At 39.2% G+C, this 72,089-nt stretch overlaps 4 protein-coding genes and 2 long non-coding RNA genes across 13 annotated transcripts in view; 1 reads left to right on the top strand and 5 right to left on the bottom strand.

Annotated features, from left to right (window-relative positions):
- Window positions 1–19,719: 19,719 nt before the first annotated feature.
- On the bottom strand, window positions 19,720–21,770 carry LOC133730604 (phospholipase A1-Igamma3, chloroplastic). The gene is made up of 2 exons (XM_062158163.1): window positions 21,753–21,770; window positions 19,720–21,308 (listed from the first exon to the last, which is right to left on the bottom strand). The coding sequence occupies exons 1-2, from the start codon at window positions 21,768–21,770 to the stop codon at window positions 19,827–19,829; spliced, it is 1,500 nt and encodes a 499-aa protein (XP_062014147.1). The 3' UTR covers window positions 19,720–19,826.
- A 717-nt stretch (window positions 21,771–22,487) lies between these two features.
- On the bottom strand, window positions 22,488–24,043 carry LOC133733801 (uncharacterized). The gene is made up of 3 exons (XR_009857902.1): window positions 23,985–24,043; window positions 23,657–23,793; window positions 22,488–23,015 (listed from the first exon to the last, which is right to left on the bottom strand). It is a non-coding gene; the product is annotated as an uncharacterized LOC133733801 (long non-coding RNA).
- A 1,668-nt stretch (window positions 24,044–25,711) lies between these two features.
- On the bottom strand, window positions 25,712–35,448 carry LOC133730603 (uncharacterized). The gene is made up of 3 exons (XM_062158162.1): window positions 34,422–35,448; window positions 31,568–32,341; window positions 25,712–25,724 (listed from the first exon to the last, which is right to left on the bottom strand). Exons 2-3 carry the CDS (start codon window positions 32,329–32,331, stop codon window positions 25,712–25,714), a joined length of 777 nt encoding a protein of 258 aa, XP_062014146.1. The 5' UTR covers window positions 32,332–32,341; window positions 34,422–35,448.
- Window positions 35,449–44,650: 9,202 nt separating this feature from the next.
- Window positions 44,651–47,344, bottom strand: LOC133734255 (uncharacterized). 4 transcript variants are annotated; one of them, XR_009858171.1, is made up of 4 exons: window positions 46,654–47,344; window positions 45,417–46,536; window positions 45,127–45,290; window positions 44,651–44,841 (listed from the first exon to the last, which is right to left on the bottom strand). It is a non-coding gene; the product is annotated as an uncharacterized LOC133734255 (long non-coding RNA). The 4 variants fall into 4 exon arrangements; XR_009858170.1 differs by having other exon boundaries at window positions 44,651–45,290; window positions 46,193–46,248; window positions 46,432–46,536; XR_009858172.1 differs by having other exon boundaries at window positions 44,651–45,290; window positions 46,654–46,705; window positions 46,825–47,344.
- Window positions 47,345–59,917: 12,573 nt separating this feature from the next.
- LOC133731706 (phenylacetaldehyde reductase) lies at window positions 59,918–67,194 on the top strand. Its single transcript, XM_062159107.1, has 6 exons — window positions 59,918–60,090; window positions 61,082–61,251; window positions 62,658–62,849; window positions 64,072–64,234; window positions 64,945–65,131; window positions 66,825–67,194. Exons 1-6 carry the CDS (start codon window positions 59,979–59,981, stop codon window positions 66,967–66,969), a joined length of 969 nt encoding a protein of 322 aa, XP_062015091.1. The 5' UTR covers window positions 59,918–59,978; the 3' UTR covers window positions 66,970–67,194.
- A 2,316-nt stretch (window positions 67,195–69,510) lies between these two features.
- Window positions 69,511–72,089, bottom strand: part of LOC133731978 (disease resistance protein RPM1-like) — a 5,169-nt gene continuing 2,590 nt past the window's right edge. For 4 of the 5 annotated variants that reach the window (XM_062159430.1, XM_062159432.1, XM_062159431.1 and 1 more), the window contains 2 exons: window positions 69,910–72,089; window positions 69,511–69,761 (listed from right to left, as the gene is read on the bottom strand). The exon at window positions 69,910–72,089 is cut by the window's right edge and continues 632 nt beyond it. In XM_062159430.1, the coding sequence (XP_062015414.1) occupies window positions 69,929–72,089 (2,161 nt within the window). In that variant the 3' untranslated portion in view covers window positions 69,511–69,761; window positions 69,910–69,928. The remainder of the gene's footprint in view (window positions 69,762–69,909) is intronic. The other variant, XM_062159434.1, reaches the window with a different exon arrangement.

Below are 72,089 nucleotides of genomic sequence, written 5' to 3'. Positions count from 1 at the left end.
ATAAATCTAATTAATTATTTGGTCATAACCAACTCTTGTTTAATCTTCTTCATATACAATCTCAAGGATCCACTTATATGGTGTGCGATCTCTTAGGTTCTAATTAACAAGGCAGTGAAGTTTATAGAAACCATTCTATTTTGTTTACGAATCAAAAACTCCATTTTTGATTCTCCCTTGTTATTAGGATAATAAATGTTTATTAATCCTCGGGGACTTCACAAGTCATGAGTGACGTCTTGCAACATATCATGACTACCCTAGTTAATGTAGAATGACAAAGAACCTATTCAATTGGAATTACAATACAATACGGTCCTTCTCTAACACGATGTTCTAAATCACATCATCGGGGTATGGAATTGATATGTCAATCCCCTAATGTGATTTTCATTCTTATGTGATTCTTAGAATGTGATTAAAAACTCCTTTTTAAATCTCATTCAATGCTTTGGCCAAAGACTCATTGAATCACATCTTTGAACATACACCTTATTTACTTAAGGATAGAGATTCCTTGTTGTACACTCACATGTCTCCATGACCGAATTGATTATACCAATGAATGCATCTATTATATCCATTAAGGGACACAATATTATTGCATCATCAAGAGATAATCCATTCACTCATAAGACAACTATGGTGTCTCAGGTCAAAGGACTAATTTGTATTATTGCAATTTAGAGTTCAAGTTTGACATGTAAGTAAGACTCCATACAAGAACTCTAATGATCGCGTTCAGTGTACTCTTTAAGTTAAGAGCACCCACATACTTGTATTAGTGTCTCTACACAAATGACAAGAGACATATCATCCTCCATATTGAGCATACATAGTATGTGCTAGTCTTTCCGGATTATCAATGTCCAAGTGATAATCCTATGACTAGGAACCTTTTAGGATAAGAGTGTGAAAGAGTAAAGGTCTCACACATCTAACTCTTTAGATTACTTTCTCTTTAACTCATATTCCTTGGACCTTGTTCAATCAAATATTAAATATAAGCAATGAACAATAAACTTGCCCTTTTGATTAATAATAATTACAATAATAATTACATCAAAAATGATTGTTTTAGGACACAATTCCTTCAATATGCATGTAATTGGAGCTAGATTTAGGTTAACAATTCACCTAATAATTTTGTGACCCTAAATCATAAGTAGTAAAGGCTTTGGACAAAAGCCGAGATCAATTAAGGAGGATTCCAAATAGATGAACTTTTTCATACTAGGTTGTGCACTTTGGTTGACATCCTTTCTTTGTTCTTCATGCGTTGAATGTGTTTTTGATTAGCTAGCTTTCTAGACTATGATTGCATGTTCAATGGGTTTAATTTAGGTGCTTTCACTTAGATTAAATATTCAAGGAAAGTAAAAAATGGGAAATCGTTTGCTTACTAACGTTTCACATGGTCAACTTCTTTCTAATGACATAGAAAATCAACTATAGGAATTGTGATTGGATTTCATGCATATGGATGTCGTTTTGATCTTTGTTCCTTGCGTTCCACCCCTTGTATATGTATTTTTACATTTCCTTTATTTTATTTATTTTAATTTTCGATTTTATAAATCTAAAACCCCCTATTTGTGTTTACTTGTATATATCTTTTTTTTTTTTTTTTTTTTTTGACTTTGTCAAGGGGAACCCAAAGGCTTCCTAGGCCCAATATAAACCCCTTCAGTGCATGAGAAATGCTCCAACTGTGCATTGCAGCACAGTGCTTGACCACTTTGACAGCTTCAGGGTTCGAACCTAGGTTGGGGAGCACACCCAACTAGGCAATAACAACTAGGCCACTTGCAGTGGTTTTACTTGTATATATCTTCATTCTTTGTTTTATTTTTGTAAATAATACTTTTTACTTGTTTTAATTCTTTACTTGTTTTTGCAATTACAGGTGTACCCTAAATCCCCGGCTAGAACGATCCCTACTTATTCTATACTAACGATGACATTTTTCAGGGTTAAATTGCACGCTTACTTTTAGAGTATCATCTGTGTATTCTGAGCAAAACGAACAGGAGAACCATGGCTGGCAGGGACATGAACAAAACTCTGAGCCGGGCCTCGGATAGAAGGAAAGTTGAATAAAGTCTCATCAGGCAAGTCTGCTGGAATCCGAGTGGCAGCCTGCTGCTGGTTAGGGACACTCTTGGGTTTTTTTTTATAGCAGGGGAGCGCATGACCTCGCATAGAGAAAGACCGAAACTTAGACGCAGGAGTCCTCTGTGTATTCTGAGCAAAACGAGCAGGGGAACCATGGCTGGCAGGGGCATGAACAAAACCCTGAGCCGGGCCTCGGATAGAAGGAAAGATGAATAAAGTCTCATCAGGCAAGTCTGGTGGAATCCGAGTGGCAGCCTGTTGCTGGTCAGGGACACTCTTGGGTTCTTTTTTATGGCAGGGGAGCATAAGGAAATTCTGACGGGGAGCATGAGAAGGGCAAGAATCTAAAGGGTGATCAAATCATCCACAGAATAAGCAAGCCTCAAATAAGGTCTCATAATTTAGGTAGATCAGTTTCAACTCATTTGAAAAAGGGTCTGCATGCAACCTAAGAGCTCTAGGTTTGGTTTTAGTAAGATCTAGTTCAACACAAGCTCTAGCAAAGAGAGAAGTATTCGGATTAAGAGTGGCAAGATCGACCATACAATAACAACCTACAACATTAGCTAGTTTGATAACTTTTTCACATGTCCAACAATGAGGAAGTAATGGGGAAAACGAACCCAGACATAGAGGGTAGAAAGCATGGATCGATAAGGACAGAAGGAAGGGGACCAACGCTTGAGTTCAAGAATTTAACCCTGAACAAACCACGGTTTATTATTCAAAATGAAGATAAGATCTTATTCAAAGTCAAAATTTACCCGAATCCAGTCAGGGCCATATAGGAATTAATTTGGAATCCTCCATGGAGGTCAGTTCAAGTTGCAGCACAATGAGCCTTAATGCTCTTAACAGGAACGTGTTGCCCAAAAATCTGGCCAACAAGACATCTCTTGCCTGGGTCAGAAGCTTGATCAACAGATGGATCATCAAGGAGGTCAACAATAGGTGGAGAAGCATTGAATGGAATAGAATATGGTCCACGATGAACCGTAAAGGGGTACTCAGAAAGGGGTTGAAATTCAGGTGCTGGATTAGGTTCTGGACTAGAGTGAGGCTGGGCATGACTAGATCCCTCAGCGAAAGGGACATGGATAGGTCGAGATGGAGGAGAATCAGATGGTTCATGGGATGATGCAGAGTTAGAAGAAACCATGTCACAGTAGCGAGAAACCGTTAACAAAACGGAAGGTAATAAACATGGAGTGATCAGAAGTAGGGTATTTATAGAGATAAGAGTATAGGAAGATCGTAGAACCATATACAACATCGAAGAAGAAGAAGTATGATCAGGATCCAGACTCAGAGAAAGAAGAGGAAGGACACACCTGGCAGCCATGTATCGGGCTGAGAAATCGAAGTAGTGATTAGAACGATTAAGATGCAATCCGCCTGCAAAGCAGGTCATTAATGCAAGATATGCAGAGATTATGGTAGAAACAACCCAAATCAGTTGATCGCTGGCATGTAAGCTCAGGTTACAGTGTATAATCGGCCAAAAGAAGAAAAGAAAAGAGAAAAGTAGCAGAAGCTAAGAACCCCAAAACCCCTACATAAGTGAAAGATTGGGTACGTAAAACAAGTGAATAATAGTGAAACGATGACAACTACCAGAGAAGATGAGAGAAAAAGTCAAAAGAAACCATTTGATTACCCCAGCAATCCAGAAAATTTGGTATGGGATTGGGATGGGTGAATAGAGTTCTTGGACCATGGCAGAGAAAGGTACAAAGTTCTAGGGTCTCAGGGATTACTCGGATAATTTAATGCTAAGGCACAATTAATAATGGGCAAAGAACATTTTTAGTTAACCTTGACCTCGTGGGAAGAATGTCTGTAAGGAGCCTCCAAAATAAAAAACTCACCTTAGGAGGAATCTGTGCCCTCCAAATTTGCTGTCATAAAGAGCAGCCCGTGCTGCTCTAGTGCTCAAGTAGATGCTCTAGTGCTCAAGTAGATGCCCTAGTGCCTAAGTTTTTAGTCAAACAGAAGAGTGTGATAGCCACTCTTTACAATGTATAAATCCTTCCGATCAAAGTGTCATACTCACTTATCTTTAGTACCTCGTAAACTTAAGTGTATACTAGCAATGATGTATGTAACCTATACTATTATTAAGAGAAATCCGAGTGAGTGTGAATTTACATAAATATCTTTAGACTATAGGTTTATTTAAAATACTTTTTAATATATGAGAGATGTTATGGTAAATATCAAATTATAAATAAAATAAAAAATTCAGGAAAAAAAGAAGGTAATGATAAATTCTCATCCCACATTCTACAGATATAACTTCCCAATCCCACTTATAACTTTCTACATGTTACATATGTAAGGGCATGTCCAACAAACTAGCTATTTTAACAAAAAGTTAATTTAGCTAATTTGACATAGTTTAGCACTCCAGCAGAATAACTATATGAAAGTCAAATTTGGCTTTTGCTAAAATCTCTATCTAAATTTAGCTAGGGATGAGAGAGAAAATAACAAAAACCTAAACACTCCACATTCAATTTTTTTTAGTTTAGCTAACATTGCAGGAGCAAAAGCTAGAAATTCACAGACTAAATTTAACTTTTATACCTAACATAGGCATCACATGTGTCAATAAAAACTAGTTTTGTTTATGACTAAAATTGCTTGGTAATATGTGTCACCACATTCTTATTTTGTGTTATAGTTTTATTTATGACTATCTCGAGTGCAATGAACATTTATCATTTGTACATTTGCTTACTTTCTTTGGCTTCTTATATTTTTCTTATCTAAATTTTCTCAAAAGTTTGACTCTGAGACTTTTGTTGGTGAATGTTACTTTTGCTTTCAAAAGTTAATATATAGGACTAAATTCAATTTACCACTATGAATTTTATACCGAAAATCATGTCAGACAGTAATATTTGAATTTCATCAGTAACATCCTTGTGCTTATCAACTTGATCAGTTTAGTCAAATCCATCAATTTTGAACTGAGTCCCAAAACAAAACCAAAAACTCTATGATTTTGCCAATAGAATCCAGATTGAGCATTCCAAGTCATTACCACGTCATAAAAAAAGGTGATCATATTTGAACCACGTCAGCACTTAATGGTCAAAATTGACGAATTTGACTAGACAGATCAAATTGGTATGCATAGGGGTGTTGCTGATGAAATTAAAACATCAAGGAGTAATACGATTTTAGATGTAAAGTTCAAGGTAGTAAACTGAATACACACACACACATGCATGGCCCTTTTAGTACGAGATCCATTTTTTTTTTTCAATCATTATAAGGGATTGCTTATTAGACCAATTTTTCAGTTACATATCGTCATCTCGACTATTCAGTTTTTAGGTCTCTGTGAGTAGATCACTTCTACAAATTTTTAGTTAAATTGATAACCGTTAAGGTAGCAAACTAGATTAAATCAATAGATGAATCGAATATGTCCAACATGAACCATTTATGTTCATAATGGTAAATCACGATTACGAACACCTTAACGATCATTAATTTGGTTGAAAATTTGCAGAAGTGATTTATTCTTGGAGACCTAAAAATTGATTGATGCATCTCATATATAATCCAAAAGTGGGTCTGACAAGAGATTCTTTAAAATGCTAAAAAAAAAAAAAAAAGGATCTCTTAATGGAATGACCCTATACATATAGGGCCTTTTCACTTAAAGAATTTTTTCCCCCATTTTAAGGGCTTGCTTATGAAACCTACTCCCTTTATCACATTAATCAATCATTCAGGTTTTAGGTCACCATGATCATGAGTAGATTATTTATGCAAATTGTCAACAAAATTTGAAATCATTAAGACATTCATAATCTTGATATACCATTATCAACATGAATGGTTCAAGTAGGATATATGAATGAATGGTTTATGTTGGACAAATTTGATTCACCTATTCAGTACTTTAACAATTTCTAATTTGGCTTAAAATTTGCAGAAAGAATTTACTCATGGAGACCTAAAAATTGAATGGTCAATTTGGTGGAATTTGATAAATAAAAAATTAGTCGCACAAGCGATATTTTACAATGGCAAAAAAAAAAAAAAAAAATCTTTAACAAAAAAGGCCATGTATATAGACTACTATTTTCATATATAAATTTCCCTTTACAAAAAGAAAAGAAAAGGATTTAAGATGAAAAAAGAAGGGTGCGGCTATTGCCACCCTACGAACTACTTTGTTCATCCTATAAGTGTGTAATTTATTAAAAGACTAAAATATCCTATAGTAAAATTACAATAAAAATAATATCTTATTAAAAAATTACAATATGTTTCTCAATCAACGAAGAAATATCCCAAAACACAGCATAAAATCTTTGATGCAAGATTGCTGATCATATATACATCAATTTTCATTGTGGATTCTTTGCTGAAGCTCAAGCACTGTTTATCAATAACTAGCATGTGCCCACACTCTGTGTGTGGATGTTTTTTTTTGGTAAGGAAATGGGTACGTAGTTTCTTAACCAAAACAATTTTCTACAACAATAACTACTATGTTCAAGGAAATCCCGATTATGTGTCTGGCCCAAACTCTAGGTTACTTGACCTAGTGGTAATAGGATTTAATTAGAAGGATCTAGAATCCTAATCAATGTAGAATTACTTTCCTTGTATGATTGAGATTCTATGCATTGTAATCCTCTATATAAAGAGTCCCCTATTATCAATGAGAACACACAGCAAATTCCTCTCAATTTCAGTTTCTCTACAATACGTTATCAGCACGAAGCCCTAACCCTGAAAACCCTAATTTCGTAACCTTCAAAATCCTGAAACCACCGCCCCACATATCGAAGCCCGATTCCTAAGGAGCCCAGAACCGGCGGCGGAACCACCGGAACCGGCCGGAAACCCCCTGAACCGGCCGTCGGAAAAATCGGACCGGCCCCTGCCTTGTGCCTGCCCCTGCGAGCCCTGCCGAGCAGCTGCCGAGATCTGCCGAGACCTGCCGAGCCCTGTGCCAGCATCTGCCGAGAGCTGCCGAGACATCTGCCGAGACCTGCCGAGACACTAGGCCTGGGACTTAGAACCGGAAAACCGGCGGATCCGCACCGAACCGCACCGAAAAACCCGGTTCGGTTTGGTTTTACAACCTATGTGTTGCCAAGATTTTCAGTTCGGTTCTTGGTGATGCCTTATCGGTTCGGTTCCGGTCCTTGTATTTAAAACTCACTTGGAACCGAAATACAGATGTCATAGTATAAGTGGATAATAGGGCCGAGCTTATTCTAGTAAAATACACCTCTTCTCATGTGATCACACCAACTTAAGGACTATGCGATCAGCAATTCTCCATCTCATATCCAATTATCCATTTGACTTTCGATCAAAACCTAACATCTCCTCTCTCAAACTCTCTCAGTCTCTCAAACCCCATCGATCTGCAATCGATCAAAACTCCATGAAGCCCCAGACGAACTCTCTCAGTCTCTCAAACCCCATCGATCTGCAATCGATCAAAACCCCATGAAGCCCCAGACGAACTCTCTCAGTCTCTCAAACCCAAATTATCGATCAAAACCCCATGAAGCCCCATCGATCTGCAATCGATCAAAACCCAAATTAAAGCTCCAGACGAGGGTCTCGCTTCTCTCAAAGTCTTGAACCCAGAAACTGGTAAGCTCGTTGTACTCTCCATCTCTCATCGATCTGCAATTTCATTTTTTCAATTATAACAGGATGATTATCATCAACTCCTCTTCATTTGAACCTAGTTCCGGTGATTTCTTCCCGTTTCCGACTCACAAATCTCCAGAGTCCAGTGAAATTGCGGTATGGTTTAATTTGTATGGAGGCTTTGAGCTTATTTGTGGTATGGTTTAATTTGTATGGAGCATTTGATCTTATTTGTGGTATGGTTTAATTTGTATGCAGGCCGACATGGATTCAACAGTGGCTGTTGTAAATGTTGGAAGTGGAAGTGGAAGTGGAAGTGGAACTGGAAGTGAAGAATCAGGCGGGTCTCCGAAGAATGCAAAGGAAGTGCCTATTCCTAAATCAAAGAAGACAAAGTCTGCTCACTCTGCTGCAATGAAGAGGAAGAGGAAAAGTAGAGCTGTTGTGACAAGAGAGAGGTCCCAGGTCTGGCAGCATTTCACCAAGGAGGATCATCCTATCATCGAAACCGTTGATGGAAAGGAAACTGTTGTCGGGAATACGAAGAGGGCACAGTGTAAGTATTGCCCTACTCATCTTGCATGTCATTCTACTAACAATGGTACTAGCAGCCTTAGAAAGCACATTGAGCAAGTTTGCACTGGATACCCGGGTAGAACAGATTTAAGTAAGGGTCAGACTCATCTGAACTTCGATGGGTCTGATGATGTTGTTTTAAAATGGAGTCAAGATAACTGTGTCATAGCTGCAACTGAAATGATTGTAATTGATGAACTCCCATTTAGTGCCATTGAAAGACCGGGATTTAGAAGGTTTTGTAAGGTAGCAGTCCCTAACTTCGACATTCCCTGTAGGAAAACCATAGTGAAAACCTTCTTAGGGATGTATGATGCAAAGAAGGCAGAGCTGAAGAAGGAGCTAAACAACCATTGTGTGTGTTTGACAACCGATACTTGGACATCGGTTCAAAACATAAACTACATGGTTATTACAGCTCATTTCATAGATAATGGATGGAGAATGCACAAGAGGGTGCTTAACTTCTGTCTAATTCCAAACCATCAGGGAAATACCATAGGTAAGATACTTAAGTGTTCTTTGCTGCAGTGGGGAATCAAGAGGGTTTTAACCATTAGCGTAGATAATGCCTCAGCCAACAAGGTGGCGATTGATTACATTAGGAAGAAATTGTGCAATCTTGATCAGCAACAAGTATTGGGAGGGCAGTTTCTACATGTGAGGTGCTTGGCTCACATTGTGAACCTGATCGTTAAGTCGGGTTTGCATATTTTGGACAAGTCTATTGCTAGCATTAGGAACGCAGTTCGCTATGTTAGAAGCTCACCATCTAGGCTTGATGCTTTTAAGGTTTGTGTCGAGAATGAAAATCTGGACAGCAATAAAGTTTGTGTTTTAGATGTTCCAACAAGGTGGAATTCCACCTACATCATGTTGGATACTGCATTGCAGCTGAAACGGGGGTTTGATAGGATGGCTGAAGAGGAGGATTCGAAGTGGAGAACTTACTTTGATGAGAATGAGGAAGAATATGAGGAGGATGAAGAGATTTTTGTTGAAGCAAGGCAGCGAAACTCAACGAAAAGGATAGGGCCACCTAATGAAGCAGATTGGGACAAGGCTGGTGTTTTTGTAAAGTTTTTGAAGGTTTTCTTCGATGTAACAGTGAGGGTGAGTGCAACAAACCACCCTACTGCACCCAAAGCCTTCCATCACATGGTCACAATTGAATCAGAAATTGAGGAGTTGTGTATGCAGCCATATTCATCGGATGGCAGTAAGTCTGAAAAGGTTCTGTTTCAGATAGCAATGAAAATGAGGAGCAAGTACAAGAAGTACTTTGGATCCTTAGATGACTGTAACCAGCTGCTGCTGGTTGCTCTAGTCTTGGATCCAAGGTATAAGCTATTAAACTTCCAAAGAGTTTGCCAAAAAATGCTGATGTTCGATGATGAAACAGTGAAGAAAAAAGCCGGAGAAGTGAAGGACTTGGTGACCAGATTAACAGATTTGTATGCTTCTACATTTGGTACTCAAAGTAGCCAAAAAGGCAGCAGAGTGGCGGAACAAGTTACTGGCAGCAGCAGCAGCAGCAGCTATCGTTCCAAAAATGTGAGTGGGAAGATGGCTGAACTTCTTGAGGATTGGGATAGGGAGTTAGAAGAAGGTGATGCAATTGTTGTAGGCCATGAAGTAGATAGATATATACTTGACCCCATTGAAAAGCCTGCTAAAGGGATTGATTTCGAGATATTGACTTGGTGGAAGCTTAATGGAAGCAAGTATCCCAATTTGCAATTAGTTGCTAAGGATGTTTTAGCAATTCAAGTCTCCACCGTGGCATCCGAATCATGCTTCAGCACTGGCAAGAGAGTGATTGATCCACATCGGAGTTCATTAACTCCTAGATCTGTGGAGGCCTTAATTTGCCTCCAAAATTGGCTAAAGTCTGATAGCATTCAAGGCCTGGAATACACTCCTACACCTGAGGAAATGGTGTGGCTTGAAGCTGTTGAGAAAGGTAAAATATTTGTATAAATGTTAAACTATGATGTTTAAGGTTGTTATGTGTTCATTTTTTTACAACCATTGGTCCATTGTGCTTACTGCCTCTTTTGTGTTTGTTACTTTTGTAAATGCAGAACAAGAGAAAGAAGAAAAAGAAAAAAAGAGAGAAGCGTGATGCAGAAAAGGCAGCAAAGGCAACAAAGGCAGTAAAGGCCCCAAAGGCTCCAAAGGCCCCAAAGCTGCACAAGAAGTCTGATGCAGCAAAAGCAGCCAAAAAATGAACGGACTGTAAGTGTATATTCATGTTGTTAATAGCATTAATTAATATTACTAGAGTGTTGTGCTATGTATGCCAAAGAATGCAGTTTATGCTATATATGCCAAAGAATGCAGTTTTCAATTGCTAGAGTGTTCTGAAAGTGAAATGTGTGTGTGTATGAAACTATGAATTATGATTGTAATTGATGAAGTGTGAATGCATTGCAAAAGAAGGAATTGAAACTATGAGTGCATTGCAGTTTTCAGTTGTGTTATATGCCAAATAATGCTTTGCAGATTTCAGTTGTGTGTATGAATGCAGGTTTCTGTCAAGATTTTGGTTGTAGAAGTAGTCAATGTTATAGTTTTGAGTAAGAATGCATATAGAGTTGAAGATTTTTCTGTTAATCACTTAATCTCAGTACACTGAAGCTAAGAATGCGTTGCAAGTAGTTTTTAATATGTTGGAGAAGCTAAGCTTGCTGATGATATTGCTTATGTTCAAACTATAGTTTCTGTTGATGTTAGTTTCTGTTCAAAGAAAGTCATTCATAATGATATTGCTTGTCCTCTTGATTTCAGGCCTATGGAAATATTGAAGTTAGAGTGTTGGACATATGCTTGCTGCCTTGGAGATTTGCTTGCTTCCTTGCTGCCCAGCTGCATTCCTACTTCAAGATTCAAATCATCAATTGAACTTAATGTCTTTTCTATGTTATTTGTTAAGTTTGAACTTTGATATTTGGAATGTTTGTAACTTAACTTAAAACTGCACAAATTTGTATTTCTGATATGTCTTTGAACTTTGAAAACTATTAAAGTTTTTATGCAGCTACTAATTTGTGTTACATGAAACGGTTCCAGGTACATACAACAGGTTCTTAAGGAACCGAAAAAAGGCAGGAACCGAACCGTTTTGAGTCGGTTCGGTTCCAAAACGGTTCCTATAATTTTGTTACCATAACCGAACCGATTATAAGAGTTCGTTCTTTCTTTCGGTTCCACAACTTTTTAACCAGAACCGACCCGATCCCAGGCCTACGAGACACCTGCCGAGACCTGTGCCTGCCCCTGTCGACATCTGCCGAAAGCTCCGCATAGCCCCCGCCGACACCTGCCGACACCTGCCGAGCACCTGTCGAGCACCTGCCGAGCACCTGCCGACACCTGCCGAGCACCTGCCGAGCAACTGCCTGCCAGCCCTGCACAGCAACAGCCTCCACACACCTCCTGCACAACCCCTGCAGCAACCCTGCCTAGCTCCGGCCACCAGTTTCCGGCCACTTTTCCGGCCACCTCCAGCAACCTTTTTCCGGCCACCTCCGTCAACTTTTCCTGTCAAGATTTCCGGCTATTTTTCAAGGTAAACTTTTCTAAAAGTTCCCTTTTTTGAAGTTTTTCAATTTCTTCTTCTTTTTCTCGGGGACTTCCAACATCCCTTCTTCTACCCCCCTTTCTTCTTCATAGGGGAGACCAAAAAGCCGAACTGTGGGGGTTCGTGCTCACTCCAAGCTTGGAGCTTGTTGAGATCTCCAAACTTAGAGTTTGTAGAGAATCTATGATCGACCACTTACATCATTGTTTCGATCTAATCCAATCCCTCTTGGAATCGAATTTCTTGGAAGCGACTACGCTCGGAAATTCCTAATTTCTTGGAAGCGACTACGCTCAGAAATTTTATATGTTTTCGTGGTAGCTTTTTCCGCTCCGAAACTAACCCTAATTTCTTGTTCTCTTTCAGGATGAGTAACCTGAACAAATTGGACTTTGCTCCATTGGGAACAACTGGCTCTGGATATCACAGGTGGGTTCGTGATGTCCGCCAGCATCTCAAGGCCAATGGAATCCTGGATACGATTCTCAAGCCTAGCCAGGACGTGCTAACTATTGAGCAAGCTCAAGCTTTGGAAGCAAATAGAGCAGCCTTCGAGGCAAATAAGGCGAAAGCCATCATCCTAATGACTCGTCATATGGATGATTCGCTCCAGTACGAGTGTATGAATGAAGAAGACCCCAGAAAGCTGTGGGCCTCACTCGAAGAAAGATTTGGCAACGTCCGTGACTCCCTGCTTCCTGACCTAGAAGTGAGATGGCATAGCCTCCGCTTCTGTGATTTCAAGTCAGTTCTTGACTACAACTCGGAAGCACTTCGCATTAAATCCTTAATGGAATTCTGTGGTAAAGAGATCACAAATGCGATGTTGATTGAGAAGACTCTCTCTACCTTCCCCGTTTCTGCATTGATGGTTGCTAAGAACTATCGAATTGATGTTACTGCAGGACGGATCACAAGGTTTCATGAGCTCATTGGAGCTATGAATGTCACTGAAAAGTATGACAACATCCTTGTGAAGAACTATAATTCGAGATCCGTGGGAACAGAGCATATTCCGGAATCCAATTATAGTTGCGCCCCTAAGAGGAGGCACCAAGAGCGAAACCCTAACCTTAGGGATACCTCTGGACGTTCTGGTCCATATAATCGCTCTACTTGGGAAGGTAACCGCCAATATAGGCGAACACGGAACCGAAGAGGTGAACGTGGAAAGAGAGAGGGAGGCAACGCCTCTGGCCATGTTGGTGGCGCCACCAACACTAAGAGCCATCTAAATGACGCTTTTAAAGCGCCTCAATCAATGGAGTTTGAGCAAAGAGATGTATGTTCTCAATGTGGAGTGTCTGATCATTGGGCACACATTTGTAGAGCTCGTGAAGAAACTGTCACCGCCTACAAAACATATTGTGAAGCAAGAGAAGCTCACTATGTTGAACAAGAAGATCAAGAAGATGATCTAGAGTGAAGGGTTGAAGACTACGAATCTGGCTGGGATCAATAGATCGCCAATTCTGTTTAAGTCTTTATTTTCCAAGAGATGTAGGCAATTGCCATATTATTTTTTTAGTAGATGCCTATGGTTTAGTCTTTCTTCAAAGTAGGCGTACTCAATGTAAATGTGATGTCTAGGAAGGTTTTGAGATAAGTGGTAATTAAGCGAGCTTTGCTCCACCGACATCTCCCTACTCACCTGGTCACATTTGCGTTGGAATTACCGAAAGAAGTTAGACGACTACCATTGTTTTGCATTAGCTAAGCATTTGGATTAGATTCTCCTAATGGTTAAGAGACAATGATGTACTCCGTTGGCTTATGAATAAAATTTTGAGTTCTTTTCATTATGACTCCATTTTGATTCATGAGCATGTTACTTTGTGACTACGATGGCTGGGCCATCAGTATTAATTCAAGGACATGGAATAGCCCAAGTTCTCTTTGCCAAATGGCACCTTGATTAATGTCACAGAAACTCTTTACGCTCCTAGGGCAACTCGCACCTATGGATAGCCAACGGATTCCATGCGACAACGCATGTAGAGAACAGAAATGAGTTCCTTTGCAATGCCTCTAATGATTGCGAACGATGGCGCATCTTAGAGAAGTTTATGTGTCTCTCTAGTGGACTCTATGTCACTATTCGAGCTATTAAATCCAATAAAGTTATGAGAGAAGATCTCTTGGATTTAGACACATATTGGCTTTGTCTCGACAGGATAAGTCACCCTGGTCATGATATGGTGATCCGTCTAATAAAGACTTCACATGGACACCCTCGAGCGAAATGAAGCAAGAATCAAAAATTGATTCCTGGACTTAGCAAGACCGCAACAATTGCAGCATCTGGCGCTGCAGCTGTCTTGGGGCGCCATATGGTCGCCCAAGTCCCTTGTGACAACGCCATATATGGCGCTACCCATGGCCATGACGCCATGGATGTCAATCCCCATGGTTATAACGCCATGGATGCCACTTCCCATGGTCATGACACCATGATGGGTGATGTAGTCACAAACTTTGCTTCAATGTGCGTTTCAAACGCTCAGGCCCAACCAAAACTCTCCTTGGTTGCTTCTAAGGCCTCTCACTCATTTTACAAAGCCACTTCCTTAGGAAAATTAGGACTCAGACCGTCCTATGCAAAGGATATGAAAATACTCATTATGTTCTTACATAGAATCCGTAGGGATTTTGTGGACTGATTCCACCAACTTGCGGACGTTTAAATATATCATGATGTTGGTTGATATGCCCACACGCTGGTCCCGTGTGGTGCCATTGTCCACCTGTAATGCTGCTTATGCTACACTCCTAGCACATCTCATACAACAACGGGCTCACTCCCCGGATTATCCTATTCCGTCAATTGGACTTGACGATCCTAGAGAGTTTACATCGAAGACTTTCGATGGTTATTGCATTGGGACTAATGTTAGACATTATATTCCCATGAACACACCCAAATGGTCTCGCCGAAACGACTACGATGGTAGTCCGGACATTGGTAATGCGCACCAATTTTCTTATATCCGCCTGGGGTGACGCAATATCGCATGCAGCCATGCTAATTCGTCTACGACCTACCGCCACTCAATGTCTCTCTGCGTTACAGCTAGTGACTGGGTACAAGTATTTTGTACTTACGCACATTTGAGTGAGCCATTTATGTGCCAATTGCGCTGCCACAGCTCACTATGATAGGTCCTTATAGACGAATGAGCAACTCAGTTGGATTTGAGACTCCAACAATCGTCCGCCACTTAATGCCCTTGCATGGCTATCTCCTTACCGCTAGATTTGCGGATGTCACTTTGATGAGACAGTCTTCCCGTCGTTAGGGGGAGATAAGAACACAGATGTTCAGCAGGAACGACATGAATTGTCGTGGCCTGTCCCCACTATGTCTCATCTCGATCCCCACTAAAGTGACGAGATCACACAAATATGCTGCAAACATGCCTGCAATGATGGACGTCCCTACGAGAGGACGTAGCGCCACCCTACACAGAGGTAGACATGGCGCCAACGCCATAGAGAGTGGCACTCTGGTGTTACAGGCCATGGCCCCAACTAGGATGCATGGGAGGCCAGTGGATTCGAAGGATACTTTGGCACATTCCAATCCTTTGATCATCGACACTCATAATCCGTCTCATGAGAATCTTCCGGGTTATGGTTATCGTTGGGGGACGCCTCAACGTTAGAACCCTATTCCTGAGAATATAGAGCTCTATGAAACTTACACTAGTGTACATGAGACGTGGGATAAAAACTCCATCATAATTGATGATGTAGTCACGCATTTCGTTGCGCATGAGTTTGTTGAGTCCGATGATATCGAACCACGCTCCGTTGATGAATGAATGCCAACGTAGAGAGATTTGGCCTAAATGGAAAGATGCGATCCAGGTTAAGTTGGATTCTCTAACGAAGAGGAAGGTTTTTGAGCTAGTGATGTCAACACCTCCTAACATAAAACCTGTTGACTAATGGGTCTTCGTTAGAAAGCGTGATGAGAAAAAGATATGGCAATCTCGCCTTATGGCGCAAGGCTTCTCACAAAACGCCCTGGAATCGACTACGATGAGACATATTCTCTCGTAATGGATGTCGTTGCACTCTACTACCTTGTCAGTTTGGTAGTTTCCGAATAACTGAACATGCAGCTTACAAATGTGGTCACTACGTATCTCTATGGGGATCTAGATACGGAATATACATGAAGGTTCATGGTGAACTTCATTTACCCAAGTCAAGTGGCTCTAGACCACGGAGCGCGTTTACAAAGAGGTTGAAACGCTCACTAAAGTGACTACTTGATTGGGAAGGGATATGCCCACGCGTTTCCATAACAAGTTTCGGATTCTATCGCGGTTCATGCTGGACATGATCTTCATTAGAAGCCCTTAAAGAGTTAAGGGAAACCGCTGAACATTAGAAATCCGAGTTTGAGATGAAGGATTTTGGGAGAACACGATTATGTCTCGGTTTGGAACTTGAGCATCGTGTTGATAGATGCTCAGGCATTTTGACAAGGTCAAACCTTCAAGCACCCCCATGATCGTCCGTAGTTTTGATCCTGAAAAGGATCCTCTTCGTCGAAAGGATGATGACGAAGATGCGCTAGGGGCAGAAATGCCCTAGTTAAGTACAATATGCGCATTATTGTACTTAGCTCCATGCACAAGACCGGACATCTCATATATTGTGAACTTGTTAGCTAGATATAGCTCTGCGCCAACGCGACGCCATTGGATTGGTGTAAAAGATATCTTTCGATACTTGAGATGTACGATTGATATGGGCTTGTTCTATCCCTACAGAGAGATGATGGATTCGGACCCATCACACACCAGGAACGCCGCCAACACCGGCATGCGTCCCCTCTCCCCATCCCAAAACGAAGTTAGCGTTTTGGAAGGTTTTGCCGATGCTGGGTACCTCTCTGACCCACACAAAGGTCATTCCCAAATTGGTTAAGTGTTCACCATGGGTAAAGACTGCGATATCTGGGAGGTCTACATAATAGACCCTAGTCGCTATATCTTCGAACAATGCAGAGACTATTGCTCTTCACGAAGAGATTCGTGAATGTATATGGATTGGATCCATAATTACGCATGTTCGAACAATTGTGGTTTGAAGTCTACCATAGATGAGCCTACGAGCATTTAGGATAATGCAGCTTGTTTTGAACAAATGAAGCAAGGCTACATCAAAGCGACAACACCAAGCTTAATCAGCAACAACAGACTCTCCTCAAGATCAAAATGAACTAGGTTCGATTTGAGGATAGTGTGGCAGACTTGCTCACTAAGTCATTGCCTAAATTCCACTTTCGAGAAACATGTTGGTAGCATCGTTTACGGAAGTTATCCGAACTCCTATGACCGTAGTCATCAGGGGGAGATGTAGACATCAGGGGGAGATGTCTACATGTATGGTCTCGAAACGTGAAGGGTGTGTTGTGCTCTTTTTCACCTTCGACCGAAGTTATTTTTGTCCCACTGGGTTTTTGTTACTCGGCAAGGTTTTTAATGAGGCAACGAGAGAAACACCACGTTTGGACGACACAAGGGGGAGTGTTCAAGGAAATCCCGATTATGTGTCTGACCCAAACTCTAGGTTACTTGACCTAGTGGTAATAGGATTTAATTAGAAGGATCTAGAATCCTAATCAATGTAGAATTACTTTCCTTGTATGATTGAGATTCTATGCATTGTAATCCTCTATATAAAGAGGCCCCTATTATATATCAATGAGAACACACAGCAAATTCCTCTCAATTTCAGTTTCTCTACAATATTTATTTTATTTTAAGGAATTTAATTTATTTTTATTTTTTAAATTGATATTATTATCATTGTTGGTTATTTCAGTTTCTAAAGTTTTTTAATATTAGAGGGTTATATTCATCAAAATTTTCAGTTTTGGAGAGCAGCTCTCTTTTCTTAATAATAGTATAGATACCAACAAAAAATCAAGCTCTTTTTCCTTGGCAAGTCTTTTAATTTTCTCACATGCAGTGATGCAAAGATGATTCAAATACAAAAAGAAAAAAAAAATTTCAAATACAAGCATGCAAGATGATTCACCAATTACCATCATGATCCTCCAAGCTATTATAAACTTCCGAATCCCTCTTATGCCTCTGTGAAACTATTGCCTCTGTCGAAAAAATATATGTAGGGTGAACAAAATAGTAAAAATGATATTTTAGGTATTCCAAATGGGTGAGCAAATAAATTTGAAATTAAAAAATAATGTGTAGAATGAAAAGAGAACATAGGGTATATAAAGTAATTTGTAGGGTGGTAATAACCGCACTAAAAAAGAAAAGATGACATGCAAGTCCACTGTTATTTGATTTAGTGACATGGTAAATTCAACTCAGATAAAAAAGAAGAAGAAGCGGGTGTGCAATAGAAGTACCCGCTCTTTTATGTGACAGAGGCGCGCCGATGTGTTTGCTGGTTCATGAAAACAAGAGTGATGCTTCCAAACCTGCAATAAGCATCATGATTTCCCTCTTCTCAGTAATTGGGTCCATCCTATCTCAAACCAACTTATAAATTGGGTCCTTGATCCTCTCTCAGCATTTCGTTGCATGAAGCAACATTTCACAATTCGATACATCAAATTGGTTGGACACCGTAAGTTTTTCCTCGAATGCTTTCAATCACACCTTCTCCTCCTGTAGCTATCTCACCTTCGTTAATTTTCTTTTTTTAAGGAATCTAACTTGGTCGCTGGATTGATTCTTTAAGTTTAAGAACATTGGGTACTGATAGTTAGTTCATTGGATTTCTCCATTGGCCGCACCAAAATTGATTGCAGATTGTAAGTTTTTCCTTCTCTAGGTGGCTACATATTTTCAATTTCTTTTTCTTCATCAAATGTGTATGTAACTATGTATGCTATAGTTCAGAATCTTCATTATTTCTGATTGTATTGGTTTGTTATCTGTTTCTACACTTGGGTTTAATCTGTTTCATTCTACATTTTAGTTTCTTTGTAATTTAAATGATGAGGATCATTTTATTGAGTTGAGGATCATTTTGCGTCTTCAGTGGACCAGTTGATCACTAACTATACCTTTGAACCTGCTATATCAGTTGCAGCACACAACACAGACAACTAGCTAATAACATAGATGTAAATGCCATAGTTGAATACTACTCTTCTAGAAAATAGCCTGATTGCTTCCAAGCACAAGTTATTGTTAACATATATATAGAATCTGTGAAACTTTGTTGTTTGAGTCAGTTTCTTTCATTTCTCACCCGATATGGTTCTCAAAGTTTGAATGTAAAGAGCAATATTTTGCGGTACTCGAACCACACAAAGATGGCTGAAATGCTTGTAGTTTATATCTGTGGTTACAACTGATTGTCTTAAAGAGATAAAGATAAGAATACAATTGAAGATAATATATATAAGATAACTACACAGTACGTATAACATGTTTTTCTCTTCACTTTTTGTGAAGCTAATTTACCTCCACACTTTAATCTGAAATTAGAAAGTTCCTACTACTATTTTTTTTCTTTTCTTTTCTCCCTATCCTGTAATTGTTTTGGCAGCCTTACTGCAACAGCATACTGCTGACAATGATGTAAACATTGAGGCATACAAGTTTCGAAGGTTGCAAACTAATCAAGAAACTGTCAGAGCAAAAATATATGAATGCTTACAAGATTCACTTCAAAATATTTGATGCTGGTACGTCTGAATTATTTTCAAATATTTGATTCTAGTACTTCATAATATATATATATATATATATATATATATATATGCTTATTCTATATTTCTGTACACACAAAAAAGGATCAATTTCTTATTTCTGCACATAACTCCATAGGTATGCCCTCCTCACATCATTAGTCAACATAATGTAGAGAAAAAGAAAATGATCAACTAATAAGCGCAAGAAAAGTATTAGTTTTCAAGTCGTAATCAACGCATTTCAAGTTGAGAGCCAGGTGATTTATTGAGCAGTTGCTCAAGGTGGTGAAACATATCAGGTGGGTGAGCTTCAACTTTGGGCCTCTCTGGCAGAACCCACCTCCCATCCCTATTCCTCACCATACCCTTGTTCTCATCTTGCTGCCAGTGTGGCGGCACGCCATATTGGCTCTTCAAAAAATCACAGCTCTTGTTCACTAGTGCAATATCCCTCTTGGTAACCAAGCAGAACTTTTTGCCCTTCCCATGGTACCCATCGACCAAATGCAAATGAGCTTCAAGATTGTGTGCACACCCAAAATCATTAGTGGGCTTGAGAAATGGGCTTTGGGTGTGATCCAGTGCAAGCTCCACTCCAACATGAGCATAACTCCAAGGAAATGAAATAGTGTCTTCTATGTACTTTTGATACCTAAACTTCTCATTTGCAATGATACCAGGCACTGTAGGTACCTTAGCATGCACATTGATGACTCTCAGCACCTTAACTCCAAGCTCATCACATCTTTCCTTGAACTTAAGATTTCCCACTCTAGGACCCGAAAATGAGTACACGGTGATTGGAATTTTAGTCTCCACCCTACCATCATCACGTATAACATCTAGTCCCATTTCTGCAATATCATAGGCACTCAAAATAGCCAAAGCAGCCCCGAGACTATGACCTGTGATTGTAATACTAATCTCTTCTCCTTCGTAGCGTTCACGGAGCCTCTTGATCTCTGCTAGAACTTGTTCACGAGCAGAAAATGAGCAGTATTTGCACGTATCTTCTTTCTTGGTGTATAATTCATGGAACCCAGATTCGATCTTCACTGAGGGATCACTGCAAAAATAAGCTGGCCGGAGAATGTCTTTGAGGTCGTAAATCCATTCAAGGTATGTGACTGTTCCTCTCCATGCAATCACTATGTCTCTTCGACCAAGTCTTTTGATTTCATCCACGTCTGTGGCTACGGCCACGTAGCCCATCCAGTTTGCATGGGTGCTCCACACGCTACTGACCTTCGACTTTTGGAAGAAATTGGGGAGATTGATGTTGGAAGTTGCATATAGATATCGGCTGATTTGGTAGCCTCGATCTGCCATGTCCAGGTTTTCGAAGAAATGAGCACCTTGGTATTTACACGTGCCACAGTACTTGGAGTGAGGGTCGAAGTCAAAGGAATCGTACGAGGCTTGGGCGAATTCACCATATCGGATGATTTCTTGTCGAAGATGGGGATTGAGTGTTGGGTCTAGAAGGCCTTCCCAGTTATTAAGGCCTTGCATTTCCTTCCACATTTCGGATAGCGGCCTTTGTTCCTGATCGTGGGAGACTAGGGTTTCAGGTTGGATATTTTCATCCCACTCATGATGTATGCTTGGGGCGCTTGAGAGTGATGATGATGATGATGATGATGATGATGAGCATTTGGTAGTGGTTTTTAGATTTGATGAATAGGGTATGTTTGGAAATATCAGGTTTATGCACTACCAGAAAAAAGGTCTTTTACGGCCCACAATGTGCGCCGTAAATGACATTTTACGGCCCACAAATGCAGGCCGTAAATGGACATGCCGTAAAAGACAACTATCATTTACGGCACACATTATGTGCGCTGTAAATGAGTCTCAGCGTGCGTCGTAAATGAGCTAAAAGTGGGCCGTAAAAGAGAGGTGCATTTACGGCACACTTACTATGCACGCCGTAAATGAGTTATAATATGCGTCGTAAATGAGTTAAATGTATGCCGTAAATGAGAGTTACATTTACTGCACACATATCATGCACGCCGTAAATGATGTTTGAAAAAATTAAAAAAAAAATAAAAATAAAAAATTCACAATTTATTTATTATTTCTTGATTCTATATTTTTGTTAGTAAAATAAACTTCATTTATATAATCATTGTACATCATATAAAATTTGCTTACAAGTAAAGGAGAATCCATTTCCTACACTACTTTACATTCATTTCTTTCACCTACTCTACAAGATTGTAACTCATTGTCACAAGACTCACAGCCCTATATGAACTGAACTAAACCCATAATAACTTCCTTGTGCCTCACCAAGTTGTCCTAAAAGCAAGGGTTCAGTCCATAGTACTAAATAACCCATAACAACTTCTTGTGCCTCACCAAGTTGCAGTCCTAAAAATAAAAACCTAACTGGAAGTAGCAACTAATATGATTTTACCTTCCAGACAAGTATATTGACATCGTGTTGCTGTCACCATAGAGGTCTGGACTGACCTGTTGTTATGCACCAACAAGTATCAAGATCAATAATTCAATTTTCAAAAAGAAAAAACAAGAATTCAACTTATCAGAGAATAAGATATATAATAAAACTGGACTTTGTTGCACTGAATTTAGGTGGTGATGGCTAGTGAACTGCGATCTTCTGGTTCTAGTCTGAATCAATGAAAATATGATTTTCAAATCATTTCTGTCAAAGTATTCGTCATTCAGCTTCAATCTTAGGTGTGGCCAACATAATACTTTTGGCATGTAATCAAAATTCAATCAAAACACCATGTCTATATTTGAAACTGTTAGTGATTTGAATAACCAACTCTTTGTCTCTCTTCAAATGCACTTGTACAAGACAGATATTCTGCATAACATGAAAACACAAGACAAACACTTGAACGGAATCAGTTATAACCCAGACAGCCCAAGAGCTCATACAACTACATCAATAGAGAGACATAACATAAAATTTTAGTTTTGTAGTGTGTACAACATATTAAGCACAGTGAAGAACAAGGATTATTATCATTCAAGCTCCAATAGTTAACAACCATAAAGAAGTTCTTGCAAGCGGTTTCCAATGTTGAGAATGTTAATTGGAAATCGTCTATGCATAAAACAAATACAAACTTGTGTAAAAAAAATATAAGAAAAAAACAAACACAAACTTCACAATAGCACAACTACACAAATCGATTTCAAATCGATAAAGATATTACAGTTACCTGCACAGGCGGAGATGAAAAATCGCAGCCAAGGTCAAGGCCTATCTCCTTCAAATCCCTACAGAGGCTCTATCGATGTAAATAATGGCGTGCTCAGCTCCAATTCTCAATCGCAACGCCTCGTCACCACCGCCGAATACCTCCGCCATTTCAGTAATAATATTGGCATGCCCTCTGTTTATATGAAGAAGTGCCAATAATATTGTGGTCATAATTCCTGAATCAGAAGTCATGGAAGAGCATGAGAGCATCATCAAGGTTCTGTTAGGTCAAGGGATAATGAAGAAGATATAAAGAACATTGTCTAGAGACTATAGACAGGTCCTGATATCATATAAACAAGGTAGCACTTCTTTTATTGCAGAAACAGAAATGACATTGTGAGAAAAGCAAGTAGAATTGTCATTGCACCCCACAAGGGATCTGGCAAGTACTGAACATCAAAAAATGTGTGCCCTAGTGATTTTGGTGCAGGAACATAATTGACAGAAAATTTTATTAGATAAGTCTGTTGTTTGATTCTTCCAAATCTGTTGTTTGATTGGAGTATTTTTATTATTAAGGGACTGTTAGAGTTATCTGATATAGACATAAGGGGTATATGTATCGAGCCAAACACAAAAGCATTAACAAATTAGCCAACTTGTCATTAGGTTAATTGATGTCACTACATAAGTAATCATGTGAAGATTAATTAATAATTGAGAGGAGCTTAAAATCACACTATTCAAACACCGATACAACTCAATCTCTGTCAACAAATGTAACAAAAGTTTTAATGATCAAACACCCCACATCAAAGAGGCCTACCCGAAACATAATATATTATATTTGACACAAAATATCTAGTTGCATTACCTTAGCAGATTTAGAGCGTGGCTTCTTTGGACCTTCTTGTTCAGGTGCTTCTTCAAGAAGTGGTTCAGGGGCCGGGCAACGTTCAACAAAACGAGCAGTCACAAGTCTAACAAAGTTATCTTGAGCAGCATTCTGAACTGCAGAAAGAAAACCCAGAAACAGTACTTACTATCCCCAATAGAAAATAGCATGTATAGGCATGGAGAGCACAAAAAAAAAAGTACATTTAATCACAACATCCCATTAAATTCTCTTTTCCTTCCCACAAAAGAACACTATTGAATTCATCATTTTCCGATATCAAATAGGTCAAACATTAAAGCAATACCTTGACTGCTATTTGATTTGGATTTCTGATTGGCTCTGTCCATTAATTGTTGTTGTGTAAGTCTGCCGTGCTCAAGTAGACCAGCAAGAAATTGTTTGCACTACCAAAACAAAGCAAATGTAGATAAAACACCAATCCGACCCCCAAAATTCACCAAACAAAAAATACACAAAAAAATGAACTAAATCAAGCTCCTGGGCCACAACCGCCAGAAATTTTGCAAACCTAAGTCGATGGAGTATGTTATATCATACACCGCAATGTACTGAACTTTACGCCCAGCCTCTGCATCACCACAAATCCACAAAAAGCAACTAACTTTACTCAAATTAAACCAATTCAATCTAGAGTTTTACAAACCAGATTCAAAGAATCAAAAACCCCCAAAAAAATTGAGACAAGGAATTCACAAAAAGCCATTAACTTTACTCAAATTGAACCAATCCAATCTAGGGTTTTAAGAAACAGATTGAAATAATCAAAAACCCCCAAAAAAAAAATTGAGATGAGCAGAAGAATTACTGGATTCTTGGGTAAAGGGCTGGACGCAATTGTGCTGGACCAGAATCAGGATAGAATCAAGTCTCTCCACTCCCGCCTCGCCGCCGAATACCTCCGCGCCAAAACCAGAGTGAACGACGGAGATTCCAGAGTGAAGAGATTCTTCAATTCCGGCGAGAACCGAGTCTTCTCTGCGCTTTTGGCCTCGCTGCATTTGAGTCCGAGCGAGTTGTTCTTGTTCAAGTGCTTCGTGGTGTCGCGTTCTATGCGATTGTTGAAATCTCGATCGTGGTCATGGGCTCACACTTCTTCAACACCAGCTGCACGTTCTTCCTCAGATCTAAAGGAATTCATAAATAAAAAAATCAGAAACAAGCCCCAATTGAATTTGGGAGAGATGAGAGAGAAGTACTCACCTGATGACCAGATTATTGGCATCGGCCTTTTCATCAATGAGTGAGGATGAAGAGAAGAAGAGGAAACGAGATGGGAGATCGATGAAGAGAGAGATCTGGGTTTGCGGTTAGGTTTTATTTTTTGGAATCTGAAAGGTTTGGTGGCAAATTAGAATTTAGGTCAGCGGGATTCTGAAATTTTTGCTCGTCATTTACGGCGCACAGTAATATAGGCCGTAAATGACTTTAAAATCACCTCATTTACAGCATATATGAAAAGCATGCCGTAAAAGACTAAAATGAAAAGTTTTTTACGGCACACAAAAAAGCATGTCGTAAATATAACATGACATTTACGGCGCACATGCAAAGCACGCCGTAAAAGACCAGAAAGGAAAGCCTTTTACGGCACACAAAAAAACACGCCGTAAATGACACTCTTTTACAGCGCACAATTTATGCACGCCGTAATTTGCGCGTCGTAAAAGACAAGTTTTCTGGTAGTGATGGTTTTGTTGATCAGGTAATGTCTTTGCAAAAGGCCTTGAGAGTTTGGTGGTAGTGTAGGATTGATATTGGGTTGGTTTGGAGATAATAGAAGAGAAGTCATGGAAGGAGCTTAATTTTTAGTTTGCTTGAAGGGATACAAGGTTGAATTTACAAGATGAGCAATGAAGAAATGCTAGAACTTATATGAATGTTTGAACCTTGTGAGAATATTGGGTGGTGGGGAGTGATATATGTGAAGTGTATATGGATGCGTGTCCAAGACTGAATTGAGTGGTTTGTTCTACTAGTGGACCAACTTATAGCTAAAAGTTGGTTTGTCAATCACGGGGCATTACTGTAAAAAATAGAATTGATTGAAGTATTTCATAGTTGAAGATGATTGGGTTCAAGGACCTAAAACACTGATTTGGGTTGGGTTTTTGACGAATCTAGGTTGATATACATATGTGTGTGTTTATCAAAAATGCATTTGTCTCTATGCCAACAGATATAGTCCTTTCCCTTCAGATAATAATTTGCATTTTTTTTTTTGAAACGAATAATAATTTGCATTTTTGGCATGTCAAGATTTGGCAGTGCCAACTGCTGTGCAAAGTATATCCGGACAAAAAACTTCCTAAAGCTTTGCTCGAAACTAAAAAAATAAATAAAATAAAAACCCTTGAAAATAAATAAATTAAAAATCCGTCCCACTGAAATAGACCAGAGCAGAGCAGAGAGAAAACCAAAGTGTGTTCCCTCCGGCGGCTCGCCCTCGTTGCGGCGGCGTCGGACGGGATTGGAAGGGGCTTAGTGCCCGGTGGTGGTTGTCCATGTAATAAATCCCGTCAGAGAGGAGGCTGTGTGGTGGTTTCGCTGCCCAAACCGCGTGGTGGCTGTGCTTGCGGGCTCGGTGGCTTGAGTGTGGGGCTGGGCTCGATCTCCCCACGACCGGAAGGCGATCTACAAGTAGTGGCGTCGTCCAAAGGAGTGAAGGCTGGATCTGAGGGGCTCAGATCAGATCGGAATCCGATCTGGGGAGGTTGGCGAGGCTGGGTTCTGTCTGGGTTGGATCTGATCGGGATTTTTCGATCGGGTTCAGTTCGTGTGGTTCCGATCTGGAGAGGGGAAGGCTTGGGCGAGGCGGCTCATCTCTTTGGTGTGCTGGGAATGAGGATGGGCGAGGCGGCTCATCACTTAGCCCATGCTGCAAGGGAGGTGCCGGCGGAGGCACTGCCGGTGATGGAACGCCGGAGGAGTTGCAGACGGGGTGGTGGGGAGATGCTTGCAGATCGGTGGCGAGATGCTTGCAGGCAGCTGTTCTCTTCGATTGGGCTAAGTGGGGTTTGGGCCTGGGCTTGGGCTATGGGCCCAATTTCCCTTTATTTTATGTTTTATTGTCTTTGGTTTTTATTAGTTAATTGTGGCTTTATGCCGGTAATAAGTCCTTACCGAGTAGTGGTAGGGCGACGTGGGCTTGGTCCCGGACTGCACACCTTGTGTGTCTTGTCTGCTCTGGCTAGGCGGCGAGTTCCTTGCTTCGTCAAATGGTCGCAGCCTCCCAGTGGCAGGATGAAACTTAGTGTCACCGAAATTGTTTTTCGGTGGCAACATAGTGGGAAAGCTGCTAGAAATAGTAAATTATGGCTCCGCGTGAGCAAAATCTTTCCGGTATGTCACCACCTTTGTAAAGCGAATAGAGTAGCCAATGATGCACTCTTCGCTAATTGGTGCTCGTTAGAATACATGTTTTTTGTAGAGACTCTCGTTATGATCTCGGGTTGTTCTCTTCATGCTTATTGTAATCTGGGGTTTAGGTATCATGTCCCCCCCCCCATGTATTCTGAGGTTTCATTAATGGTCAAGGCTTGAGGGCAGCCGTACTGACCCTATTTCAAAAAAAAAAAAACCCTTGAAAATTCATGTAGTTTATGTTGTAGGGAATCAGAAAATTGAGAGAAAATCGCTATGTATTCTCATTGATAATAGGGGCCTCTTTATATAGAGGATTACAATGCATCGAATCTCAATCATACAAGGAAAGTAATCGTACATTGAATAGGAATCTAGATCATTCTAATGTAACCCTATTACCACTAGGTCAAATAACCTAGAGTTTGGGCTAAACACAAATTAGGGTTTACTTGAACACTCCCCCTTGTGTTGCCCAAACGCGGTGCTTCTCTCGTTGCCTCGCTAAAAACCTTGCCGAGTAACAAAAACCCAGTGGGACAAAAATAACCTCGGTCGAAGGGGAAAAAGAGCACAACACACCCTTCACGCTTCGAGACGAACATGTAGACATCTCCCCCTGATGTCTGCGTCTCCCCCTGATGACTACGATCATGGGAGTTAAGATAATTTCCGAAAGCCAATTCTTGCCACATGTTTCTCGAACGTGGATTTGGGCAATGACTTAGTGAACAAGTCTGCCACATTGTCCTCAGATCGAACCTGGTTCACTTTGATCTTGAGGAGCTTCTGTTGTTGCTGATTGTAGAAGAATTTGGGCGATATATGCCTGGTGTTGTCGCCTTTGATGTAGCCTTGCTTCATTTGTTCAATGCAAGCAGCATTATCCTCATAAATGCTCATTGGCTCATCTGTGGTAGACTTCAAACCACAATTGCTTCGAACATGCGTAACTATGGATCGAAGCCATATACATTCACGAACTGCTTCGTGAAGAGCAATAATCTCTGCATGATTCGAAGAGGTAGCGACTAAGGTCTGCTTTGTAGACCTCCAAGATATCGCTGTCTTTCCCATGGTGAAAACATAACCAGTTTGGGAGCGACCTTTGTGTGGGTCAGAGAGGTACCCAGCATCAGCAAAACCTTCCAAAACACTTATATCGTTTTGGGATGGGGAGAGGGAACGCAGTCCACCATATGTGGCTTCCCTGACACTAGATGGGTCCGAATCCATCTTCTCTCTGTAGCGATAGAACAAGCCCATATCGATCGTACCACTTAGATATCGAAAGATATCTTTAACACCAGTCCAATGGCGTCGTGTTGGCGCAGAGCTATATCTAGCTAGCAAGTTCACAGCGAATGAGATGTCCGGTCTTGTGCATTGTGCTAAGTACAATAATGCACCTATTGCACTTAGGTAGGGCACTTCTGCCTCTAGCACTTCTTCGTCATCATCTTTTGGACGAAATGGATCCTTCTTTGGATCAAGACTACGGACGACCATTGGGGTGCTTGAAGGCTTAATCTTGTCAGTGTTGAAACGCCTAAGTATTTTTTGAGTATAAGCTGATTGATGAATCAGGATACCATCTCTACGGTGCTCAAGTTCCAAACCGAGGCAAAACCGTGTTTTCCCAAGATCTTTCATCTCAAACTCGGATTTCAAGTGTTCAGTGGTTTCCCTTAACTCTTTAAGGGTGCCAATTATGTTCATGTCATCGACATAAACCGCTACTATTGCAAATCCGGAACTTGTCATTTTTATGAACACACATGGGCATAGTTCATTGTTGACATATCCCTTTCCAATCAAGTAGTCACTTAGACGGTTATACTACATCCGTCCGGATTGTTTCAATCCATATAGTGAGCGTTTCAATCCATGTAGCAAACGCGCTCTGTGGTTTAGAGCCACTTGATTTGGGTAACTGAATTCCATCTGGAATCTTCATGTATATCTCTGTATCTAGATCCCCATATAGATACACAGTAACCACATCCATAAGCTGCATGTTCAGTTTTTCAGAAACTACCAAACTGACAAGGTAGCGGAATGTTATGATGTCCATTACGAGAGAATATGTCTCCTCGTAGTCGATTCCATGGCGTTATGAGAAGTCTTGCGCCACAAGGCGAGCTTTGTACCTTACAATCTCGTTTTTCTCATTACGCTTTCTAACGAATACCCATTTGTGACCAACTGGTTTGGTATTGGGCGGTATTGGTACAACTTTGCCAAATACCTTTCTTTTCGCTAGAGAATCAAGTTCTGCCTGGATCGCATCTTTCCATTTTGGTCAATCAGCTCTACGTTGGCATTCATCAACGGAGCGTGGTTCGATGTCATCGGTCTCAATAATCTCACGGGCCACTGAATACGCGAATACATCATTAATGATGATGGAGCTTCTTTCCCACGTCCCATGTACACTAGTGTAATTTACAGAGATCTCTACGTTCTCAGGGATAGGTTCTGACATTGAGGCGTCCCCCAATGATGTCTCTTGGACATAACCATAATCCGGAACATTCTCATGGGACCGATTTTGAGTATCGATGATCAAAGGATTTGTTTGTGCCTCATTTGCTCTCTTTCTAGAGCGAGTATCCTTCGAACCAATCGGTCTACCGCGCTTCCTTGCGGGACCTGCGGCCATAGATGACACATCATTGCCATTCTGGGCAATGGCGCCATCTCCTGGTGTCACAGGAGTGGCGTTATGTTCAGTATTTGGGACATCAATCCTTGCAGGCACATTTGCAGCAGGTATGTGTGATCTCGTCACTTTAGCAACATCAGACAACGCATCAAGCAGAGTGTCTGCTACCTTCTGGAGCTCGATTATTCTTCGCACTTCAAGTTCGGACTGTGCGGTACGGGGATCGAGATGAGACATAGTGGGGACAGACCACGACAATTCCTGTCGTTCCTGTTGAAAATCTGTGTTCTTATCTTCCCCTAACAATGGGAAGACTGTCTCATCAAAGTAACAATCCGCAAATCTAGCGGTAAAGATATGGCCTGTCAAGGGTTCAAGATAGCGGACAATAGTTGGAGATTCATAGCAACCTAGATGCCCATTGGTCGTTGTGGACCCATCTTAGTACGCTGTGGCGGCGTAATAGACACATAAATGGCACACCCAAAAATGCGTACGTGTGAGATATCAGGCTCGTACCCAGTCACTAGCTGTAACGCAGAGTAAGATTGGGTTGCAATGGGTCGTAGACGAATTAGCGTCGCTGCATGCAATATTGCATATCCCCAAGCAGAAACAGGGAGATTGGTGCGCATAACTAATGTCCGTGCTATCATTTGTAGTCGTTTGATAGCGGCTTCTGCGAGACCATTTTAGGTATGAACATGGGGAACTGGATGCTCTACATCAATCCCCAGTGACATGCAATAGTCATCGAATGTCTTCGATGTAAACTCCCCAGCATTATCAAGTCGAATTGACTTAATGGGATGGTCAGGGTAGTGAGCCCGTAGACGGATAATCTAGGCGAGGAGTTTAGCATAAGCAGCATTTCGAGTGGACAACAGCGCGACATGTGACCAGCATGTCGACGCATCAACCAATACCATAAAGTATTTAAAAGGTCCGCATGATGGTTGAATTGGTCCACAGATATCCCCTTGGATTCTCTGTACGAACGGAATGAGTATTTTAGGATCCTTTGCGTAGGACGGTCTCGGTCCTAATTTCCCGAAGGAACATGCTTTGCAAAATGAGCGAGGAGCCTTAGGAGTAACCAATGAGGATTTTGGTTGGGCCTGAGCGTCTGTAGCGCTATTAGAAGCAAAATGTGTGACTACATCTCCCATTATGGTGTTAGAGCCATGGAAATTGGTGTGTGTGGCGTCATGGCCACTAGGAGGACCAACCATGGCGTCATGCTCATGGTTGGCGCCATTTATGGCGTCATCACTAGGGACAGGGGCGGCCTTTTGGCGGCTCAAGACAGCAGCAGCGCCAAAGGCCGCAGTTTTTGCGGTCTTGCTAAGTCCTAGAATCAATTTTTGATTCTTGCTTCTTCTCACTCTAAAGAAAGGATGCCCGTGTGAAGACTTAAGTATACGGAGCATCATATCACGACCAGGATGTCCTAGTCGGTCATGCCAAAGCCAATATGTGTCTGAATCCAAGAGATCTTCTCTTATGACATTATTGGATTTAATTGGTAGAATTGTAGTGGCATAAAGTCCACTAGATTGACACATAAACTTCTCTAAGATGCACTTTCGTCCGCAATCATTAGAGGTAATGCAAAGGAATTCTATTCCGTTCTCACTATGCGTTTCCGCATGGAATCCGTTGGCTCTTATATCTTTAAAGCTCAATAAGGTTCGATTTGCCTTAGGAGCGTAGAGAGCTTTAGTGACTTTAATCAAGGTGCCATTTGGCAATAGGAATTGGGCCATCCCTGATAGGAGCAAGTGAGTAGGTTTTCGTCCTTCATTTGATGTTGAGGACACTGAGCGATCAGGGACTGAAACCTCTCATAATAAGCAGCATATGATTCATCTTGAGCTTGTTTTATTCCACTTATCTTTTTCCTGAGCGTAATGACCTTGGAAGTTAGGAAGTATTTCTCCAAGAAGGCCTTCATCATAGCGTCCCATGATGTGATGCGCCCAGGTGGAAGCTCATATAGCCAATCTTTGGCTCGGTCAGCTAAGGAAAAAGGGAAGGCCTTCATCTTGAGGATGTTTTCATCTGATCCTAGTGGTTGCATGGTTGTACACACCGACTGGAATTCTCGGATATGCTTGTTAGCGTCCTCCATACTAAGGTCATGGAACATAGGGAGCCTATGAAGTAGCCCACTCTTGAGCTCAAAGTCTGCAGTCCTCCCTGCAGCAGGGGCAGGGTACACAATACTTGTGGGAAGTCCTCCTTGGACCACTGATGAGGAAAGTTCCCTAATTGATTGATTTGCGTTTCCACCCATTTCCTCTTCCTCTTCTTCTTCAGGGGGTGGTGAAAGTGGTGGTTCAGGTGAAAGGGGTGGTGTGATTTGGGGTGATGGTAAGTTGGGCGAGACCAAAGGTGATGGTGTAAGTAATGGTGGAGATGGAGTTGGTGTAGGTGATGTCGATTCCTCTGAAGGATCTAAGATTCTCTTCCCTTGCTCATTAAATGTGTATGGCTTGAATCGCAAAGGAGAAGGTCTTCTGTATTCAAGTTGTGGAGGGTTCTGCAAACATGCAAGTCTTTCTTCAATCTCTCGTGCACTAGGGATTTTAGAAGGCTTGGACATTCATGGAAACCTGAACAACATTAACAATTAAAGAAGTTAGTAGACTATACAATAAAAGAAAACAAAAATAATTTATACAAAAACGCACTATTCACAATTTTTTTTTTTTTTAATATTTATTTATTCTAGTAATTAGACACATTTTGTACAAAATTTTCACACAAGACACAAGTAACAAACGTCACATTTTTACAAGTCAGAGGTGAGTCACATAGTTACCAAAAGCTTGAATCTCATTATGAACCTTTAACCAAAGTTTAGACGTGCGACCCAAGGGCTCGATCCTTAAAACTAGTCAGATGACTAACGTTAAAGATAAAGTCCTTCACCTATTCTGTTATGGTTAAAAACTCATAATAAAATCCTTACTCTTACCAACCATTAATTTTTCACGAAAATATGTACAATTATTTCTTTTCTTTTCTTTTATTTACAATTACTTTCAACACTTAGGTACGGGAACAGAGAATCTCAGTGTGCAATGGGACTGAAACAGCTACCCTTTTCCAAGATTATGTTTAATCCAATATACCTTAGTGTATCACAACATTTTCTTACATTTTCCTTTTGTCATAAATATTATTGATATAAAATCTAATTCCAAGCGGTAAATCAAGTGGACGTGCGGCCCAAGTATAGTCGCCTAGACACAAAGTCCCTCCTACATCCGTTGGGCAACCTTACTGAAATGGCCAGGTATGGGAGGGCGAACACAAGATGTAGGATCCATTTTGGCATGAGCTACTCCCTCATTGAGGTTTACGCCCATTTGTAAGTACTTCTGGATCCAGAACCCGTTATGAACGTTGTCCCCTTCCTAGACACCATCTCACATAGGCTATACTTACTTGGATGTAAAAGGTCCTAAGTGTGAAGACAGTTCAATGAATGTTAATAAAGGCCGCCCTCAACCTTAAGGGACTTGAACTAGGTACCAATAAGGGGTTTAGGCCAATATTAATAAACACGACTTCACCTATTCCTTCTTTAATTTACAACCCACAATTAAACTCGTGTTCAATAATATAAATAACAACCTGAGTAATTAATTAACTAAGTTTCGATAATTACAAACAATTAACAAGTAATTTTTTTTTTTTCAATCACAATATAAACAAAACAAATATTCACAAATTTAACAAGTGATTTTTCAATCCCCGGCAACGGCGCCAAAAATTGATACGCTTTAAGCAAGCGCATAATTTAACCCTAAAAATATCATTAGTAGTATAAGCAAGTAGGGATCGTTCTATTCCGGGGATTGAGGGTACACCTGTCATTGTCAAACAAATAAAGAATTAAAATTAAAACAAAGTATAATATTTACAAAGATATTTACAAGTATCTACAAATTTACGAAATTAAGGGGGATTTTTAAGATTTGGTTTTCGAAAATTAAAATAATTAAAACAAATAAAACTATACAAACACTTATACAAGAATGGAACATATGAAACAAAGATCAAAACCAAATTCATAATCAAATTCGACTCAACCCTATTATTGTTCATCTTAAGTCATGAGAAGGAGTTGATCATGTGAAATATTCAAAGCAAATAATTTCCCATATTTTACTTTTCAATGCTAATTAGCCTAAGTGAAAGCACAAAGACAAATCCTATCAAACATGCATTCAAGCACTAGAAAACTAGACAATCATAACATGTTAGACGCATGAAACACATAGAAAGGCTATCAACTCAAGTGCGCAACTTAGTATGAAAAAGTCCACCTAATTGCAATCCTTTTTAATTAAACTCGATTTTTGTCCAAAACCTTTACTACTCTTGATTTTAAGTTCACAAAACAATAAGTTGAATCATGTTCTTAATATCTAGCACCACTCATACATAAACCCTAAAAGTTGGCCACCAATTAGAATAAACATACAAGAGATATCAATTAAGCAAATTCAATTAAACATTCTCACATAAGCAACTTAACAATCACAATAATAAGAATCTGAAATTTATTCAATCATGGAATTCGAAATTAAAATCTTGTTTCAAATGTTATGTTAACTAGAACAGAATCATATAAATTCAAACAAGGAAAACCGAAAGAGGTTACAAGGTTGAAGGTCGAATTACACCGTGAATGGAGATGGTGATGATGAACTCGAATTGATGAACTCTGAATCTTGGAAGCAATATTCAAAGCTCACGGCTTCAAGGTGGATTATGGAGGGGATGCTCACGGTTTCTTCTTCCTTCTTCCTCCCTTGCTTGAAATTGTAGAACCCGAACTAGAGAATGGAGGAGAGGACGTTTATGGAGAGAGTATTTCTGAAAATTATGGAGTGTGGAACCTCCTTAACGTCAAGAATAGGAGGTATATATAGGGAACGGCCAAGGCTCTCCAATCAATCAGAATTTTCCACATAGCTTCGACCAATGATAGCTCGCCAAGTAAGCTTTGTGATGTGGTCCAACCAATCGTAGAATGCCAAGTAAGCTTTAGTGTGTCATCCCACCAATCAAAACCCTCCATTAATTCCCTAAATTCCTTTAATATATATCCTTGCCGAAATTAAATAAGGATTTTCTGATTTTTCTCATTAATTTCGGCCAAGAATATCTTAGGAGAGAGAAGTTGCCGAAATATCATGAATAAATGCTGATTTATTGCTTCACCAATTTCGGCCAAAATGAATTTAGAGAAAGTAGGGAATGAACCTAGCCTTGTTTTGAACCTTTATCCTTCCTTAAAACTCTCCCTTGATTTCCTACAATTGAAATCTCTTTATATTTTCTGATTTTCCACGTCATTTCCTCCTTTCTCTCTTAGCATATCACGGTAATCACACAAAATTATCTCTTCCAAGAATATTTCCTTCCATAAAAATCTCCCTTGATTGATTCCACTTGAAATTCTCAATCAATCAACTTAATTTCCACGTTGTCACCTTGTTTCCCTCTTCTCACGCCAACTTTCCTTCTTTTCTTCTTGGATTTCACGGCAACAACTCTTAAGTCTCCCAATATTATCTCATTGCCATGTCATCTTCATGAAGCTTCTCTTTCCATTTATGAACTCAATTCAGCTTATTTATTCCAAAGACCTGAAAATAGAAGCTTTCTAAAATAAGAAATGGAAACTTTCCTAAACTAAAATGGAAACTTTCTAAAAATGAAAAATAGAAACTACAAAATGGAAACTTTCTACAAATAGGATTTCCCAATCAAAGAATGGAAACTTTCCTAAACAGAGTTTTATTAAGGAAATAACGCAAGAAATGTAGGGAAATAACAGTTAAAACGTCGCATTAAAATGCTCCTATCAATCCCATGTCCTTGAACTAAACCTGATGGCCCAGCCATCGTAGTCACAGAGGAAGATGTAGGCAACATCTCTAAGAATAATTGCCTATGTCGTAGAATGGTGTGCGTAGTCGCACTATCCGCAAGACATTGTAGTTCATCCATTCCTAAAAGAAAAGCTCGTAATTAAAAAGGAGTCATAAAGAAAGGAACTCAACTTTTATTACTAAGCCAAACGGAATTACATCGTTGTTTCTTTGACCAAAGAAAATCTAATCCAATAAACTAGCTAATGCAAAACAATGGTAGTTGTCTAACTGCTTTCGGTAATTCCAATGTAAATGTGACCAGGTGAGTAGAGAGATGTCGGTGGAGCAAGGCTCACTTAAGTACCACTTATCTCAAAACCTTCCTAGACATCACACTTACATTGAGTACGCCTACTTTGAAGAAAGACTAATACCATTGGCATCTACTACAAAAATAATATGGCAATTGCTTACATCTCTTGGAAAATAAAAAGACTTAATCAAAATCACCAGTTTCTGGGTCTTGATCCTTGTAGTCTTCCACCCTTAGATCGAAATCGCCATCTTGATCTTCTTGTTCCATGTAATTTGCCTCCCTTGCCTCACGATACATCTTGTATGCGTTTGCAACGTTCTAGGATGCAGTACACTTCTTTGCCCAATGTCCACTTGATCCACATCGAAGACAAACATCTTTATGGTCAGGCTCCCTTGATCGAGATGCTTTTGGTGCATGATTTGGACGACTATTACTCTTGGTGGCGTCACCACCATAGCCGGAGGCTCCGCCTCTCTCTCTCTTCACACGTTGACCTCCACGGTTCCGTGCACGCATCTCTTGGCAATTTCCTTCCTCTTTAGGGCGAGAATATGGACAAGAACGTCCAGAATTGTCCCTACTCTTAGGGTTTCGCTCCTTGCGTCCTCCCTTGGGGGCGCGACTATAGTTAGACTCCGGAATAGACTTAGTTCCCACAGGTCTAGCCTTGTAGTTCTTCACAAGGATATTGTTGTGCTTCTCAGCTACGTTCATGGCGCCAATGAGCTCATGAAACCTTGTGATACGTCCTGCATTCACATCAATCCGATAATTCTTCGAAATCATCAGGGCAGAGACGGGGAAGGTAAAGAGAGTCTTCTTGATCAACATCGTATCGGTTATGGTTTGTCCACAGAACTCCATCAATGACTTGATATGAAGGGCTTCCGAGTTATAATCAAGTACGAACTTGAAGTCACAGAAGCGGAGGCTATGCCATCTCACTTCTAAATCAGGAAGAAGGGAGTCACGAACGTTGCCAAATCGCTGCTCAAGTTCCACCCATAGTTTTCTGGGGTCTTACTCATTGAGGTATTCACTTTGGAGCGCATCATTCATGTGCCTTGTCATGAGAATTATGGCCTTAGCTTTATTTGCTTCGAAAGCACGAGCTTGCTCTATAGAGAGCACGTTCTGACTAGGCTCTTGGATGGTTTCCAGAAGTCCATCAGCCTTAAGATGTTGGTGCACATCTCGGACCTACCTATGGTATCCTGCCCCAGTTGTCTCCAGTGGAACAAAGTTCAACTTGTTCAGGTAACTCATCCTGAAAAACAACACAAGATTAGGGTTAGTTTCGGAGCGAAAAAGGCTACCACAAAAAATTATTAAATTTCTGAGCATAGTCGCTTCCAAGAAATTAGGGATTTTCTGAGCGTAGTCGCTTCCAAGAAAATCCAATTCCAATAGGCGTTTTGGATTAGATCGAAACAACGATGTATGTGGTCAATCGTTTTCTTCTCAACAAACTCTAAGTTTGGAGGACTCTACAAGCTCCAAGCTTGGAGTGAGCACGAACCCCAACAGTTCGGCTTTTGGTCTCCCCTATGAAGAAGAAAGGGGGGTAGAAGAAGGGAAGTTGGAAGTCCCCGAGAAAAGAAGAAAAAAAAAAACTTCAAAAATGGGAACTTTTAGAAAAGTTTACTTTGAAAAATTGCCGGAAATCTTGACCGGAGAAATTGGCCTGAAAGTCTCCGGAAAAGTGGTCGGAAAAAGGTTGACCGGCGTTGACCGGAGGTGCTGACGTGGCACTCTGACGCTGATTGGACGCTGACGTCAGTGGGCTGACTGGACGCTGATGTCAGTGGGCCTGCTGCTAGGCTTCTGGGCTTGGTGGATCTGCTTCTACTTCTGGGCCTAGGGCTGCTTCTAGGCCGAGGGTTTCTTCTGGGCTTGGTTGACTGAAGTAGAGGCTGAGGATGCAGGTCGCCAGCGGTTCGGTGGTGCAGATCTTCTAAAGGCCGGTTTTGGTGTCAATCAGCCGGTTCTGGGAAGGAGGCTTCCGGTTCCGGGGTTCTGGGGTCAAGGAGCTTCCGGTGGTGGAGTATGGTTGACAGAGGCTGGGAGAAAAGCTTTGAGTCGGGCAGGAAGACTTTCGCCACTTCAAGAGGCCAGTTCTGGGTTGTTCCGGCCGGTTTTGGAGGTGGCGCTGTTGGTTTTGGGCTTCTGAGATTGAGAACTTCGAGTTGGGAGGCGGTGGTATCTGGGGTTTGAAGGCTACGAAATTATGGTTTCAAGGTTAGGGCTTCGTGCTGATAACGTGTTGTAGGGAATCAGAAAATTGAGAGAAAATCGATATGTATTCTCATTGATAATAGGGGCCTCTTTATATAAAGGATTACAATGCATAGAATCTCAATCATACAAGGAAAGTAATCGTACATTGAATAGGAATCTAGATCCTTCTAATGTAACCCTATTACCACTAGGTCAAGTAACCTAGAGTTTGGGCTAAACACAGATTAGGGTTTACTTGAACAGTTTATTCAATTTTAAGCCTAACACATGTCATCAGTATGATTTTTATATGTCGAGCTGCTATTCAACATCCAGTTTCAATTTTTATTTCTTAGGACTTCTTTCATGAATTGGGATGAATTAGAGTTGACTGGATTTACTAGGCTAGGGTTTACTATTGTTTTATGGGTGTTTCCGAACAGATATAAGATTGATTAATTTTCTTTAGTCAAGTGATATCGGTGATGAGGAATTAACACTTGGACCTGTAAGCACCCACTTTATTAATTACATGAGGGGTATAAACATTGTTAGAGAGTCAAACGGCGAAATATTTTAAAAAGAAATAAGTGTCACTAATTAAGGCTTGAGGGCAGCCGCACCGGCCCTTATTTAAAAAAAAAAGAAAAAAAAAAGAAATAAGTGATACTAATGTAATTTTCTCTCAGTAGCACTCAGTGTATTCTAGTATATTTTAGTATCCTTTGGTCAAATGGTCAAGCATTTCTCTCCAACAAATGTTAATAGAGGTCCTAAGTTTGACACCCTCTCTCGCATTGATAAGAAAAGGATTTAAGGTTTAGAAATAAACCTTAACTCGGGCTTAAGCGGTAATCATAATTTAAAAGTCTAATGGGACTAAAATCATTCCTGCCAGGATTGCTCTACTATTCCTTCCTGTTTTTGTTTCATTAGTAATAAGGTAAGATGGTATCCCCAAAATGTTAAGAGTAAAGCTTCTGCAACTAACAAGTTGTTAGTCCCGTGACAAAGTGAGGCCTAAGGCAAAATTTAGAGAGACCTTCCTAATAATTTTGTCCATTGCAAAAAAAAAATGTTAGTAAAGCAAAGTTCAAACTAAAACATAGTAGATTATATAAACAAAATAAAAAGTAACAATACCGATAAAGAACAATAGAACCTGATTTTCTAACCACAAAATTTTGGACTTCAGGCCTTGACGATTTGTTAAAATTATATCAACTATCTGAATTATGATTACGAAATTAGAATAGAGGGTGAGATTCAGAATTCTATTCAAAAAATCTGAAATACTCATATTACCCCTCATAGTACGAAGAAGATCACCTCGAAGCTGCATAATTCTATTCTGTGACTGAGAAGCAAACCGCTTGGCCAAGGAAGTCCAGGTGAAGAATGATGTAGTAGAGCGAGCAACGGTAGCAAGCACTGCCGGGGTGAGTTAGTTGTTAATCCATCCAAGCACCATCTGATCTTGGGCCATCCAAAGGTCGTATGCAGGGTTGATTTCATCTGTGAGTTGACCGGCAGCATCAATTTTGAAGCAAGGGGGACACCGAGAAGTGCCATCGACATAGCCCATCAGTTTTCGACCCTTAAGGGTGGGCAAAATTTGAGCCAACCAGAGGGCATAATTGGTACGGTCCAATTTGATGGACAGAAAGTTGGTAACAGAGGGAGAAGGGTCAGTGGAGGAAGTGGTGGACAAAGCAGTTGACATGATGGAGGTGGAAACGGTGGAGGATTGAGTGGAGGAAGTGACCCCAGCAGAGGCGGAATAGGTTATGGGAGCAGTAGCCATGGGAAGGGTTGGTGGGAGGGAATTTTTTTTTTTTTTTTTGATCGTTTAGGCTCTTGATACCATAAAGTATTTGAATAAAGTGTTGTCAAGCACACTCAGAATAGTGGCTGACGATTGTATATATATTGATGAGTAACTTACAAGTACAATTGTATTAGGAGTGAGACTCTACATATAGGGAAGATAAGACTAGTAAACAGAACCTATCTACGTGTACGTCTAGGATAAGAGAGGATAATTACAATGATGAGTATTAGGGAACAGAAGATAAGCCATGCAGCTTGATCAATTGATGATTGGTTTATCAAACTTTTGGTTATTTCTTTTCTAATCCCAAAGTGATGGAGAAAGAGGAAAGCTTGGGGTGTTTAACTTACAAATATAAAAGAAAAAGAGGAAATTTTGAGGCCTCATGGAGTCACGGGTTTGATTTCATTGGTCTCAACGTCGTCTTCTACAGACTGCAGTTCTGCATCTTTTTTCTTTTACTATCTTTTGTTTTTTTAATATATATATATCCCCAAACTGTTCTGTTTCTTTTGTTTCCAATGCTTTACCATGCGTATTTACTATTGCCATTATTTTTTTTTAAGTTCCTTTTCTGTTTCTTTTGGGTACAGAAGAATGCCAAAACCCAGCTAAGAACAATCCATGCTAGAACAGCTCGAGATCCAAACAACCCAGCAGCATCAGAAGAAGCAACTCGAATACAGATGGAGGAGGAATCAAAGATACAAAGACCATGTGTTTTCCTGTTTTAAACTTAAATCATGTAAGGAATTTGAATTTACCTACATGTGGAAGGGGCATTTTTGTAGAACAACCGGTGGTTGAAATGACCAGATATTTTCTGGAGGTAATAGAATTATGATGATGATCGTTGAGACTTAGTAGTTAAAGGAGTCACTGGCATGACACTTTGTTTTCTGTTTCCCACTGAGCTATAAAGTAGGGGATACTATTTTCACAAGCACTGGCAGCTTATATGTAATGGGTGGGGGATGGCGCTTGCATAAATATGAAAGTGAGATCGTACCAGAAGATTTTTTTCAGCTCATTTGAATGCATAAGTAATGAGTAAGATGCTCTGTGCATGGTCCTGTAATTCCTTGATAGCTAAGGGACAGGTAGACGATCTTGTCAGGTTTGATTCTCAATGGTAATACTGCTCATACTTTTTTAGCTAAAGCAGGACCCGAATTGTCAAGATGTCTTGGATGGGAAGGGACCTTCAATAATGGAGACGTCCCAACTTTAAATCCATCTGTGTGCAAAGGCAGAGAAACCATATCTGTTTCACTAAAGGAATAAGAACTAAAAACGATTACAATCTTTTGATTTGAGAGGCCATCCATTTGAGGAGCAATAGTAGACCAGGACATAGAAACATAGGAATCCTAAGAGCAAGTGCACCCGTAGTCAAGAAAAGGCAAAGTCGAGAAGTCAAGAATTCGACCAGTCAAGTTACTATTCACTGCCACTGGACATGGGTTTGCACCCGTTTTTTTTCTTGACCGGTCAAGACTATTCACTTTTGACTGTTCATCTACTTTTACTATTTATATTCCACTGTTCATCAAATATTTTACTTTTAATTTTAGTGTTCATTTTTTTACTGTTTATTAATTTGGAGCGATCTGGGCCATTCAAATCCTCACCGTTTAATCTCAGCCCTCGGATTAAACTGAGTTTTGGGTATAAATATCCCTCCGCACAGTTCAACGACCAAGATCGTTCCAGAAGCATCGAGCTCCCTCGACCCGAGAGAGAGAACTGGCGACCCGTATGGAAGACCCGACCGGAACTTTCGATTCCGGCCGTATCACGGCGGCGGACCACTGGCATTCGCTTCGTCTTGACGACGCCGGCGCACCTTTGGCCACGGATCGTCCATGCACGGACCGTGGAGAGAGATTCGAGCTCGGAAGCTTGAAGCTTTTCCGGCAATTTCTGACTTTTCCTGCGACTCCGGCCATCGTTTGGGTCACCTAAGGTATGAAACATAATCCTCTCGTTGAGCTCTAATCTGGGTATACTTACTTGTTGGAATTGATCGATTTTTAATGCTTTTCGATTCTGGGTACCGTCGGCTTCGTCGGAGTTACCTTGCACTGCGGCGATTCTGGAATGTCTGGGCTTGTTTTGATGTTGGTTCTCGTCCTAGAATCAAGAAGTGATGATCTCGGAGCAAATCAGACCGAATCTGATCATCGTCCTTCATCGAGTCTCTCTCTCTCTCCACACAACACGCTGACGTCAGCCACAACAGGTATCTGCCGAGCTGGCAGCCGGCGAGCCTGGGCAAGAAAAAAGTCACGGCCTTGCCTTTTTTCTTGGCCTCGGTCATGAAAAGGCAAACCTTGGCTGGGCAAACCTTGGCCGGTGGAAGCAAAATTTTCCTTCTGCCCGGTCACCACATCATCAATCCTTGTTGGTGCCCGGTCAAAACGAAACCGGTGGACTTGCTCTAAGCAAAATGAGCCAGGCATATTAACATGTTTAAGTACAACTTGATTCCTACTTAAGGGTCTGTAGATGATGTTGTTTGGCTCCCAAAATCAGTCTGGTACAAACTGTCTCTTTTGAATGCGCGAGCGTGCCAGCACCGTGGGGTGCAGTCGTCGGGGCGTCCCTTAACCTGACTTCTTCTCAAACGATGTGGACGAGGAGAGCACCAACCTCGTCACAAGGTTCTTTTCTATGCCTTTCGGAAAAGGACTTTTTGCCTTACTGGTAAGGGCTTTGGTTGTGGTCTCTTTGCGTTCACCGAATCGATACCCAATGTTGTAGGTTGAGCAGAGCAATCACCGGGAAGTCTGGAGAAGCACGGGTTTTGCTAAAGCGTGACTTTAGCTTCGCTGGGTTGCGAGGGCATTACCCTTGCTTCGCTGGAAGTAACGGTGGCAGTAGCACTAACAGTCGGCTCCTGGGGAGACTGGGACTGGAAGCACGGTCGCCGGGTTGGTTTGGTGGCACTGACAGTCGGCTCTTGAAGAGACTGGGACTGGAGTGTGGTCACCGGTAGGAGAGGCTGCTCTGGGGAGACTTGGGCAATCGTAGAGATTGGTTGAAGAGTTGTTCCCTTTGTTGTGTCGTCTTTAGCCTCTATATATAGGCTGCTGCAGATTCTCCTTCCTAATAGGAATGAAATACTATATTTTAGGCCACAGATATTGGCATTTGAATCAAATCAAACTCTTAATAGTTTTGAGATCATCGTAAGCAGTAAGAGATTAACTCTGTCATAGCAATCTTCTACACAAAGTTAATTACCTTTTAGAGTCCTGGACGTAATCTTCCTCTTGGTCGCGAACTGTTGGATATGCACGTATCTATGTTCATATATACCTTCGCGAGCACTCGTCGCGGGGACTCCTTAATTGACCCATCTTCCTTAATTGTTCTATCTGCCATGCATGAACAATTATATATATATATATATATATATATATATATATATATATATATATATATATATATATATAAGCCTCATTGTAATTAAGCATGATTGACTCTTCCTCCAACTGCTCCACGTCCATTATGGCTATGTGGGACCCTTTGATTTCTTGCTTAATTGACCCATGCATGAGCAATTGTATAAACCATTCGCGTAGGCCACGTCCCCTCGCGAATATATTAATTGTATGGGAAGATTCGCATGGCTCCTCTCGTGTACATGTTGGTATTCAAGCAAATAAGTCATCCTTAATTATCAAAGATTTGATAATCACTAGTAAATCAAGGAATATCTAGATTTGCTTCAAAATTGCTTGGCCTCCAAGTAGGCTTTACTTAGCCTCTAAACAATATTTTCCGAACTTGTCGAAAAATAAATACTTGGGCCACATATATTGGCCCGGTTTTCTTCGAATCCCCCTTATCGGGAAAAAATGTTAATTTTGGGCTCAAACAGATGTCTTACCGAAACAAGAGAAGCTCTCTCATACGGAGAAGAACAATTTGACATGGTTTTAGGAAGTAATCCAATGCAGTTTGTGAGCTAAACTGCGTGATAGGTCATGATATGAATTACGCACCCAAACCTCTGAGTTTTTCCGAGGGTAGGTATGCCCCATCAACATTCACCTTAGCAGGGAAGTAAGAATGGATTAGCAGAGATTATGGCTTTGAGAGATACGTGGGCAGTAGGAATGAACAAATAACATGGGTTATAAGTTTACAAGGATGATTAATTGATTACATAACCGATATGCAGGATCACTGTGAAAACCCTTAGCTGGGAGTAGGAAAAGGACGTTTTCACTACTAGGATTTTTGCCTTAGACATCGGCCAGAAACCGATGTTAAAAAAAAATCATCCGATGTCTTAGTGGGTGATGTTAAAGATCAGGAAATCCCAGACATCGGTTTTTAGCCGATGTTAAAAATGACTCTAGACATCAGTTTCTTATAAGCTCCCAATGTATAAAATGACTCTAGACATCGTTTGATTTATACAAAACTGATTTTGTTTCCTACTATGACATCGTTTTACATAAGAAATTGATTTATATATCAGTATTAGACATATGTTTTATAGATAGAACTGATGTCCTTTGTCATTTATAACATCAGTTTGTTATTTCAAATTGTTGTATGTTTTCGTTCTTTTTGCTTCAACTTCTATTTTAGAAGTGATTACTAAATCAGTTTCTTTGCTAGAGAAGTTTCACAATGAGAATACCAGTGGTAAGCAAAAGAAAATTCTCATTAATACTATTGATAAAAAGAGTACAAAGAGTAGGGAGAAGGGGACGTATGGCCTAAACTTCTCCATATACAACAGCAAAAGAAAAGAACATGAATTGAAGTCTTCTAAACTTCTCCATATACAACATCTAATAATGCCTCTGCTTTGCTCTGTTCTTTTGCAAGTTGATCCTACAAAGAAAATGCAACCCCGATGATACACCTTATCAGCAATATCAGCCTAAGAAATAACAAAGTGAAAAACTAATTGGATTATCATTTTCCTAGATAACTCCTTATGATTATTCTACAACAAGTCGTTATACTGCACTTGCTGTTTCTCTACCTCTTAACAACCCAACATCCATATAGAATAGCTTGAGAAGGAAACTTAAGCTATTCATATAACACAAGGCAGTACATATCATGGTGCTTTTTGTCACATTGCATCATATTGAGGAGGAACAGATGCTTTACCTCTCAATTTGACTAACAAGGGAACTCAAGCAACTGCACGTATGAAGGGCCTTATTCTTCAGGTCGTCAAACTCTATCTTAACCTTAAAATCACCTAGATGACATTTTGTAGATCGAACCTCTTCTGTAAAGTGAAGACTCTGGGCCATTTTTAAAGCTTCTACCTGAAAAGGAAAGCAGAGAAGCATTAATTATATATATATATATTCAAGAATAATGAACTGATAAACATCATGAATTCCTAATAACTCATTTGGGATAACCAATAATAACTCTCATGAGCTACTCACTCTTTTAACCCAAAGCTACTATCATGGGCAGACATCCTTCTCTCTAGGCAAAGATAATTTTCACAGCATTAGCCTAACAATATGTGTATGATATAGACTTTAAAGACCCTCTTAACATCTATAAAGCTTCAAGTTCCAAACCCAACATGTACACATCAACCAAATTTATTGTATAGACTTCTTTTATACTGTTGAAGTTTGAAAACCTGCAACTAAAAACAGCATCTCGGTATCAGTTGAAGAAACCACCAAAACGGTAGACAACAAGCATCTCTTTTTATTTGGGCAAAGTATGGGAATAAATGAGAGAAAGATCCCAAATTTAAGTTTATTATAGTTATGGACAACCAAACATCAACTACCAACAAAAAAATTATTACAAAATTGAACTGAAATCTGAGGAATCTACCAGAATATATTACAGAAAATCTAATAAAATACTGAAGCAAAGATCATATTGTGCTATTCCCCTTAAGAGAATCACACATGTTGTGCTGCATAAATGAAAATTTCTAAGACCCCACATGAAGAAAATATGCCCATAATATATAGACAAGCCCCAAAAGCCATTCTCCGTGTCAACCCCACAAAACCAAAGACCCCATTCATCAAACCTAAAGAGATATGCAACTATATCATACACTTGCAATTTGAATAAAAGAAACCCAGTTCCAAACTGGGAGCAATCAGCCAAATCTAAGCCTAGAAATCAAAACCCATATAGTATAACTGAGCAAGAGACCAATAAAGACACAAACTTGCCAAGCACAACTCACCAAAGTATGTGAAGCTTTAATCTAGTAGAAGTACTGCACAGCTTGGGACATTAAAGCTGTAAAAGAAAGAATCAAAATCCACTTATTCGAATTACCAAATACATAGACATGAACTGTCTAGTTTATCTAAGAGAAATCAAACAAAGTTGGATACAAGCATTAACATCGTGAATGCAAACAATTTATTGACATGGACAAACACTAAATAATAAGCCAAGTACTCTGCCTGACTAGCTTACTCGACAACAACTTCCATTTATAAATTCTCATTTGGAGATGCCAACAATTTCCAAAACCTTTTGCTGCACCTCACGTTTATAAATTCTCAGACTTCCGCCACCAATCTAATGGTACCATAGGAAACAGCATAGCATATCAATTTTATTATCTAGGTGTGTATACTACCAAATGCATTAAACTTGAAACTGCTGGAGAAGAAACTAACAAATGATAGTATATACCTCAACTCCATTGTAAACCAAATGCAGTCTTTGATTGCGCAGGCTCACTTCACTGCATATTGCACATTGCACACACAACCAACCAGTTCAATATCAAGATTACCAAAACCCAACCAACATTTACACTCAAACAACAAAGAAATCCAATTTAGGGTGGATATGTGAATATACTCTGCAAGGGCTTTAATTATGATGTTGAGCGAACTGTTTGAGCTTCCTCCCAGTTCCGAACTAACCAATCAAACAACAAAGCTGAAAATTGATAAAGGCCCAGAGATTTAACTGGATAGATTAGCTGAAATTTTTACCTCAATCAAAGTTAGGTTTCCGGAGAGGACCAGAGGACTAGACCAGAGAAAAGCACAGACAAGAGAGAGATGGAGGAGAGAGAAAGTGGATCTGGAGGACTCTCTCTCCCCCGTCACCGATCTCCGACCACCAGTGTGGACTCACCGCAGCCACCATCGTCTTCGCCTTCCTTCAACGAGTCAAGGCCAGGTTGCACGTCCTCTTGCGATGACTAGAAGCACGGCCACACATCTCCGTCCAGTCCACCTCCAAGAGGAGCTACAACGAAATCTCTGCGAATTCGTTCTAGGGTTTTGTGGTTTTGGCTCGATTAGGACGGGGAGAGAGAGATAGAGAGAGAGAGAGAGAGAGGGGTGAGGTGAAGGACGAGAGGGATAGGGTATCGGGGAAGAGTGAGAGTTTGCGTGTGAATGTTGGAGATAAAGTGAGTGAGGTAAAGTAGGAAAATTTTGTTTGCCGCCTAGTCTTTCCGCGTTTTTGAAAATTTTGGAATCAAAATATAGACATCGGTCAACAGTAATAAACGATGTTAATTATATATATAGAAATCGGTTTTTCAGAAATCGATGTTAGAATATATTTTTCACATCACGTGTTTTCTGAACCGATTTAAATGACGTGATGTCTAAGGCCAAAATTCTAGTAGTGTTTAACTTGAAACATTATGGACCTTATCACAAGAAGTAACTGATATTGATTTAGGACTCATTTTTAGAGGCTTTATCTGTGTTTCTGGTAAGTTAAAAGAAGTAGATGTTTACTTGTTTATTTGATAAACATGCAGATATGGATTATAGAGGAGAGTTTGAGTTGCGACACATGACTACTTATAGGAAGGAGTCTGTGGATTCAAGCCTCTATAAAAGCACAGAGCAATACTAAATCAGAGAGCAGTTGCAGAAGATCTTGCTTTAAGATTACCAATGCCCTTGGGGTCAGTAATCATTATCCTTTTGCACTTCAATTTCCTGCACTTTCATTATTTGTTGACTAGTTTCTATGTGATTCTTGTGAGTGATTAAATCTGTTTATATTTGTATTTTAGTATATTAGCTTTCATTTGGTATCAGATCTTTTCTCACAAAACCATAGATCGATTATTGCATGAAAGTGTTTTAAGGTTTCATATGAAAAAAAAAAAATGTTTTCTAAAACTCTAAAAGAACACATCAGGCCGATGGGATGTTTTAAGGCCTTGTTATCTTGGGCCTGTTTTGAACATAGAGCACAAACAACGGTCATTTTTCTAGGTGAAGGAATTCGGGCTTTAGAGTTCTTTGCTGAAATCTTATTACCTAATTTTGATTGATTCTACAGTTCATAGAACAAGAACAGCTCGATACACTATTGTATGTAACCCAATTATGCAGCGCCGGAGTGTCCAGGTAATTTTTTAAGAAAACTTTTAAATTTCATTACCGAGTATAAGATTGACACCCTAGAATGCCCCTGAGGTGCATTTAAGTGCCAGAATTTATGTTATATTCATTCTTTAATTCTTGGTTGATGTTGAATGACTCTAAGATGGTTTATTGATATTTTGTAATCATTTTCAACTGATATCATTGATATAATGTGTATGCAAATTTTAACAGTTAAAAGGCTCCCAAAATTATAGAACTTGTTAAAAATTTCCCTGGCTACATTTAGTGTCTTTTATTACATTGATGATAAAAGCAATAAAAACAAGAATTAGCAGAGGTAAGGTTTTCTAGTAATTTTGCACACAACAAATCATTATATTAGATTTTCTTATTGATCATTAAGTTACAGCATTAGGAAAGTTGTGTATGCCATCTGAAATCATGAATGTATCTCTTACATGAGGCTAGGAATCATTTTCTAACATGTTTTAGAATGAGATACAGTACATCACAGTAAAATTGAGTACATATTCAGTATTGTTTGTTCTTTTCTTACCACACGTACAGGTATTGACTGAACATGCAAATAACATTACTTGCTGGTTTTTTAATTTACAAACTTTATATTATCATTTTTTAACCTACAGGGAAGCTTGATAATGATGAATGAAATTTGGGCTTGCTTATGTGTTTAAAGTTATGACATGCAACTGCATTTGCAGTTTTGTTTTGTTTGTTTGTCTGATTGTTTTTCTTATTTTTTGCTTGTTTCAAAATTCCACAGTAATTAAAAGACTTAAAACTTAGACTTTTCTTTTCTTTTCAACTTTGAACAACACTGGACTAAGCCTAGCCACCATAGAACCACTGAATGGAACCAACTTTAAGAAGTGGAGATTAAACATAGAGATCTACTTAGGGATAGTTGGGATTGACTTTTGTCTTAAGAGTTAAGTCTAATGAATAGGTGAGAGAAATAGAATGTCATTGTTGATCATGAAAAGATTGATGAACTGATATTGTGAAAGGTAGCATAGCTGACAAGCCAACTACAAGGGAGTTTTTGGACCCATTGCTGATAAATTTACTGAAAATGCCAAAGCTGAAACGGATATTTTGCTTGGCTCCCTGACCTCCATGAAACCAATAGCACTGTAGGAGTGAGAGAGCATATTATGAAATTGATTAACACTACCTCAAAACTCAAAGACCTGAACATGCCTTTGGATGACCAGTTCACTGTGCGCTATGCCTCGAACTCAATGCCTTCCCACTTTAACCAATTGAAAACCACTTATAAAGCTCAAAAGGATAAACAGAACCAGAATAAGCTTACTATAGTCTTTGTTCAAGAAGAACACAAGCTGAAGAGGGATAAGGAATAAGTAACTATGAATCTAGTGAATAAGTCTCAGTGGCAGAAATATAAGGGAAAGAGAAAAGTTCTCAGTGCTAGTGACCCCAGTAAGCCATCGACCTCTGGAGTGAAGAAGCCATTTTTTTCACTTAAGGACCAAGATCGAAAACCAATAGCTTCAAGTGCTTCTTGTATAAGAAATAAAGTATTACTGACTGAAGACTCATAAATATTGACTAGAATTAAAAAAAAAAAAAGGAGAAATCTGCCTTTTATGGCACTGAAGATTCGGACATGTTTCAAAAGAAAGGTTGCAAATACCATTAAAGAAACTGTGTTGCGTGAGCTAGATTTCAATGACTTAGATACCTGCATTAAGTGTCTAAAGGGAAAGTTATCAAATAGTGGAAAAAAAGGGGGCACTAGAAGTAATTATTGGAAGTGATCCAAACTGACATTTGTGGACTAACTTCACACAACATCATGTGAAAATAGATATTACAAATTAGTCTATCAATTATTCTTTCCCCAAACCCTAAGAGACCAAAAACCTTTTCTCTGACGGGTAGAAGGGACCACGCGTCCGATCCTGAGTGGTCTAGTCAGAGTATGGGTTGCAGGTGGACGGCGTCGCTGCCCTGAACGTTTGCAGAGTTTGACGGAGAGAGGCTGTGGCGGGTCGATGGTAAGACGGCGGGTTGATGGTCTGGAGTGGAGACAACGAAAAGGAGTTGAACTCCAAAACTTGTGTTCAAACCTACATACAAAGAGGAATCAAGGAATGAACATAAGTTGTAGTACCCCAGAAATTCGTTATTATTTTCCCAGGTTTTTCCGGAATTTAATTAGTGGTTATTGGACGATTTCATGGCTCGTGGATGAAGCGGAAGTGTTTCGGGCGAATAATTATTCAGGAAACGTCATTATAGGGGAGGCGCAAGGGTTGATTTTTTATTTGTTGGGTTTCTCTGAAAACTTCCTTCATGAAATTTGTAGAGCGCGTTGATACGAGTTCGTGGACATGTGGAACGTAGAAATCGGAGTTCGTATGTGGAAGTTATGGTCTGCGGAAGTTTCGGATATTTTTGGAAATCACTATAAATAGAAATTTCCATTTCGGGAAATTTACTATTTTCATTTGGGCTTCCATTTCCGGAAATCAGAACCTCCGTTCTCTCTCTTCTCTGCTTCAGACCCGACCTGGACCCTGTTTTCCTACCCGGCCGGAACTCGTAGCTCCGGCAATGGCAGACCACCAGACAAGCCCAGATCGTTTCGCCTCCTCCGTGCGCTGCTCCCTGTGGCATCCTCTAGCGTTGATTCTAACCCACGGCGGCTAAGTTAGAGGCAGTCGGACTGGATCGGTTCTCCGATCTCTGACGACGGCGGGGCTTCAAACCAGGCTTGTGGAGCTCGCAGCAGCCTCCTTTGTCGATCCTTGGTGATGGTTTTGATAGATTCACGTTGGAATTGGTTCAACTCGGAGTGAACAGTGATCCTCGGCTTGTAGGCTTGATATAGGCCGAGTTGGCTCGAACCCCAGGTATTAAAGTTGTTCTATTTGGTGTTCGTGACATTTTGGACGGTTAGATTAAGATGGTTTTGAGTTTTGGCCGGTGGTGGTTGTGTCACTGCCTGTGGTGGCGTTTTGGTGGCGTTCCGACCATGTAGGGGACAGTTTCTAGTTTTATATATCATCTACTCATCGATACGAGCGTTTCGATATATAATACGCAATTTTTGGAGATCGTATGAATATGTTATGATTTTTACACTTTCGAACCGTTCGATTATTCGATCCGTGAGGATCCGACTATCCGATCGACTTGTGGTTTTGTCACATTGGTCGTAAAAGCATTCCGGAGACTTTGGGTGGTCTCGGATGAGGTTTTGCCTCGATTGGCGTTACTTTCAGGGTTGTTGTTCGATTTTGAGTTTCGAACTTTAATCACTTTGTGATTCGTGCACTGAATCGAGACCCTATGTGTTTAGGTGCTTGTCGGACTTGTGTTGAACGGATTGCAACGATTGTGCTTGTTTTGGTTAGCGTTTGAAGATGCAGCAGGAATCAGAGGTGAGTAAATCTCACGATATTTGTTATGAGCATAATTACCATATTGTTTTGTAGTTATTAGGTTAACTATGACTATAGTTGGTATTAGTGGCATTCATGAGTGGATGACTACGTATATATATTTACGTGAAATATATATGTATTGGTGCAATTGTTGTGATATGGGCAGCATAGGACGTATTGAGTTCATTATCGTTGGAAATAGTGAAATTGAGTATTGAGTTGTGATAATAGAATTTCATTTGTTGAGATACCATGGGTCTAGTATGACCATCTTTATTGGTGATTTAAGATATGGTAGCTTGTGTAGGAATATCTGTGTAATGAATCGTTGAAATCAGTGTAATGAATCTTGGTGATGATTATCATGTAAAGCTTGTGTAGGAATATCTGTGTAATGAATCGTTGAAATCAGTGTGATGAATCTTTGTGATGATTATCATGTAAAGCTTGTGTAGGAATATCTGTGTAATGAATCGTTGAAATCAGTGTGATGAATATTGTGATGATTATCATGTAAAGCTTGTGCAGGAATATCTGTGTAATGAATCGTTAAAATCAGTGTGATGAATATTGTGATGAGTGTCATGTAAAGCTTGTGTAGGAATATCTGTGTAATGAATCGCTGACATCAGTGTGATGAATCTTTGTGATGATTGCTATCTATGTGATGATCAGTTGGACAATTGCTATCTGTGTGATGACCCGCGGAATCTGTGCGATGATCAGTAGGATGATGGCTATCTGTGTGATGACCGGTGGAATCTGTGCGATGATCAATGTGATGACTGCTCGGTAGCGGAGTTGAATTGTTATTAAGTTAACAATGATCGAGGGACTGTTGTGATGGTCGGAGCTACCTATGGATGTCAGAGTGTGGGGTTACAATGACTACTATGACTTGAATTGCTTGACATAGTGTGACTCCTGAACTAAACTATATGCAGGGGTTACCATGAATTCGCTTGTTTGAATTGTGATTGCCTTGTTTTCTTCTTGATTTTATTGATTGATGGTTTGATTTATCTTAAAGGCCATAGTGGTGACGAATTGTACTATGTGGTGAGGATAGGAAGGTGATTCATTGATTTTCACCTTCGATGTCATGTTGATGACAAAGACTTGTAGTGGAAAGGGAATGAGTGTGAGTTTGAAATTCGCCGTAGTGCGTTAGAATGGTATCAAACATTGCTTGAGGAAGACTTGTTTAACTGAAATTTGTGTAATTGGACGCTAGGTTAAGAATCTGAGCATGAGGTTGTAGTCAAGAATAGACTTATGTAAGCATGATATGGAAGGAGATGAAATTGATAGTTGTAAGTGTGAGTTATGTGCATATATATAGTTGTTTAGGTGGAGGTGACTTAAGAATGTATTTCTGCTTTGTGGTTTTGAGTTTACTCATACAACCTTTCATAGGCTTACCGGGTTTGTTGTGTGGCAACCCGGTGCTCTATTCAATGGTGTAGGGGTTAATCCTGCAGGTCAGGGTAATCGTGGGTGAAACTGAGGTGGCGTGCTAGCAGCTTTAAGGTAGGAAGCCAATTTTGTGACTTTACCGTTATTAAGACTTCCGCTTGTAGTAAGCTTTGAGGAGCATTTACTTATTATTTTGTTGTGGCAATTTAATTTGTAAACTTGTGTAATATTTGACTCTGCGGAGCGAGTCTGTATTGACATAGTGGGTTCAGGGCATCAGTATATACTTGGTTTAAAAAGAAAAAAGTTTTTCAGGTATTTTGTATTGATGACTGAACCATCACGCATGTATAATTATGAGATTATATATTGATTTTTATGTCTGTTTAAAAATCGGGGCGTGACAAAGGCCTCAGGAGATCACTATCTATACTAGTGAAGCTAGGAATCAAAAAACTTTCTTCCCCTTTCATTTACAAGAGAGAATGTGGACTCTAATGATCATTAATCATGCAAAATGGGTCAACAGAAAATTACTACTCAGATTATTTTCTTCTAAAACATATATCCCTGACAGGACCCGCCCTGGATTTCACCTTGAAATCCAAAGTGGCCCTGCGGGGCCCACCTTAGAAGAAATTCTACCAAAAATTTGGCGGAACTTCCTCTAAAAGTGGACTACCCAAAACCTGTAGAAAGACATTTACACTTCTAAAATAATTCACCCTTAATCTTCTGGAGCCACCCTGCTCCCTAAATCACAACATCTCCCAATTCACAAACAATTCTGAACTTAATAATATTACTCACATAGGTTATCAGAGCAATCTAATGCACAGGCGTACAAGAAGATAGAATACAAGATAAAGAACCGGTACTTCTATAATGCGGAAGCTATGACAGCTATGCCTCAACCCCAAGTACGCTCGACCTCAAGCTAAACTGACCTGCAAACTGGGCATTTGAAACCGAAGGGCCCAGGGGAAAAACATTTGAAAACCGTTAGAGTGAGTGGACGATAAATAAGTAATTTCGAATGAACAAGTGAAACTTAATGCTTTCCCAAGTTATTCGTTTCGACTCTTATATTGTAATTCTTGGTTGCTTTTGTGAGAATTGTTTGATTAAATTTGCTTAATAGATATCTTTCGTATTTCAAATGCGCATTAATTTCAAATGCTTTCCCAAGTTATTCGCAAAAATTTGATACGCTAAAAGCAAGCGCATAATTTAACCCTGAAAATGTCATCGTTAGTACATAGTAAATAGGGATCGATCTAATCCGGGGATTGAGGGTACACCTGTCAATAAAAATACAAAGTATATTATTTACAAAAATAAAATAAAGTATTAACATATTTACGAAAAAGGGGGGATTTTGTTTTAGGTCTTTCGAAAATTAACTAAGTAAAGAAAACAATTAAAACACAAAAACATAAATACAAGGATGGAATGAGAGAAACAAAGATCAAACCCGAAATTATAATCAAATTCAATTCAACCCTAATATTGTTCATCTAAGTCATGAGAAAGGAGTTGATCATGTGAAACGTTAGAAAGCAAACGATTTCCCATATTTTACTTTTCAATGCTAATTAACCTAAGTGAAAGCACAAAGATTAATCCTATCAAACATGCATTCAAGCTCTAGAAAGCTAGACAATCATAACATGTTTAACGCATGAAACACATAGAAAGGCTATCAACTCAAGTGTGCAACTTAGTATGAAAAGTCCACCTAATTGCAAACCTCTTTAATTAAATTCGGTTTTTGCACAAAACCTTTACTACCTTTCGATTCAAGTTACACAAAACCAAAAAGTTGATTCATGTTCTTAAATCTAGCACCATTCATATAAAAACCCTAAGTGTTTCGAACCACATAAGATCAAAGTACAAAAGATATCTATTAAGCAAATTTAATCAAACGATTCTCACAAAAGCAACTAAGAATTACAATATAGGATTCGAAATTCTCATTTAATCATAAAAATTCCAGAAATAATAACTTTGTTCAATCATGAATGTCAACTAAAACAAAACCAACGAAATTCAAACAAAGGTTACAAGGTAGAGGTCGAATTACACCGTGGATGGAAGATGAGGATGGATGATTAACGTTGGGATCCTTGAAGCTTGAAAGCAAGTCTTCAATGGTGGATGGTGGAGGAATAGGTCACGGCTTCTTCTTCTCTTGCCTTGGCCTTGCTTGAATCCCGTGGCTTGCTCTAGAGGATGGAGAGAGGAAAGGAGATGCTCACAGCAACAAGATGGTTTTCTGAATTTTCTAAAGTGTGTAGTATGTAGTGAGGGGAACCCTAGACGTCACAATGGAGAGGGATTATATAGGGGACGGCATACTTGGTCTCCAAGCCGTGTATTTCTTCTTTATTTTCCATGGAATTAATTTAATAATTCCACATAGCTTCCACCAATGAGAACTTGCCAAGTAAGCCCTATGAGGTGGTCCAACCAATCACAAAATTCCAATGTTAATTCCCTAAATAATCTTGCCGAAATTCCCTTGCAAATATTCTGATTTTTCTCTTTTATTTTGGCCAAACTTCCTTTAGGAATTCTAGGGATGAATCTAGACGTCTTTGAGAGCTTTTCTTGTTGTCCACACTTCTTCTTTCCTTAAAACTCTCCCTAGAATCTCTCTTGACGTCTCTTCCTTGATATTTGCTTGATTTCCACGTCAATTCCCTCTCTCTTTGCACGGAAACATAGGGTTATACTTCAACAATACTTCTTTGACGTCACAAAACTCTAGTTTCCATGGGCCTATATCCATTTTTACCGAAAATCCAATTTCTATGAAGTTCTTGGGCCTTCTTGCGTCACCTCCTTGCCATGTCATCTTATAATGTCTTCACGAAGCCTCTTAACATCATAACACTTCAATATTTTCAATCACACTTCATGGATGGCCTAGGAGTCGTTTCCTTTCTTGGACAGGATTTCCTAGTTGAAACAGGAAAACTTCTTTTCTTCATTTCTGCTCCTTTCTGCGTCCTCTAGTGGCTTGTCTTTGTTCCCTCCAACGTTCTCTAGCTCCTCTTTCTATTTGTGAGCTCATTTCAGCTCATTTATTCCAAGTACCTAAAAATAGAAACTGTTAATGAAAAATAGAAACTTTCCTAAAATGAAAAACGGAAACTTTCCTAAACTAAAATGGGAAACTTTCTAAAAATGAAAAATAGAAACTACAAAATGGAAACTTTCTACAAATAAGAACTTTCCCAATCGAAGAATGGAAACTTTCCTAAACAGAGTTTTATTAAGGAAATAACGCAGAAAATGTAGGGAGATAACAGTTAAAACGTCACATTAAAATGCTCCTATCAAAGCTCGCATGCAGTAAAAACCTTAAAAACACTCTTAAGCATCATCTTTATTGAAATCTCAATTATGTAATCTCGATCATCTCGAAATCTCTTTAAAATCTCAAATCCCTCAAATACATAATGATATTTCAAACCTCTCGTTAAATTACTCATATCTCAAATCATATCTCAAAATGGACGATGACTAAAGGGGACTGCCGATTAGTCATCTCATGCCACCTGGAGGGGACTGCCGACCGGACGAGGAGGTAATGGTTAGAGGGGACTGTCGACTAACTACCTCATGCCATCTAGATGGGACTGCCGACCAGATGACGGATCGGAGGAGACTGCCGACCGGAATATTATGGAGGGGACTGCCGACCAGAATATTGTCTGGAGGGGACTGCCGACCAGACTTACCTGGAGGGGACTGCCGACCAGGTAATGCATACATGCGCTAACTTATTTACCTCCTCAATAAACTGGAATCAACCTCTTTCAAATCATTGCTTCCGGAAAGAAACTCGATATTACTTCAATAAATCATCAATAATTCACCGAAAGCATAACTTAAGAATATCTCGATAACTCAAAGCCAAAGCTCAAAATCTCAATAAATCCTCGAAAGCATAAATTCTCGGTAAATCAATAAATGCTTTCGGAAAGAATCTCAATATAACTTCAAAGTTGATAAGTGCGGAGCCCAAAACTCAAGAAATCTCGATAATTCCATCGTGCTCTAATATTTGATAAATCATTCGTATTCGTATATCATCATATAAATCGATAATCGAAATCAATAATTCTCATAGTATTTTCTTAATTAATCACTTCCCGAAAATCATTTCCCAACTCAATAACTCATAAATAACTATCTCAAAAATCTACTAAAAGCCCTCGGGAAGGAAATCCACTAATAATCTCGTACCTCATAGAGCATAATAAATCTCAAGAAATCAAGCTCATAAAATCATAAAACTCAATAATTCAAATAATAAATTAAACCTCAATCGGAAAATAATAATATATTGCATGCACAATTAATTTAAAATAAATGTCCACTCACAGTACTATTTAGGCGACCACGCTACCGGTGTCCTACGTCGAGCAGTTGCTCGGCACGTCACCCTGTACACAATTATAATTCATTAATAACAATCCGGAAATTAAATACGATTCCCACATCAAATCCTCATAAATCAACATTTCTATTTCTTCTCCAATTTAACCAAAACTTCATCATTTGCACCAATTCTTTAATTCAGAGTTTCTAGGGCAGAATTGAGAGAAATCAGACGGTGGAATTCTCGTAAATCAATAACCAAACTATTGAACTTCGGAAATTCCGATCGATACCAAAATCTCTTCCGATTCCCACCAAATTCATATTTATAAATTCGTAATAACAAGTACTATCCAACAGACCAAAACAACTCACCAGGATCGGCCGGACGCGCCCTCACGAGCCGCCACAGGCGGCTGCGGCTGCGCCTGGGCCCCACGCGCCGCCGGTCAACCACCATATCTGGCTACCAAATTTTACCAGCATTATCAACTCAACATTCTAAGCATCTTTCATAACTGTGGCCAAGCTCAATTTCAAGTCTAGTACTCGAATTTACCTCAAATCCATGTGGAGGTTCTCGTCGTCGATCCGCCATAATCCGGCCAAATCGTTGATACCCACTGCCATGGTTCGTCCTAGGATGAAGAGAACTCCAAGAAATGGGTGGTGGTGCGGCCGAAAATGGCTGGAAAATGAAAAATCGCCAGAGACCCGAAATGGCCACCGCGAACACCACCTTGCTGCACCTCCTACGGCCCAAATCGCGCCACCAAAATACCACAGACGTGAAGAGAAGGAAGAGAGGGTTCCATAGCCGCTGGCCTTGTCCAAATCCATTGCCGGACGAGGGAGAAACCGCCGGCCGAAGCTGACGGGGTCGGGGAGAGAGAATTACCAATCTGATCTACCACAATCACTTCCCATATATATAGGAAATTAACATGAACAGTAACTTTACCTTTTCGCTTATAACTTTCGCGTATGAACTCCGATTTTTACGTACCACATATGCACACGCTCGGTTTAACGTCATCTACAACTTTCATGAAGAAAATTTTCTCAAATTTTCACCCGAACAAAAAGTCAACTTTTAGGGCTCCCTAAAAGGTCAAAACGGAGCCGAAAATAAAAATAACTCTCATTTACCGTCCGAAAGACTAGTAAACTGGTAAATTTGGGTTCGGGACGTTACAATCCCTTCATGCAACACATAACTTATTATTATAGCAACATGCTTCTGGTGTTGGCGAAAGCTTCAAGCTGTGAAGAGAGGAGCAGTCTATCACCAGAAAGAACGCAGCCATGTTAATACGCCAAACTCAATCGGAAGTTGGCGGCGGCGGTTGGTGAATTTGGCTGGAGAAGGGCTCTGATTGGAGGTGGTAATTGTCTGGACAAATATGAAGATAACTCAAAACCTAGAAAAAAATACCACAAGCTAACTTAAAGGATATGACTTCAACTTTCCAACAAATGCTTCAGTGAACACATCCAATGTCCAAGAAGATCCACCCGGCAACTCCTACAAGGAACACAAAATAACAAAAAGTCAAAAATGAGTATCACTTGTAGTCCAGACTCCAGAGAATTAATGATTTGAATCATAATATTATAACTACCGTCACAAAACAAACACCTCATAAACACAAACCATATGATCCTCTCATTTGCGACTAGATTTCTGAAAGAACTACTCAAATCAATACAGGACCTAGTATACCATTCAATTACAAAATTTACAATACGTGCAAGCAGAAGAAATTCAAATGAACATTTAGAGCACATTAAAAGAGTCTTCACCTCATTAAGAATCTGCTCAGCCAGAAACTCAATTGAGCTTTACTGTTCACTTGTCCACATTTTATCAATGGCATCAAAATGAGATTGAACCGACTAAGAACAACAAGTTTCACCAATAATTCATATCCAACAACAAAAACTCCTTCGCAGAGTCGTTAAATTTCGACGAGGGAGCTCACCTGGCGGCTATCGATATTTTTGGCCATTCACACACTCTCTCTCTCGAGGTCTGTGTTTGTGTGGAGGAGGAGAAGAAGAAGATAGAGAGAATTGGCTTTAAGGGCAGAATGGAAATCAGAAAAATTAGAAACTGACATTTTTTAATATCACCTCACTATTCATAAGAACTAAATTAATATTACTAACAATTTATAATGAACGTTTTTTATCAAGTAAACAACTATGATAACTTTTTATCATTTCAGGTGACATTTCCATCATTTGGCTAAGAAAGTAATAAACCAAAAAAGTGTGACTCATTGAGCATGAGCTAAGCGGTGACCGCATAACCGAACCGAACCAAGATCGATTTCCTATATAAAGTCGAGAGCGCAGGCAAAGCTAACAAGTGCGAATTTCCGGCGGAAGAGAGAGAGAGAGAGAGAAAATGAGCAACAAGGTGGTCTGCGTCACGGGTGCCTCCGGCTACATTGCTTCATGGCTCGTCAAGCTCCTCCTGCAACGCGGCTACACTGTCAAGGCCTCTGTTCGCAACCCAAGTCAGTTTTCATATTCCATTTCTTCATCAACCAATCCCCTTTTCATCCTTTTGATTCTGCATGGTTAAATCGATCAATGCATCCAACAACAACCCTGTTTCAGATTATGCTTCTCGTTCCTTGTTCTTCATCTTTTGATTCAAAATTTTTGAGATGCTTTCGAGATCTTTGAAACCCAAATTTTGTGATGGGTATTTGGTAGGATTTTCGGCACTTTACAACTGGGCTAGGTTCATGGTACGGTGGCCATGATTAAAGCTGGTAGGTGAGTGTGAAGCCACCTGAAATGAAGGGGCTATAGGATGAGTCTAGATAGAATGAACTCCAGAGGAGGGCAGGCTTGAAATTTGTTGCATTATGGTGTCCCAAATTTAACATATTCCCCGTGTCCAACAGGGCATCAGAAATTGGTATCTACCAAGCCTCGAGCAAAAACAAGGAAAACTCCCTTTCATCTCTCACACACGTTACCCTTCAACACTAATCTCAACCTTAGAGTGGTATTCAAATTGCCTTCACTCAAACCTTAAGTGGTATTCCCTCACTCTCTCATTGAAGCAAAACTCACTCATGCTTGCCCCTCCTGCTAGCCTACTCAGTCCTTGCATACGTATCCAAAGGGTCAGGTACCTCTTTATATAGGCACAATAATAGCCTCAGTTAGGCTCCCTGTTCATTATAGACAATCATGCATTTCCTTTTGTTTAACTAACGAGGCTCTTAAGGTAATTTTTCATCAATTAGGCTCTTATTGGCACCGAAAATCAATCAATCAGAATCCAATCCCATTGGTAGTAAGACTTCTTGTTTTCTAAGGTAGAATACCAAGTGCCTTGGTATATCAATAATGGGCAGAATCATTAGCCCACAACAGTCTTAATGTTATCTTATTATTCTTTTCCTGCATATTCCTCTGTTATTCAGTTTATTCTATTTTCACATAAAAATGAGTCAATGTCTATTTTAGTCCTAATGTTGTGTTTTCACGCAGATGATCCAACAAAGACAGAGCACTTGCTCGCACTTGATGGAGCTAAGGAGAGACTTCAACTTTTCAAAGCAGATCTATTAGAAGAAGGTTCTTTTGACTCTGTTGTTGAGGGCTGTGAGGGTGTTTTCCACACTGCATCTCCCTTTTATCATGACGTCACAGACCCAAAGGTTCTCCCCTTATACTTTGGCTTTTCTGAGTGTTTTTTATGTGCTTCAGATTTCTGTTTAGAAGGTATAAAACTCTTTATCTATTTTCTTGTGTTATTTAATGTCGCTTATAAACTTTTAAATTATTAAAGAATTTCAGACTAAGTAATGGTGGGATCAGAGCAGGTGGATATGCTCATTATCAGCCGATCACTTATTTACAATCCACCTGCTGGGCTAGTAGTTTTCATTTCCCATCTCATGGAAAACCCTTTTTGCTCCATTCTTGTTTGACACATATAATTAGTACTAAGTAGTCATTACCTACAGACTATAATAATGCAACCAAATATGCATGCATGATAAATTCATCTTAATACAAATGCAAATTAAATATGTGTTTTTTTTTTTTTCCTTTTCTTTGGGGTACACAATCAACTTATTTATTCGTGCATTGATTTTTGACACTTTATTTTTTTTCTAGTTCGTCATATTCTTGGCCAAAAGTTTAGTTGGAAACTAATTTCCCGAGGGGAAGAACTAATACAGCATATCATTTTCTTGTTTCAACCATTCTTTCTGTAAGAGAAGGATTAATCTCTTCTAATCTTGAAAATTTGGAAAACTTGAGTTTTACGTTGACCATTAAGTATCCACTCCAAATTTTCTTGTGGGTAAAATTGTGCAACTCATGAGATATATATACGGGGAGAAAATAGGAAGACCATATATGAAGGAGTATAAAGACATCTATAAGAGAGGTATTTTAAAGTAATTCAAGGGGCGAGGTGCCCCCTAGCCTATGTACGTGGCTCTGCCCTTGTGGACTTGCCTTCTCTTTTCAACAGCTCATGATACAATGTGAACTAGTCTTTTAGATTCTCTAGAACAGTGAATGAAATTTCACAAGAGGTCATAACTTACAGCTGTATCAAATGAATATAAGAGAAACAGGATAGGTCGTTTTCTGACAAAGACGACTTTCTCAGCAGCATGCTAATATTTGTTTACCTTCCTCATTGCGTTTTCAATATGGCAGCAGGCTAAGGTGCTTGGCCTCTGGTTTTTTGTTCTTTTCTTAAGATTACATCTGAGCTGCAAGTAGTCGTTACCTGCTTTTTGTAAATTTACTTTCTGTTTAAATTATTTCTTTTCTATTATCAGTATCATTAAGCAAATAAGGCTTAGAATTGATTTTAAAATGACATTCTAAAATTAGGACTTTTGCTTCTATCTAGTCTAAGCTGCCTGTACATGGAATGAGTTAACCTGTAAAATATAGGACTCTTGCATCTTTCCTTAGAATTCATTTTAAAATGACATTAATACTCCTTTAATAATATAAAATTGGAAAGTAGCCCCTATTGCTAAATAGTAGGTTGAGTTGTTATGGTTTCTAACTGTTACATAATTGTTGTCTCATTCAGGCAGAGCTACTTGATCCTGCAGTAAAGGGAACACTTAATGTTCTTAACTCGTGTTCGAAATCCCCATCTATCAAACGGGTGGTTTTAACATCTTCCATAGCCGCAGTTGCATATAATGGAAAGCCTCGAACTCCTGATGTAGTGGTTGATGAGACTTGGTTTACTGATCCAGATGTCTGTAAGGAATCAAAGGTATGCATCTACTATCATCATTTGTGTTCCTTTGAACTAGAAAACATGTGTTCCTCTTTGAGTCATTTCTAGTGAAAATATAGAGGCAAATGAGTATCAGTTGTTGGAATCGCTTTCCATTCCCTGAGATGTGACCAATTCAAAATAGTATGATTGTAAATTTACTTGTTTACGAATGAAGAATAGGTCTGTTCAAAATATGCAAGTAGCTTTTGTTATTCTGTAAATGGGGGCTCAGAATAGCATAAAATGGAGAATATGATAGGAAATTTTCTCATTTCCGACACATTTCTTAAAGAGCAAGCTTTTAGGTTCAGTTGAACTATCCATTTTCTAACATGTATGATCTTGTTAAATATATTAGCATCACACCAGTAGGGTTTCTACGCATCACACCTACACTTAGGTATTACACCTAGGGTTAGTCGCGTGATGCTACTGGTGTGTGTATTTATGAATGCATGTATTAGTCACTTGTCTTGCAAAAGGTGCATATGCTTTTCACCTAAATAGGGGCTTAGCTGGACCCTGTTAAATATACATAGGTGTGTGTCCTTGTGTGTGTATGTTTCTATGCATGCATCATGTATGTGTGGCAAAGGGTGCATATTTTGTTTCATCTAAATAGGAAGGGGCTTAACATCATACAGAGATGAGCTGGAGTTATTAAAAAGTTCCAATGTTGGGGAGAATCTTCAAGTTTCCTTCTCATAATTCGAAAAGGCGTATCGACCATGAAAGTTTTTTGTAATACTGTAACATGTCTTTTAATCTTAATTCTTCTGTCTGTTATGTTACCTTTTGCTGTGTGCTACTTACCTTTAATGTCTGAAACCTTATAATATGCTGTATTACTTGCACTTGCTGAATTTGAGTAATGAGACTTCTTTGCTGATTAATAGTTACTTCTTAAGATTTCAAGTGATTCTAATATGTGACTCCTACACCCATAATTGTATCTAGTGATTAAACATTTTGGTACTCTGTTTTGTCCTTGAAGCCATATATGTGCTTCAGGTTGATCATGTTCTGCACCAGACAATCTCATAGCATACGTTTGACTGCATGGTCATAGTTTATTTTCTTCTCAAAAAAAAAATGGTCATAGTTTATTTGTATTGGCTTCTGGTTTCACTAATATAGGGAATGCTTATCTCTGAAAATGACTAAGGTAATGAGTAAATGAATAATTTCATTCTTTTTTTCCCTCCGTTTCCTCCAGCTATGGTATGTGCTTTCAAAGACTTTGGCGGAGGATGCTGCCTGGAAACTTGTAAAGGAGAAGGGAATTGACATGGTTACAATTAATCCTGCAATGGTGATTGGTCCTCTGTTACAGCCAACGCTAAATACAAGTGCTGCTGCAATTCTGAATATTATTAAGGGTAACATTTCTTCATCGTTATATCTGGTTTTTGTCATCATTTTGTTAGTGCACCGGGTGGGGGTTCAGAAGGCTGAAAAAGCACAGAGCACTTGCAAACCCACATGCACAAACTAAAGCACCACACATGGCCTAGCAACCACAATCTCAGGACCCCAGGGAGATAGGAGGGAGGGGGTTTTGTAAATTTTGACAGACCTGAGCAAAGTTCAATTCCCCGGCTAGCTTTGTCTTCCATGGTTCTTTTCTCTCTAATTTGACAGACACAGTGTGCCTACAAGTCAGTCCCTAGCTAACAAAATCCTGCAACCTCCAATGGTGGATGTGTTGCAGAAGGGAATGTTGGCCGCTTCCATTTTGTACACCGGATGGGAGAAGGATTAAAAAAAAATGTTAACGAGAAAATTATTTAATTTAATGGATGCTTCTTCATGTTGAGTGAAGATGCCGCTCTCGTTGTGGGCTTTTGTGGCCCATTCTTGTGTACTATACATTTCAAGATATATATTCAAGTTTTGTTAGTTTTCTCTTCGTAACTGTCCAAATCTCCATGAAATGAAGTGCCTTATTTAAAAAGTCATTATGATATAGTTAATTGCATATTGTTCAGTCTAATGTGGAGGTTTTAATATAATATATTAGCAAATGGTTGTAAGTATTAGTGTAACATGAACTAGCAGACTGTTCCTTTACCTTTTTTGTTTGATGCAGGAGCTCGAACATATCCAAATGCAAGTTTTGGATGGATTAATGTCAAAGATGTTGCCAATGCACATGTTCAAGCGTTTGAGATTCCTTCAGCTAGTGGAAGATATTGTTTAGTCGAGAGAGTTGCACACTTCACTGAAGTTCTGCAGATTATACATGAGCTGTACCCTGATTTGCAACTTCCAGAGAAGTAAGTGTTTATTTTCCAGCCAATTTAGCAACTGTTGATTCATTTCCACGTCAACATGGTCCCATTATGCAGATATAATTATTTGTGTTCCTTTATTTTAACTAGAATTGTTTATTTTTAATCATCCGTATGTCTTGTTTTTAATAGAATTTCTGTGCGAAATATAAATTCTTTTCTTAACCACTCTTGTTTCTGCACCACATGGCTCTTGGTTATATATATATATATATATATATATATATATATATATATATATATATATATATATATATATATTTTGTGAATATGGTTTATCAGTTGATGCAAAAATTCGTTAGAGCTAGGCTTTTTCTTGATCTACATGTGAAAGAAGAATTTAGCAACTGTTGCTTCATTTCCACGTCAACATGGTCCCATTATTCAGATATAATTATTCGTGTTCCTTTATTTTAACTAGAATTGTTTATTTAAAAACATCCGTATGTCTTGTTTTCAATAGAATTTCTGTGAGAAGTATAAGTTCTTTTCTTAACCACTTTTGTTTCTGCACCACATGGCTCTTGGTTATATATATATATATATATATATATATATATATATATATATATATCTATATATATATATAATGAGGGAGGATCAAGAGAGGACATCCTTACTTCTAAGTATTTGAGGATTTTTATTATTTTACATTAGTATATGACCTAATTGAATGATTTCAACCGTTGATCCTTTAGATTCCTATGCAATAATTGTGTCTACAAAAAATCAACCAAATCCATAATCATTTGGTCACTAAAAAGTGTGTAAACAAATGTAGTCTGTTAGATAAACTTAAAACGAACATTGTGCTAATCAAATGGTTAAACGTTTTCCAATTTGGCTAATTTTTTGTAGGGTTCATATGTGTGTAGGTTACTAGGGAATGAATGGTGTGATTATTAAAATACATGCTAAAAATAAAAACATCATCTCTTTAAGAGTTTAAGGACGTCCTCTCTTGATCCTCCCTGATATATATATATATATATATATATATATATATATATATATATATATATATATATATTGTTGTGAATATGGTTTATCAGGTAATGGAAAAATTGGAAAAATTCGTTAGAGCTAGGCTTTTCTTGATCTTTATCTGTTGCTTCTGGAACTACATCTGTTGTCAAAACATATTTAAGTAGTTTCGCATTTCATGTATTTTTCAACCTGCGGACACAGACCAGAGTTGAAAAGGGTTTATAAAAAAAAAAAGCATTATCTATCAATTCTTGTATTATTGAATAGGATTTGTTATAGTATTATTCCATGTAAATGGTTTGACTTGCTCAGAATTTAGTGTCATGGTCAAGTTGGTCTTGCTATACTTTGTCTGCGTATGGATGTACTTTGTTAAGTGCAGGATAGCTTATGTCATTGATGATCTCTATTATTAGTAAGTGCATTTGTAGTTGAGTTGCACCATTTAAAGGGTTTAAAAGACGTAAGAGTTACAATACAAGAAAATAATGTAGAATTCTGGAATGATTCTTTGTTGGTGGACTTATTTGATTTTCCTTCAGATTAATTAAAAAAAATCTAGCAGGACTTTTGTGCTAATATCTTTTCACTGAGGGGGTTGGATCCTGATCGCTGCCACTGTTGTATAAATATGGTGCTTTATGTTAGTTTCCTCTATCCTAACATTCTCCCTTTCAAATGGCATTGACAGATGTTCGGATGATAAACCTTTTGTGCCAACATATCAGGTGTCCAAAGAAAAGGCAAAGAGCTTGGGTATTGAGTTTATTCCATTAGACATTAGCCTCAAGGAAACAATTGAAAGCTTGAAGGAAAAGAGTTTTGTCAGCTTCTGAGTCTTGTCTACATGCAGTTTAGGTCTTTGAAATAAAGTCAGTCGTGGTTAAACATATTATATTCTAAGAACCAGAGAATGTTTCAGTTGGTGTTTTTGATTTAGTCTGCAAGTTGTTGATTCCCATATAAAAATGTATCTGCAGAATATAGAAAAAGAAAAAAAATTTACTATGTACTGTTTTTGTCCTGAATAAAATATTGGATTACTGAGTCTGATTACGATATTGATCCTTTTGCTGCAAGTTCATTGTTGTTGTTCCCCCTTGCCTTGAGGCAGATATTTTAGGCTTGTCTAAGCCAATAGCTGTGTTTGAGTAAAATAGAAAATCTCTCAAGAAAAAACGTTGAGAGAGAAAAGAACAAAAAAAAAAAAGGGAAGGAATGACTAATGAGGAGGGTTAGGATGGGGATCTCTTTTTGTGGGCAGCGCAGGGCGATAGAATCATCATTCTTTTAGTAGGGCTGTCACTCGGTCGGTTCGAATCGGTTATAGGTATTACCAACTTCAAAACCAAAGCTTTCGGTTTCAAAATTGAGGTACCAATTACCAACCAAAATTTTCGGTTTTTAATCATATCTACCAAATTTAGTATTTCGGTTTTCGGTATTACTAACTTTAGAACAACTAATTCTTTATAATATAAATTAGAATTAACAAAATTAGGTTTTTCAATTTTATAACCGTAAACTTCATATTCATCTACTAATCATAGCTTTATTTTGTATATATGACATCAAATTTTATCTATTTTCAATAAAACTAGGTTATTACTAGGTTACTCAAAATACATGTACTATTAATTATGTAGTATATTGAGTAATGTTCATACTATTATGAAAACTTTTATGTTTATTTCTTAATATACATGTATGTGTATTGAAAACCATAGTATATAAAGCTAATATTTAGATAATCGGTAGATTCGGTATTTACCAAAACCAAACCAACTTTTTCGGTAATTTTCGATTTCGGTTTTATCAATCTTGGTTACTAAAAAGTCGGTTTACCAAACCTAAAGTATCGGTTGGTATTCGGTCGGTTTGGTAATTACCAAACCAAGTGACAGCCCTACCTTTTAGAGTACTTCATCCCATATTTCCTTTCTTAAGATAATGTCATCTGCAATTAAATCCCTCGCAATGTCATCTGCAATTAAATCCCTCGTAGTAAAATCGATAGGATAGGAGAATCAATTGGATATAGGGTGAGGCTGCATACACCCTACAGTCCAATTAATAGGAATATTTTCCCATATAAACTCTATTTTACCCATGAGTTAAACTAGTGGCACGTTTACTTACTTGGAATGGGAATGAAAATAGAGGGAATGATTACGGGGTAAATTTATTCCTGCGTTTACTAACACATAAAGGAATCGGAATGATTCCGGGTAAAAGTATTCCCGCGTTTACTAACACATGAAGGAATCGGAATGGGTGTAGGTCCCACCTCCTTATAAAGAATCGATTCCTGAATACTCAGGAATTTGATTACGAAGGGGGGAGATGGGTTTGGGAATCAACTCTTCCGGAATCAATACCGATTCCTTTCTTCTCCCATTCCAGTTGTCTCCGATTCATGATTATTTTCCATTCCAAGTAAGTAAACGTGCCATAGAATTATAGAAACTACTTCCTCTGTTCTTAAGAGTTTATCCTAACCCACAATATTTGATATCATGATAATTTGCTCATATGACTGATCAGATATGAGCAATCCATATGATTGGCATTGGAGACCCAATGTCACGAAGAACTTATAAATGGACCATCAACAACTTTTTTTTTTTTTTGTCCAATTTTTCCTACAACCAAGGAAGACACATAAATGCAAGTGCGCTTTCTAGCAAAGCAGAGCAAAAGCAATATGCATTGGCAACGAAAGTTTCAATTTGGCATACACGAAGCTCAAGCGCTCGAAATCTAGAATCCTACCTAGGCCATAAGCTTTGAATGCATAGTCCCAAAATAGTCATATTATGATGGGAAACTTAATTCGATGATGGCTTGCTTTCACTGAAATTCATATAAGCCGTCAAATTCTTATGGCAAACATGCTTCAGTCTACCATACAAGAAGCTCAATAGCACACACTGTAACATACAATATAGCAAACACCCACACGTTATTCAATTTCCAGGCATACATAGCATACGTCTCAAATTAGATACTCTGATAACCACAACAAACACAAGTATTATTACTGTATTAACCAAAATTCATCACTTCCCGCCATGGGGAGCCTTCTGGAGCTGCCCGTTTCGGATGTCATTTTATCTGCAGCCATTGCCTATGTAGATCAAGGCCTCAAGCTAGAACTCTACCAGGGCTTTAAGTTATAGTACATCAGTTTGGATCACTATTGTTATCTGATATTGATGCAAACACTTCTCACCTCTGCTTCTATGTTTATCAAATGAATACACACGCGAGCGCATGCTAAAGAAGGGATTAGTCATACTTATGTGAAGCAAATTAGGTAAACACAGACCTGCTGCTTACTCTAATAATTCCAAAATAAATTGTAAGTAACAGAAAAAGATTCGCAAAGTGCTCGATATGGATCCCTAATCTTTATAACAATTCATACTGCTAAAGTGGCATTCGATCCAACATTATTACATGCCAATGCAAACAAACAATAATAAGTACAACATCAGAAACAGTCTTGAAGAGGCAAATGACAAACCGAGATTGGTCCTTGCATCTTCCCACATGTACAGAAAGGATTCTTCATCAAACGTACTGCGTCAAATCTTCTTCAATATATACTTGTCGGACTTGATTGATTCTGCGAAACAAGAGAAAAACCAAATATTTGGTAAATCTTTCTTTTATTGCATATATTAAGTGACTTGAAACACTAAATTGGACACATTTAGTTTTCATAGCTATGTACCATTTCTTGTATAGTATGATAAAATGCTAAATATATGTACCTTTCAGAAGAAAGAAATACTAGGCCAAGTTTTCGTGGACCCACTTGGATGACTGTTCAAAAACATGTATGATCTCAGGAATGTGTTGTACCTTAGAGCGATCCACACCTCCTTTCCGAATGGGCCTCATAACTTCCATGGGAACATCTTTCAAGCCCAAATATTGTAGAGTAGAAAGGTATTCAAGGCCCAGTGGCATTGTCTTCAACTCTATGAAGCTGTTAACGCATAAGTACTGGAGATTTGGCATCACCCCATTTTCTATAGTTATCTTTTTCACCGAGGCAAAATTCAACAACTCCAACCTCATCAGCTTTACAAAGCCTCTGCGGAAACACAACTCTTCCCCTACATATGCATTACAAAGATAAAGCCTTGTCAGATTGAGCAGTGCTTCAATTTGAGGTAGTAAATCCTCTTCAAGTCTTGACCAATGCAGAACCAGAGTTGTGAGGCCATGCAGTGAAGAAAACCAAGGTATTACGTTTTGCAGTCTGCCAACCAAAATAAGCTTTCGAAGGTGCGGAAGAGCTGGACATTCTGCTATCACCGGAAGAATTTCCTCTTCATTACTTGCCATTAAACCTAGAGATTGAAGCAGAGTCAACTTCTTAATTGAGACCCAAAGGTCAATCTCTTCTCTTTCTTTCACATTTGATATGCCGATGGTCTTAAGTTGAGTCATGTTGCCGATAAGTCTGCAAGTGTCCCCTTCTGATTCAATTATTGATAAATTTTGCAATTTCTGCAACTTACAAATATTTGATGGCGCTTTTGTCCCACTCGCAATTTTGAAGTACAGGTTCCTAGTGTAGCGATACATAATTAGATTCCGCAGGTTCAGCAACCTCGTAATTCCTTGTGGAAGTGATTCTATCTTAGTATCCCTGATGTTCAGAAATTGAAGGTTGCGGAGACTCCTTATGGACTCTGGAAGTTCCTCGATTAAAGTGCCCTTCAAATTTAAATATCTCAAGTTGAACAAGTAAACAACTGCACCGGGCAGTTTATCAATTTGGACATCCTCCAAGTCTAGAGTCCTCAACAATTTGAATTGAGAAACCAGTGTATTTATGAAAGACAATGAGGACGTGTCGGTGTCAAATACAAGAAGAGAACGAATCTTTGACATACCCCGCCATGATTTAATTTCTCCTTCCATTCTGTGAATTGACAAGCGACGGGTTGAGATCTCTTCCATTACTTCTCTCCCGTCGTATACATAACCAAACTTTTCTTTTTCGGCTGTCGACAAAGCAAGCTCCCGCATCAGATCATGCATCTTAAGTTTTTTCGGCCTTCCCAAAGGTGCTCCGGAAATAAAACCATCTGCAAATTGTAACATGCTACGGAAGCAGAGCTCCCGAAGATAGCTATCTGCAACTTCTTCGGACGTGACCCCTTTCACATTTTCAACAAATCCTTCCGCTATCCACAATCCAGTCAGCCTTTTTCTATTAAATAGATGATCTTCCGGAAAAAGGGAACAATAGAGGAAGCAATGCTTCAGTTGAGATGGCAAATCAGTGAAACTCAACAACAAAATGTTTCTCACAGGGTCTAGCGATGAATTGTTATGTAGATACCAATTCAAGTTGTTGCAGACTTGTTGCCATTGATCCAGCGACTTCTTAGAATACATAAGACCAGCTAAAGCCACAATACCGAGAGGAAGGCCTTCGCACCTCTCCACAAGTTGGCAAGCTAATGACTTCAGCTCAGTTGGACAAGTTTTGTGTTGCTTAGTTGAGAATGCTTTCCTGCTAAAGAGTTCCCAAGCCTCATTCTTTTGCAGGGGCTGAATACGGTAAACATAGCTTTCAACTCCAAAAGAGTTGGATGCTACTTCTTCATTTCGAGTTGTAAGTACGACTCGACTTCCAAGTCGTCTATCATGAAGTGATACCTTTATTTCTCTCCATACTTTTATATCCCACACGTCATCTAGAATAACTAGGTATTTTTTGGACTCCAAGTAGTTAACTAGTAACTCTAGCAATTCTATGCGGCTCATGGCATTCAAAATTGCAGGGAAATCTTCCTTCCTTGATTTGTAGAGTTCCCTGATCAAGCTTCGAAACAAGTGTACCACATCATAAGTTTGGGAAACAGTAATCCATGCATAACAATCAAAATGTCTCTTTACCAGTTCATTGGTGAAGGTCTTGGCAACTAGAGTT

The sequence above is a fragment of the Rosa rugosa genome, chromosome 2, assembly GCF_958449725.1.
Source record: "Rosa rugosa chromosome 2, drRosRugo1.1, whole genome shotgun sequence".
NCBI lineage: Eukaryota > Viridiplantae > Streptophyta > Magnoliopsida > Rosales > Rosaceae > Rosa > Rosa rugosa.
Note: the sequence above shows the minus strand (reverse complement) of the source record. Positions and strands in the feature narration are given on the sequence as shown.

Excerpts from the sequence above, each read along its gene's own strand:
- LOC133730603 (XM_062158162.1), bottom strand. The coding sequence starts at position 32,331 with ATGTCCAAGCCTTCTAAAATCCCTAGTGCACGAGAGATTGAAGAAAGA.
- LOC133731706 (XM_062159107.1), top strand. The coding sequence starts at position 59,979 with ATGAGCAACAAGGTGGTCTGCGTCACGGGTGCCTCCGGCTACATTGCT. Across the intron at positions 61,252-62,657 it reads ATGACGTCACAGACCCAAAG|GCAGAGCTACTTGATCCTGC; the intron begins GTTCTCCCCTTA and ends TGTCTCATTCAG. Across the intron at positions 65,132-66,824 it reads GATTTGCAACTTCCAGAGAA|ATGTTCGGATGATAAACCTT; the intron begins GTAAGTGTTTAT and ends TGGCATTGACAG.